Source organism: Astyanax mexicanus, chromosome 14, assembly GCF_023375975.1.
Source record: "Astyanax mexicanus isolate ESR-SI-001 chromosome 14, AstMex3_surface, whole genome shotgun sequence".
NCBI classification, from domain to species: Eukaryota; Metazoa; Chordata; class Actinopteri; order Characiformes; family Acestrorhamphidae; genus Astyanax; species Astyanax mexicanus.
Genome location: NC_064421.1, coordinates 1355948 through 1428036, shown reverse-complemented (window position 1 = coordinate 1428036; position 72089 = coordinate 1355948). Strand labels below are relative to the sequence as shown.

Genomic DNA, 72089 nt, shown 5'->3' with positions numbered 1-72089 from the left:
CTGTATTTCACTCCGTAGTTGTATAGTAATAATATTCACAGACTGTAGTTGTGCATCTGTTTCTCTGTATACTTTACTAATACTACTTAACTAAAGATTTTTCAATAAATGGGATTAAATTGGCTGAAAACACAAAAACACTTGAATAAAATGGTATTAAATAAGCCTTAACTCAAAGTCACATGACAAAAATAGCTAAAAACTAGGACTGTCCTCATTAAAGCAGTAATGTATGTGATTTATTTGGAATCAGTAACATGTTTTTATGTTTTTGACACAAATTGATTATGCCACCAAGTTTGACCCCAACTTTCGCCATGATATTTTTTTCTGGATTGGTTCTCTTGTGGTGAGAACAAGATATCAAATATGCTTCTTTTTAATTGATCTAAACTGCTGACAAGGTGCATTTTTAACCTCTTTTAATGCCAGATTTTTTCTCAATTTTCTTAAAAAAGACGTTTTTAAAAAGTTTTTACACGCCTAAATGTTGAGAATATCTTTTCAAGCGTTACATAAAAAGTTTTCATATTTGATAGGAAACATCACAGAAAATCTGAATTGTATTTTTTTTTTTTGGAAAATATTAAAATAAATATGCAAAATATAGTGAAGAAAAAATAAAGTGAAAAAAAAAGTTTTAAAATCAGTATTTTTTTTTTTCTCTTTCTTTCCTTTCAGTTTTCTCTATCTATCTCTTTTACATGTATGGAGATGCTGTTCCTGATGTTCCCAGCCTGGCTCTCCACTGCCCGCTGTGTCGTTCTCCGGCTCTGCAACCCTGCACTGATTACCATTAACACACTCAGTGTCTGTTTCTGTATTAGCCATAGCTCTATAGTTTGTGCCCATCACATTCTTATATTCATAAATTAGTACCTGTTATATTAGCCATAGTTCACATTAATTCTCTGTACTGTTTTGTTCTGTTATTTGTTTGTTGTTTGTTTGTACTGAGCGGGTCGACCCGAGTAGGATGGGTTCCTCGGACTGAGTCTTGGTTCCTTCCAAGGTTTCTTCCTCTTAAAGGGAGTTTTTCTTGCCACTGTGTCACCATAAAATCAGCATCTCTGTGGTGCTGCTCATAAGAGGCGTGGACCTGTTTTTCCTGTAAAGCGGCTTTGTGACAACCTTTGTTGTAAAAAGCACTATATAAATAAAATTGAATTGAATTGAATTGAGTATTTTCCGCCCTCCACACTCCTCCACCGGACTAAAGCAGTGTTATACCGAATCACCGGAGCACTTTTATTTTACAAAAACCAAACAGCTCACATGATATTCAATCATACTTCAGACCAAAACCGATGGAAGGAGACTTTTAAGTTACTACATGATTCCTTATGTGTTCCTTTATAGTCTGATAAATCACTTTACTATTCATTTACAATCATCAATAGAGCTAAAAAAATAATGGAAATGGAAATATGTGTAGAAATTTTATTACAAAAATTTTATTATTATAATTTTGAGTGTTTAGGTGTCCAGGACTGATATTATTTATTTATTTATTTATTTTATTTATTATTATATATATATTTTTATGTACAGTATCTGACTATACGCTCCATTATTAAAGGTGTAATGTATTTAATCAATAGCTATTATTCTCATGCCGGACCCTGAAAACCTCTGATTAAAGCAGAGCCTCCATTTATCCCTCTCTCTCCTCATCATCATTTCTCCACATTACAGAAACTACACCCGGGCGCTCGGCCTGCTGGGAATGCTTTTTAAAATACATTGTGCTGTAATTACACACACACACCTCAAGGGCTCATTTACATACAGGTCAGATTTAACTCCATCAGCATTAATATTAATGAGGAATGGCAGATTTGTGCTTAGTTAAACTGGTTTGTGGATGTGTCTGTGTGTGTGTGTGTGTGTGTGTGTGTGTGTGTGTGTGTGTGTGTGTGTGTGTGTGTGTGTGTGTGTGTGCATGTGTGTGTGTGTGTGTGTTTGTGTCTGAGAGTCCTGAGGGTATACACACAAACACACACACACACACACACACACACACTGATCACATGACCTTCATGTATATTATTTGATGCATAAAGTACCGTATTTTATATTTATATTTATATTTTATAATCTGGTGCTATACCAGATTATACCAGATTATAAAATTTTATAATCTGGTGCACCAGATTATAAAATGCATTATGTGACACTAGTAAGGAACAGTGGTGTCGCCATTTGTGGGGAGATCTGTAAAGCTATCTGTAAGATAAGCTTAGTAAACAAAACTGTAATTCTTAAACATTTTCAGACGAGTCAGAAAATACTAAAACGAGTGCTGGATGTTAATCTACACAGATTTCTCTCCTGAAAACTGTTTATTTGGGTGAGTAAAGCACTTCTGTTTATTTACAGTAATCTTAGATTTCCAGATTTACACTAAGGCTGGGTGCAGCAGCATTAGCGTCATAACCGCTAATGCCACCTAACTGCTGCCCGACAGCGCTACACTGAGGAACTCTGAGTGTTCCCGTGTTGTGCCGAATTCAGCACCCCCGCCAGGAAAAGCACCCCCTCTTGAAGTGTATTTCTAAGTAAAGTTAAAACGCTTTTCTTTTTAAGAAGACGGTGCATATGAGCACTTAGTGCTTAGCATGGTTAGCGGCTAATGCTAATACTGCTTCAGCCTTAGTGCTGGAGAAACTTCACAGAAACTCCTGTATAACTCTGTACTTCAGCAGAGTGACTTTACTGCTCCTTAATACCTGACTGATAGAATTCATACATAAGGAGCACCTGTGAGGTACCGAAAACATGAAAAATAAAAGTTGCCCTCAATGTTCTTACTAGTCAAAATAAAGATTGATTGATTGATTGATTGATTGAGTGCCAGTTTCATCATTTTACTGTGTTTGATTGTCTTTTTTTTTGCGACTGCACTTGAGGACACTTTCAAAGTTATTGAAATTCTTATTTTTGAGATTGACTGACCTTCATTTTTTTAAGTACTTTTTTTATTTACTTAGTTGAGTATCTCTTTCATTCACTGTATACCAACTCTACTCAATTCAAGTAATTAACTCTTGATGAGTTCAGCACAGCTGTTAACTGAAAGCCTGAATTCCAGGTGACTCTACCTCATAAAACTGACTGAGAAAATCCAGCAGAGATGTTCAAAACTCATCATCTAAACATAAGCAGTGCTTCTTTAAAATGTAAAATGTGAAATATATTCTAATGTTTTCACTTATACAGGTCTAAAACAAAACACTGTTTTCAGTGGAAAGCATCTTTATATGGACAAATTTAAGGAAATAAGACAAATGTGCAAAAAATGAAAAAAACGCTCAGAAAATGATTTATTATTTCACTTTACCACTTTATTTTTATGCTCAGTGTGTTTGTTTTATGTGTTTTAATGCAGCGTGATGCTTCTGCTGGTATCAAGAAAGTGGGACGTCATCTTGTCAAAATACGAAAGGTGAGTGCCAGTTTCATCATTACTAAGTTTTTGAAATGTTTTCGATTGACTGACCTTCATTTCTTAAAGAAAATGCCCTCAAACACTTTATTAAGAGACAAGAAATTCAAGTAATTAACTCTTGATGAGTTCAGCACAGCTGTTAACTGAAACCCTGAATTCCAGGTGACTCTACCTCATAAAACTGACTGAGAAAATCCAGCAGAGATGTTCAAAACTCATCATCTAAACAAGAGGAGATACTTTAAAAACATTTAAAAATGTAAAATATATTCTAATGTTTTCACTTTTACACAGGCCTAAAACAAAACACTGTTTAAGGAAATAAGATAAAATGATCAAAAACTCTCAGAAAATGAGATATAATATAATTTATCAGTGTGTTTATGTGGTGTAATTCAGTGTAATGACTCTGCTGGTATGAAGACAGTGGGATGAGATGTGGGTAAGGTACGGTAGCAGTGGACTAATGGCTGCTTGTTTGATCTTGGTGGTGGGAGGGCTCTCAGTCAGACTCGTCTTCTTCTGAAGTCTAATGGAAGTCTAATTTACTCTATTTCCAAAATTACCCAACATGCCGTTTCCTATTCGCAGTGTTAGATGAAACAGACGCCGAGCTGAATGATGATCCTGATGAGCTGCAGAACTTCAGAACTTCAGAAGACATGTCTTTAGACCAGAGGAACCGAACACCATTCCTCATCACCTCTTACAGAAGATACACACCATCATATCTAAGAGCTTTGGCCCAGATTTCACGTTTTCTATTCTCTGATTTTGCTATTTATAGGTTTATGTTTGAGTAAAATGAACATTGTTGTTTTATTCTATAAACTACAGACAACATTTCTCCCAAATTCCAAATAAAAATATTCTCATTTAGAGCATTTATTTACAGAAAATGAGAAATGGCTGAAATAACAAAAAAGATGCAGAGCTTTCAGACCTCAAATGATGCAAAGAAAACAAGTTCATATTCATAAAGTTTTAAGAGTTCAGAAATAATCAATATTTGGTGGAGTAATCCTGATAGTTTTTAATCACAGTTTTTTTTTCATGCATCTTGGCATCATGTTCTCCTCCACCAGTCTTACACACTGCTTTTGGATAACTTTATGCTGCTTTACTCCTGGATCAACTATATGGGGTTTCTATGGAGTTGGAAGACTGTGGTTACTGTGGTGTTGCTAGGTGGTTGCTGTGTTGTTTTATATTTATCTATTAGATATGTTTTACCTTTTTATATTTATGTGCTAATTGTCTTTTTATTCCTCTGGAAAAAGAATATCCTTCGGGATAAATAAAGTTATAATTTTATATCTTATCTCTATACTGTATCTCCCACAGCTATGATATCATTTCAGAACAGAAGCTCTGTGTTTCAGTGTTTGTGTGGTTTTTGTCTTCATGGCCTCTGTTTCCCACTCCCAGAGCTCTCTCAGCACTTTCCACCTTTCTTCTCTCACTCTCTCCATCTCTCCATCTCTCTCTCACTCCGTCACTCTTCTCAGAACAGGAGGAGAAACAGAGCGAGAGTTTAAACCTCAGAGGAAATGCTCTTGTTCTTTTTAAAGACACTGTTTCCCAACGTTTCTCCTGATTTATCTCTCTGAGATTCTTTCTGAGATGCATGAAGTTTGTGTTTCTCTCTTTACTTATTAGAATTAAACAGCTGTGAATCAGTTAATCGACATTTATTTAAACTCAGGAATAAACTGAGGGTAAAAATAAAAAAATATATATAACGTTTTGATGGTCTTTGCAGTAACTGCTCTTGCGGATACTTTTAAATTTCTTGAAATTCTTCTTTTTGGAAGATGGCTCTAAAAGCACTCCTATCTTCCCCACACTCAGCTCTACCTGTGATCCTCAGCCTCCGGACTACGATACCCAGAATGCACCACACACTGACCTCAGTCTCGATCTTTACAGAAATTTCCCGACATTTCCTGGGGAGGTGGTTGCTGTGGTGTTGCTAGGTGATTGATCTCCGGGAAAAATCCCCCTCCCCCAAAAATGGCCCTAAACACTACTTAAATTACATTTTACAAAAATCTTACCACGCCTCGCTCCAAAACACACAGGCAACGGAAACTCCCGTTTACACTCCCGTTCACGATCACACGACACTGCACACGGCACTACCGAGAAATTAGTCACCTGAATATTGATCTCATCTCATCAGTTTCTCTGATTTTGCTATTTATAGGTTTATGTTTGAGTAAAATGAACATTGTTGTTTTATTCTATAAACTACAGACAACATTTCTCCCAAATTACAAATAAAAATATTCTCATTTAGAGCATTTAATTACAGAAAATGAGAAATGGCTGAAATAATGAAAAAAAAAAAAGAAGAAGAAATTGGAATAACTCAGTTTTTTCATGCATCTTGGCATCATGTTCTTCTCCTCCACCAGTCTTACACACTGCTTTTGGATAACTTTTCAAGCAGTTCAGTTTGGTGGTTTGATGGCTTGTGATCATCCATCTTCCTCTTGATTATATTCCAGAGGTTTATAATTTGGTAAAAACAGAGAAACTCATCATTTTTAAGTGGTATCTTATTTTTTTGGAGTTGTATATACAGTAGCTCTGGTGCAGCCGATTGAATGAATGATCTGCCTGTAGTTTAAGGGTTAAGCTGATCTCCAGCAGTTCCTGAAACCCCCCCTATAGAGGACTGTGCTCCTTTTTGCTGTGCATGTGTTCCTGTTCCTGCAGACAGCAGTGAATCTGTCTAATTATGTAGAAAATCTCACTCTGGCAACCTCCAGTATGGAGCCGGTGTGGGTGTTCCTGCTTCACCTTCCACTCTGCTGCTGCTGCTGCTCTATTTATATCCTCCCTACAGCAGTGAAGTCTGACAGACCTTCCTACAGGAAACACAGTGTGGAGGGGGGGTTCTCCTGGTGCTCAGCGCTGTTAACCAGGAGCACCATTTACCAGTTTTAACCCGCGTGAGCTTTAGTGTACAAAGCACTGAAGAGTTTAAAGAGAAACTGTGAGACGAAAGGAACACTTGCGCAAATGTAATGTAATGTAATATAATATGATAGATGAAATATGGCTGTCATCGTTAAAGCATTAATGCATACAATTCATTTGGAATCAGTATTGCGTTAAACAGAAGGAACAAGCATCAACCAGCAGCTCAGTTTCCTCTGCTGAGAAGAGTTTGTTGGACACGTCCAGGTAGCTGCACCGTTACAATAGCAATCCACCAAAGTCAGAGCTCACCTGATTCTACTCTTAAAGGGATTAATTATTGGTTTGTTTCAGGTTGCGCCAAAAACAAACCAATGGTTGATTAAGAAAACTAGTACATGCCTTTAGTGCACTTTGAGGTGCACAAGGTGTACTTTTCCTGTTGTTACGATAGCAAAGACACACTGAAATCAAGCTGCACAGTCCTCAGTTGACGGCTCGCCTATACAGTAGATATTAGCTAAATTATTAGCTAGTTTGGTTTGTAATGTTTTTTTTTTATTCAGTGGCAACTAAAACCCCAAAACTTTAAAGTACATACGGTTATTGTAAACAATATTTACAGTGTTACTGTGTATTTATTTAGGAGCAGGCTTACTCCACAACAGAATTATTCTGTTAATTACTGTTCTTTTCATAAAATATGTTGTGATCTTTCTGTCATTTTAAAATGCTTTACTCACAACGTTTTTTGCTGTTAACTTGCTGTAAATCACTCACTGAACTAGAAAAAAACAGCATGGCAGCACAAGAGCCAATGAAAAGAGAAGTTAAAGCTCATTTTTAGCAAATTTATGTGATTTAGATGACAGTTAACCATGTTTTTAACCATATTTGACTCTTTATGAATGATTTGTGAAATAAAAAGGCTTCCAATAAAAGTAAAAGTAATTAAATTGTTTATTTTAGCATTTTAAATTATTTTAAATATTATTTTAAAACATTAGAGTCTGCATTACAGGCGGCATTAAAATATTTTCATATATTCATAATTTTTCCTCATCAGTGGAACATGATTCAGGTCTGAAAGGGTTAAGTGGTCGCTGTACAGTGATTGGTTTAAATGCAGATCTTGGCCGTATCGTGTATTTAGTAGAGTTAAGTTTATGGGTGCAGTCAGTGCAGTGCAGTAGATGATGGTTGAGAGGAGTGAGGTTATGTAGCTTCAGGGATCATCAGGCGGGTCTGTTCAGTATTCTGATCGCCTGCGGGAGGAAGTGGTTCTGAGCCTGGATGCTCCGGAGCTTTCTTCCACTTGGGAAGGGGGTAAACAGCCTGAATGATGGATGAGACATCCTCCCTGACGCCGCAGACCTTCTCTAAACACCGCTTAGTATAAATGTCCTTGACGGTGGAGAAGTTTGACCCAGTGATGGACTGGTCGACCTTCACCACCCACCAGCAGCATCAGCAGCGCTGCTCCTGTCTCAGGCAGGTTTCTCTGCTTCTATACCTGGAGACGCTGCTGGAGGTCAGAATGTCCTCAGAGATGCTTCAAGTCACCAGTCATAATAAACAAAAGAATAAAATCCAGAAGTAGAAAAGTGCAGCTAGTTAAAGTGATTGGAGTTTGCGGACTTTTGTAACACTTTACTATAATGTGCATTAAATTAACATACTGTAACTTACAACAGTAATAAACATTACTACAGAATGCCTACAGAATATTTTAAGTAATTATTAATTGAGAGTAATTAAGACTTGTGCAGTGGGTGGTAATGATTGTGACCGGCGGCATCTGGCTGTTGGTGGAAGGTGGAAGACATGGAGGACTATGGAGGATGTTCATGCTGGAACATCTGCCCACTCCAGGTAGACATTAAAAATACCTGTGCAAATTCTGGTGGGCTGGCAGAATTGTGAGCTGGTAGATTAAGTAGCCTGGCGGGCTGGTGAGTTGTTGGGTGGATTGGTTGGTAAGCTGGTAAGCTTGTGGGTGGATTGACTGGTTTGCAGGTGGGTATATTGACTTGTGAGCTGGTGAATGGGTGGACTGGTGGACTGGTTGGTTGTTGAGCTAGTGGACAGGTGGGGTGTTTGGTTGTTAAGCAAGTGGATGGGTGGGGTGTTTGGTTGGCCAGTAGGCCAGAGAGAGCTATTCATGGGTTTACCTTCACCTTCAAGTTCTCCTCAGATCATCTCCATCCACACACTTCCTCTGCTCTCCTGGGGGAGGCGGGCTCTCTCTGCTATCTCTGGTTTAGATTCTTCAGAAGATGCTCAGCGGTGGTTCGGAGCACTGGGGAGGACAGTGTCCTCGGGAGAGCAGCCGTTTGTAGTCGGCAGGGCTTTGGATGTCCTGCCACCTGTGGAGCGAGATGTTGTGAAGTGTCGGATTTGCAAAGCATATGAGGGCCGGGTTTCTGATGCCCACTGTGAAGCTGCTCCCGCCGGCCTGAGCGCCGCCCTGTCAGCTGATCAGTATTCAGACTCGGCTCCTGGTTGGGTTATATGGTGACAGTCGTGGTGCTCCTGTTGTCCACAGAGTGGTTTATACTCTCAGTGACAGAGGATGCAGATTCTAGAGTTCCAGAAGTCTGTGTGGTTTTCACATAATGCAGCTTCCATAAACACAGACCAGCTAAAAAAGGAACACAGTGAACATGGAATACAATACACACTGCTGAGTCCCAGAGAACTGTAGCATTGACTTATTAGATTATGAGAATTAGATTTATGATTTAATAAACATATTTTGGAAGATTCCTAAACATAGATAATCCTAGTCCTCGACTACACAGAATTGTAAATGGAGATTTCCCATTTTTTTAGTCTCCTGCATTTAGATTCATGTTCTTTTTTGCATTAAATATGCATTACAGAAGTGTACTGAGACCCCATACTATGATATGAAGGGAAGGGAAAATGGACAACGGCAGTGAGTGAAGGATTCAGTGGTTTAAACTACAGACACTGGAACTGCTTGATAGCTCATGTGATGCTGGAGCTGAAGACGAAACCGAAACATTACATGAAGCCCAGCTTCTCTTTTTTAGAGCATAAGCCTCAGTTAAGGAGCATGAAATTTTCAGATCAATGTCAGATAGGGGTGGATGATATGGCTCTAAAACAATTTCACAATATTTCAGGGTATTTACAGCTGTCAGGAATGGAGTAGGAAGAGGACGCGGAGAGTGGATGCAAACGCGAGTAAATGATTTTGTATTGAAAATACAAAATGACCAAACAAATAACTAAATAAACAATGAAACATGGAGTACATAGGAACTGGGAAAACAAACAAAACACATAACCTGACTGAAGCAAACACGTACTAGAACCGACACAGACAATAAGACATAAAAAACATTATTTTTACACATGGACGAAACAGGAAACATGAAACACCTGGGGAAGGTAACTAGGGGGCAAGCTACAGATGAACACATGTGGGAGAACAGAAGACAGGGAGAACACAAACAGTGGCAATGTGCCACTGTAACACAGGTTAACAGTTAAATAAAAAAACACCATAAATACAAATAGAAATATAAAAACTTTCACATATATAACTTACAACTGAGTCTGTATGAACTGATTTTAGGGAAAAAATTAGATTTGGGTGTTGTTTCTCATCATGTTAAATTTACTCGTTGGGTATATGTTGGGTATGGGTATTAGTGTCTCAGGGGGTTCTGGGTAATTTTCTCTTTTATGTTTTTTTTTTATCCTCTGTGATTTTATTCCCGTCCAGAACGATCATGTAGGTGTGTTTTTCTCAGACGTCCTCTGAGAAAATTACAGGCTGAATTATCTACTGTTTTTCTCTGAACTCCGTGCTCCTCCGGTAATTTTAGTCCCGTCCGGACGCACATCTCTGAGTTTCGTCTCCTCGCCTTTAATAAAATAGATATTTGTCCACTGCCGCGCACCGTAATTACACTTTGGGCGCGCCACGGTTTCCATGGAGATCCACGTAAAAAAAACACAACAGCGAGTGGAAATGGAGGAGCTACTGAACGCCGTGATGTCATGTGACCGAGAATAAAAGTCTTAAAACTCACTGGTCCTCCTGTTTTTCTTTTTTTTTTGTAATTGCAGTCCGAATGCAGGAGTTTTATCACTAAAGAGTAGAAGTGTGAAATATTTTTTTCACAGAGAAACTATATAAAACTAAAATACAAATTTGATATTATCCAGAAAATGAATAAATGAAATCGTAAAGTGTCCCCTGACGTCCTGCAGATGCTCTGATCTGCACAGGCTGCTGTTAAGACGTGGACATTTGACCTTAATAATGATGTTGGAGGAAGCTGGATTAAAGGGCAGGTGAGGGATGTGCTGTATGGAGCTCGTAATGCTGAGTATCATGAAGCTCCGCAGAGGGAGAGCAGCTCTAACCCACTTTCAGCACTTCAGTAATTAACCCTGCGTACTGTTATAAATCACAACCCCCCCTCAAAACATAACATCCAGAAAAAAAACAGGATTCCTCTATTCACAGCTACTGCTCTTACATCAGTAATGACCACAGTGCCTGTAGTTTAAACCTTAAATACAGTGGAATAGATCTGAACCCAACAAAAAAGATGGATTTAAGCAGAGCTGGAAATACTAAATAGTCCATTTTTTATTATTTTTAATACTTCAGTGTATATGTACAGCTCTGAAAAAAAAGAGTCCAGTTAAAAATGATGAGTTTCTTTGATACTACCAAATAAAAAAACTCTATATATACACCTATAAGTAGCTAAATTTGATTCAGAAACTAAAGTGGTCTATGTTTATTTACAGACACTAAATCATTTAAAGTAGATACAGAATGAATCACATGATCTTGAATACATTATACTAGATATTTAAAAAACATAGGTGGATGGATGAATAGATGGATGGATGGATAGATAGATAGATAGATAGATAGATAGATAGATAGATAGATAGATAGATAGATAGATAGATAGATAGATAGATAGATAAATGGATGCATGGACAGGTGGATGAATGTAGGATGGATGGGTGGATGAATGGATGGATAGATGGATCGATTGATAGATAAATGGATGGATGAGTGTATGGATGGATGGATAAATGGATGGGTGGATGCATGGATAGACAGATAAATGGATGGATGAGTGGATGGATAGATGGATAAATGGATGGATGGGTGGATGGATGGATAGATAAATGGATGCATGGATAGGTGGATGAATGTAGGATGGATGGGTGGATGAATGGATGGATAGATGGGTGGATGGATGGATAGATAAATGGATGGGTGGATGGATGGATAGATAGATAAATGGATGGATGGGTGGATGGATGGATAGATAAGTGGATGGATGGATAGATAAATGGCTGGGTGGATGGATGGATAGATAGATAAATGGATGGATGGGTGAATGGATGGATAGATAAATGGATGGGTGGATGGACGGATAGATAGATAAATGGATGGGTGTATAGATAAATGGATGGGTGGATGGATGGATAGATGGATGGATGAGTGGATGATAGATAAATGGATGGATAGATAGATAGATAAATGGATGGATGAGTGGATGGTTGATAGATAAATGGATGGGTGGATGGATGGATAGATAGATAAATGGATGGATGAGTGGATGGATGGATAGATAAATGGATGGGTGGATGGATGGATAGATAGATGAAATGGATGGATGGGTGAATGGATGGATAGATAAATGGATGGGTAGATGGATGGATAGATAGATAAAATGGATGGATGAGTGGATGGTTGGATAGATAAATGGATGGGTGGATGGATGGATAGATAGATAAATGGATGGATGAGTGGATGGATAGATAGATAAAATGGATGGATGAGTGGATGGTTGGATAGATAAATGGATGGATGGGTTGATGGATGGATGGATGGATAGATAAATGGATGGATGAGTGGATGGATGGATAGATAGATGGACGGATGGATGGGTGGATGGATGGTGGATGTATAGATGTGTGTGTAATGGAGGTAGTGCTGTTAAACACAGTAAAACAACAATGATATAATATTTATATAATAATTTAATTACAAACAGTGCAAATGTGTAGAGATGTAAACAGTGTAAATAAACTAGTGTTGCAGAAAAGAAAACAATAAAAATGATCTAATGTAATAACTAAAATAAAATAATGAATTTTGTAATAATTTGCATAATATGTATTGAAATTATGATGCGCAGTTTAATGCAGGAGCAAAAAATAACTCAGTGACTTCACACTCACACCATGTGTGTGTGTGTGTGTGTGTGTGTGTGTGTGTGTCAGGATGAAAATGGAACATGCTCAGCGCCGGGTTTCGGGTCATCATCAGCTCTTTACCCTTGCTGAAGAAACGCCGCCGCCGCTCCTCTGAGTCTCCACTGCAACTAGGACAAGGACAGGAGAAGACAAACTACTTCCTGTCCTAGCCCCGCCCCCGGGACCCCCTCCATACACACACACACACATATACACACACAGAGACAGTATATACGCCATTACCGCCGTCACACTAACCTTTACAGTGATAGATCGGCCATACGTCTCATTTATACACACACACACACACATATACACATATATACACTCCCAGTGTTTCATCATACAGTATATACAGACGGGCGTCCTGTGGGTGGGTGTCCTGTGAACAGCACCATGTACGTAGCATCCTGTAGTCAGAGTCTTGTGGAGAGCATCCTATAGGCAGCATCATGTGGGTGGGTGTCCTGTAGTCAGTATCCTGTAGGCAGCATCATGTAGGTGATGTCCTGTGAGCAGCATCCTGTGGGCAGTGTCTTGTGGAGAGCATCCTTTGAGTAGCGTCATGTGGGTGGGTGTCCTGTGGGCAGCATCCTATAGGCAGCATCATGTGGGTGGGTGTCCTGTGAGCAGCATTCTGTTTGTCCTGTAGTCAGTATCCTGTAGGCAGCATCATGTAGGTGATGTCCTGTGAGCAGCATCCTGTGGGCAGTGTCTTGTAGGCAGCATCCTGTTTAATGTTATGTTTGATATGCCTATACAACATAATGGTTAATTGGTTAATTAGTTAATTAATCATTAACGAGCACTCATGCACAAACACACACACACAGACACACACACAAACACACACACACACACACACACACTATTCCCTTTACCTGTGGACACATTTAATTCCTCCACTGCTCGACTCCATTACCTCCATCACAGCCATCATCATTATTATTATTAATACTGCACTCCATGCCTTATCTCTCACACACACACACCTCACACACACACACACACACACACACACACACTCATCCCGCTGCAGAAGAAGAGGACGGAGTGATGTCTCACTCAGAGCTGTGTCTTTATGAGCTTTTAATTAAGTGTTATCTATCAGTGGTAATTAGCTGCAGGCCGGAGTATCACCGCCACCACCACACGCTCCCGGCCACGCCGCTAATTACCCACAATACCTCACTGATCCACAGCACCGCACTGCTTCATTTTATTCATGTGGATTACACACACACACACACACACCTCACACACACACACACACTATAGGTGGAGGTGAGGTCTAATCTACATGAAGCAGCACAGTGCTTAAACACCCTCAAACACTCCAGCAACACTGCACACACTGATACACTGTCCTACTAACAGCATATAAAATACCTCATTAACTCAATTACAGACAAAAGAAAAAAAAACAATACATCCTATTGCATATATATATATATATATATATATATATATATATATATATATATATATATATATATATATATATATAAACAGTGTGTAAAGAAAGTAATTTTATTTTTTTCTCTCTTTGTTTCACTGCAGCCATTTGCTAAAATAAAAAAAATATATTTTTATTTCTCATTAATATTATAATGCAATATTAAAATTATGGCTGTAATTTTGGCCATAATCATGAATAATACAAAAAATAAAAGCTTAAAATAGATTACTCTGTGTTTAATACATCTATATAACATATGAGTTTCAATATACATTTTCAACTGAATTACTGAAATAAAGTACAGGTGTTGGACAATGAAACTGAAACCCCTGTCATCATTTTAGTGTCAGATTTTAGGTTTCATGGCTAAATTGGAGCAGCCTGGTGTTCAATCTTCATTAATTGCACATTGCACCAGTAAGAGCAGAGTGTGAAGGTTCAATTAGCAGGGTAAGAGCACAGTTCTGCTCTAAATATTACAATGCACACAACATTATGGGAGACATACCAGAGTTCAAAAGAGGACAAATTGTTGGTGCACGTCTTGCTGGAGCATCTGTGACCAAGACAGCAAGTCTTTGTGATGCATCAAGAGCCACGGTATCCAGGGTAACGTCAGCATACCACCAAGAAGGACCAACCACATCCAACAGGATTAACTGTGGACGCTGTAAGAGGAAGCTGTCTGAAAGGGATGTTCGGGTGCTAACCCGGATTGTATCCAAAAAACATAAAACCACGGCTGATCAAATCACGCAGAATTCTATGTGCACCTCAACTCTCCTGTTTCCACCAGAACTGTCCGTCACCACAATCAATTATTGTGCTCTAAAACCAGGTGCTTCACTTTCATTCTCCAACACCTGTAGATTTTTAATGATATTCTAATTCTAATTCCCAGTATTTGCCCATTGGCTCTGGTGTGTCGTAATATTTTTACATGGCTGTAGATGGTGATGTGGAAATAAAATGTTTTCCAGAGCTGCTGGAGGACACACACACACACACACACACACTATACACACACACACACACTTTATACACACACACACACACTTTTACCCAGAATAAGATGGGACAGGACCTTTACAGTAGATGTCCATGCTTATACAAAGCATGTCACCATACAACCATCTCTCTTACAAACACACACACACACACTACACACACACACACTGCTCCTGTTAACGCAGGCAGCTCATTTGCCCTGAATGGTGGTGATGGGTGGATGGTGGGGGTGGGTGGAGGCGGGTGGAGGGGGGGCAGCATGCTGTCATCCTTTCCTTAGTCTGACAGCGGAGCTACAATCAGCCTGACAAAAGCTCCACCGCTAACTGTCACCAGATACACAACGTTTTCCCCCCCGCTCAGCCTCTCACACACACACACACACACATTATCACACACACTCTCTCACACACACGCAACACACACTCTCACACACATACACACACACACACACAGTTTCAGTTCGTCAGCTAGTCCACTTCTCTCCATACAGCTTTTTCCATCCAGTCCCGACACTGCAATCTGCATGTGCTGCACTCTATAGATAGATCAATATAATGTATATATTGATGTATAGAATATTTATTTATTACAACCTAAAATGAACAATAATGAAAAAAATATTAATTAAAAAAACGCTTCTCTGGTGAGCTTTTGTTTACATTTCTCCCCCTGTCTCTCTCTGTTGCTCTCGGCATGACTTTAGTTTCCGTCCGTTCTTGGGCAGCTCCCTATCTCCTTATAATGGTGTTTTTTTCTCGGCTGTGTTCCAATTCAAGACCCGGGGCAGCGATAGTAGTGTATTGGAGCGTGACCCTGACGATACGGGTTGGATCCGACCTGAGAAGCGGTGGGTTTATATTTATTTAATATTTCTTTTTTATTCCTTTCTTCTTGGGATTTTACCTGCGTTGAGATCAACTGTTCTGCAATTGGGTTCAACAAACCTCTGGGCTGGAGAGCTACTGTTACACCTTAGCCCATGTCTGTCTTCTGTTTCTGCCTTATTTTGTCTCTTGTGCTCCTGCCCCTCTGTTTACCTGTCATGTTTCCCAGCCATGTGCTTGTGTTGTTGTTTTTTTGTACCTGTCTCCACCCTAGCTCCACCCCAGCCCTGCCCTAGCTATTTAGTGTTCTCACCTGTGTCTTGTCTGTAACCCCGCCCCCTCGTCATCCTAGCCCAGGTGTTTCTCACTCTCCTCATGTATTTAAGCCCGTCTGTTTGAATGTTCAGTGTCGAGTCTTTTGTATTTTGTATTTTGTATCCTTAGTAATCTTTGTATCCTTGCATCTTTGTATCCTTGCCGTTCGTTTGAATCCTCGTCTTCCGTGCACTCTGATTTTGTGTTCCTAGTTCTAGTTTATCCTTGCCTTGTTTTCTTTGTAGTTTTGTGCGTTACCCGAGTTTTGTTTACTGTTTTATTTTATCTTGTTTGTTTAATAAATAATATATATTGCACTTACGTCCATCCCTCCGTCTCCCGCGTAACATAAGACTCGACCCAAATATGGACGTAGCAAGGTGGCAGGCAACGAGGAGAGCGGACCTCGAGTATCTCCGGTTCCTCGCCGAGCAAATTCGGGGAGATGAACCACTCCCGGCGCCTCTCCTCGGCTTGGAGCTCGTCAGCCCAGCTCCAGCTAAGCTAGCTAGCCTGCTAACTCCACCGCGCTCTCAAGCCCGGCCGGCTTCCAGCTCTCAAGCCCGGCCGGCTTCCAGCTCTCAAGCCCGGCCGGCTTCCAGCTCTCAAGCCCGGCCGGCTTCCAGCTCTCAAGCCCGGCCGACTTCCAGCTCTCAAGCCCGGCCGGCTTCCAGCTCACAAGCACGGACGGTTTCCAGCTCTACAGTCCGGCCGGCTCCCAGCTCTCAAGCCCGCCCGGCTCCCAGCTCGCAAGCCCTGCCGGCTCCGAGCTCTACAGCCCTGCCGGATTCCAGGTTTCCGACTCCTGCTCCAGAAGCAAGCTCCGGTCCGATTTCCACAGCCTCGCCCACTGCTGAATCTGCGGCTCCAGTCCGGGTCTTGGCGGCAGCCGCACTCTCAGCTCCCGCTGAAGCGGCTTCTTCGCCAGCGGTGCCAGCCGCTTCCAAGCCCGCGGTGGCAGCCGCCTCCACGTCAGCGGTGCCTGCCGCGCTCACGCCAGCAGGACCCACCGCCTCTGTTTCAGCGCTGCCCGCGGCTCCGGCCGCCTCTGTATCAGCGCTGCCCGCGGCTCCGGCCGCCTCTGACCCTGTGCCCGCGGCTCCGGCCGCCTCTGACCCTGTGCCCGCGGCTCCGGCCGCCTCTGACTCTGTGCCCGCGGCTCCGGCCGCCTCTGACTCTGTGCCCGCGGCCCCGGCCGCCTCTGACTCTGTGCCCGCTGTTACCCCAGTTCATGTGCATGGGGGTCCAGCCTCTGCTCCTGTGCCTACTCCCAGGTCACGAGCTCCTAGACCCGCCGCGCCTGCTCAAGCTGCACCCGCCGCGCCTGCTCAAGCTGCACCCGCCGCGCCTGCTCAAGCTGCACCCGCCGCGCCTGCTCAAGCTGCACCCGCCGCGCTTGCTCAAGCAGCACCCACTGCCTCAGCCTCAGCTCCAGCACCTGCTGCCTCAGCCTCAGCTCCAGCACCTGCTGCCTCAGCCTCAGCTCCAGCACCTGCTGCCTCAGCCTCAGCTCCAGCACCTGCTGCCACAGCTCCAGCACCTGCTGCCACAGCTCCAGCTCCAGCACCTGCTGCCACAGCTCCAGCTCCAGCACCTGCTGCCACAGCTCCAGCACCTGCTGCCACAGCTCCAGCTCCAGCACCTGCTGCCACAGCTCCAGCACCTGCTGCCACAGCTCCAGCTCCAGCACCTGCTGCCACAGCTCCAGCTCCAGCACCAGCAGCTCCCGCTGCTACAGCCTCAGCTCCAGCACCAGCAGCTCCCGCTGCTACAGCCTCAGCTCCAGCACCAGCAGCTCCCGCTGCTACAGCCTCAGCTCAAGCACCAGCAGTGCCTGCCACCCATGTGGTACCCACTGCCCCTGACCCGGTACCTGCTCCCAGAACTTTGTACACCCCCAAGCCTACTCCCAGAACAATGCTTGGTCCCAAGCCCCGTGATTCCCGGCCTGCCCCGAGGCCTTCTGACTTTGCCCCCAGTGCTGTGTTTGTACCCATGTCTCTCCCTGTCCTGGTCCCCGTGTCTGTGTTTGTTCCCGTTCCTGTCCCCGGTGGTTTTCCTGTTCCCGTCCCTGTCACTGTGTTTGTGTCCGTCCCTGTCCATGTATTTGTTCCAGTTCCCCTGTCCAGTTTTGTCCAGCCCCCTGTCCAGTCTCAGCCCCGTGTCCAGTCCCAGTCTCCGTTCCCTGTCCAGTCTCCGTCTCCTGTTCGGTCCCCTGTCCAGTCTCTGTCTCCTGTCCAGTCCCCTGTTCAGCCATGTGTCCTGTCCCCGTCCCAGTCTACATTCCAGTCTCCGTCCCATGTCAAGTTCCCTGTCCGGTCTACGTCTCCTGTCCAGTTTCCATTCCCTGTCCAGTCCCCTGTCCCGTCTCCGTTCCAGGTCCTGTCCCCGTTTCGTGTCCAGTCTCATGTCCAGTCTCAGCCCCTGTTCGGTCGTTAGTCCCGTCTGTTCCCTTCCTCTGTTCCCTCTCTCTCGGCGCCCCTGGTAGTGGCGCCGTTGAGGGGGGGTAATGTTACACCTTAGCCCATGTCTGTCTTCTGTTTCTGCCTTATTTTGTCTCTTGTGCTCCTGCCCCTCTGTTTACCTGTCATGTTTCCCAGCCATGTGCTTGTGTTGTTGTTTTTTTGTACCTGTCTCCACCCTAGCTCCACCCCAGCCCTGCCCTAGCTATTTAGTGTTCTCACCTGTGTCTTGTCTGTAACCCCGCCCCCTCGTCATCCTAGCCCAGGTGTTTCTCACTCTCCTCATGTATTTAAGCCCGTCTGTTTGAATGTTCAGTGTCGAGTCTTTTGTATTTTGTATTTTGTATCCTTAGTAATCTTTGTATCCTTGCATCTTTGTATCCTTGCCGTTCGTTTGAATCCTCGTCTTCCGTGCACTCTGATTTTGTGTTCCTAGTTCTAGTTTATCCTTGCCTTGTTTTCTTTGTAGTTTTGTGCGTTACCCGAGTTTTGTTTACTGTTTTATTTTATCTTGTTTGTTTAATAAATAATATATATTGCACTTACGTCCATCCCTCCGTCTCCCGCGTAACAGCTACTAGTATGTAGCAGCACTCCATCCCATTACACTTCATTTTACAAAACAGCAGCATTTTATTTTTTGTGGCCACTATATAATGGCTTGGAATATATTGTATCAAACTTAATTGACGACCCCTGACATAGACCGATGCATTGGGATTGCTGGGTCCTTTACTGTTTCTGCTGAAATTAGTGTACTATTTCTGCAGTTTTACTGGCTTTCCAAATAATACATTTAATTTTATTATTTAAATGTTTTTATAATTTTATTCCTGAGGTTTGAGAACTCCAGACAGATTGCAGACTTGCAAAAAATGACTGGTTCTTTTACAAGTAGAACTACACCAAGCACTAGAACCAGAATAGCCAGAACAAACTAACAAAACTCTCACCAGATACAGGAATCGTACTCGAAAATACAGGATGTGTTTGAGGGGCGAGACTCAGTAATAAGGATTGCTGGTTGAGGCGATATTATTATTTTATTAACTATTAAAATTACTGAATCAATAGTTTTCTTTAGGTATTGATTAGTAGGAAGTTTCTCCCAATGTAGCGTAGCTAGCGTTAGCTACGTAGCTAGTAGAGCACTACAACAGAATGGTGGCAGAAGCCATTAAACTGCAAGTTAAAGTTCATTAATAAACTCTATTTTAATAAACTGAAGAAAATAAAGCTGTTAACTCCACAGTTAGCTATGTAGCTGCTAGCAGAGCTGTACCACAGACTGGCAGCCAATAAACCCAATAAAGCCAATAAACTGAAACCCAATAAACGGCAAATATAAAATATAAAAACTAGTATCTAAGTTGTAAATAATAAAATGTACCATTATTAAATCTGTTACACTGCAAAAATACATTGGCAAAAACTAGACAAAATATATGCAAATTAAAAAATATATGTATATTAGGCAAAAAAATCAGCCAATGGGGTAAGCAAAATTTTACTAGTAAGATTTCTTATAAAAAGCAATGGCAAAGTCTCAAAATAAGTGAAGTAACACCTAAATCAAGCAAAAAAAGTCCCTGTTTTTGGACACAAAAACGCGGTAGACCATGGACTATGATCCCCGTTAAAAGATCAAGGCACTAGACAGAGAGATCCCTTCTTTCTTCTTTATTGAAGGTTGTTGGTCACTTTACAAAGTGTTTGTGTATGTAAATGAGTGTGTGTGGTGACGTAGGTGTGACGTGTGTGTGTGGCGTGTGTGGCGTGTGTGACGTGTGTGGTCTGAAATATAAAGGAAAGGAAATACAATGTATTAGACTACTGATATGATAATATTGTTCAACAATAACATGTACACATTAATAAATAAACTGTAATGTAGCATAATACAGTGACAGAGGTGTAATGTCAGTAATTATACAATTGCCAATGTAATACTAGCAGAGGCAAACATACTTAACAGCATAATGTTATGAGGTATAAACAATGAATAATTACAAATTCAAACAGTTCAAAGTAAGCTAGTCACACTCATAACAATAAACTGTGTAACAATATTAACACTACAAACGGTACATTCATCATTATTAAGCCATCAAGCATTCAAACTTAGCTGCAATGCTAACAAGAGACAGGGCTAAACTACTTAGCTGCAGGCTTCTTAGCTAACTCAACAACAACATATATTTTAATTAAAACTAACACAAACTGCAATATTAATCAAAATATCCATAACTAAGAAGGTGGAAATTACTCACATTTCCTCAAGAACGCACACACGATATGAGAAACACGCAGCTTCAGTCAGTTCACTGGCTGCTCTACTGCTCATCAGTGTGACTGGGCATGCCCTGGACATGTCCTGACTGCATGTCTTGACTGCAGTACCGCTGTTTCACCAGTAGATGGCATTCCACAATTGGGCTTTCTCACAGGATGTTTTTTACCAAAAAGACAGTCCAACAATTAGAGCTGCACGATATATCATTTAAGCATTAAAGCAATTAAATTAAACACATCATGTTGCAATGGTTTAATTCTTGACACAAGAAGAAGTAGATACACAGCACTGTCTCTGTGTCTGTTTGAGTGACAGGCTGCTGCTGCCTGAGTGGTACAGCAGGCTAAGCACTGCCACTATGATCGGGAGATCACTGGTTCGAATTCCATGCAGCTTATGCAGTTTGCCATCAGCTGCCGGAGCCCCGAGAGAGCACAGTTGTTCTTGCTCTCTCTCTGGGTGGGTACAGTACAGTAGATGGTGCTCTCTCTTTCCCCTCATCACTCCTAGGGTGATGTGGATCAGTACAAGGCTGCATCTGTGAGCTAATGTATCAGAACCGAGGCGCTTTCCTCCGAGCGTTAGCGCTGTGGTGCTACTCGGCAATGCTACATCATCAGCAGCTGTTCAAAAAGAGGCGGAGTCTGACTTCACATGTGAGAAAGAAGTTGGAAAATGTAGAAAATAATTTAAAAAAGAAATGTACAGTAACTTAGCTAGTTAGCAATTAGCTAGTTAGTCGCTGTAGTAAATTTTACACAACACTCATAACTGGTCCTGAACATACAAAAGGAAATCATATTAAGAAACATTTTAGCTGGCAAGAGCTAAATGATTCGTAGCTAGATAGCTAGTGCTAACACACAGCGCTAGCTATATATCCGGACACACACACAAGTTTATCTAGTAATGTTACTCCTACAGCAAACTGATGACGATATCAACTACATATCTCCAGATAACTAAACAAAAAGAAACTATTAAAATTACTGAATCAATAGTTTTCTTTAGGTATTGATTAGTAGGAAGTTTCTCCCAATGTAGCGTAGCTAGCGTTAGCTACGTAGCTAGTAGAGCACTACAACAGAATAATAATAATAAGAAGAAGAAGAAGAATGGTGGCAGAAGCCATTAAACTGCAAGTTAAAGTTCATTAATAAACTCTATTTTAATAAACTGAAGAAAATAAAGCTGTTAACTCCACAGTTAGCTATGTAGCTGCTAGCAGAGCTGTACCACAGACTGGCAGCCAATAAACCCAATAAAGCCAATAAACTGAAACCCAATAAACGGCAAATATAAAATATAAAAACTAGTATCTAAGTTGTAAATAATAAAATGTACAATTATTAAATCTGTTACACTGCAAAAATACATTGGCAAAAACTAGACAAAATATATGCAAATTAAAAAATATATGTATATTAGGCAAAAAAATCAGCCAATGGGGTAAGCAAAATTTTACTAGAAAGATTTCTTATAAAAAGCAATGGCAAAGTCTTAAAATGAGTGAAGTAACACCTAAATCAAGCAAAAAAAGTCCCTGTTTTTGGACACAAGAATCAGAATATCTTGATTGCTGCTTGATTGTGCTTAATTTTAGTTCAAATTACTTAAAATAAGGTACAAATTCTAAGTAAGAGTGATTAAGATAATTATCCCTAAAATAAGCTAAATAATCTAACACTTACACACAATGCTTAGTGAGACAAAAAGTCTTATCAGAGAAGAAAATAAGATTTATTGCCTTAAATTTAGAACATTTCACTTGCTAAGATTTAGTTTTTTGCAGTGTATAAAAGAAAGCTGCTGTAAAATGAAGCTTTGCTGAATTCAGGTTTTACAGTCTGAATTAGTTGATTATTCAGAAATCTATCACACCTCTCTACACACACACCTGAGTGTCAGCATGCTTACCTGCCCTGACAGCAATTAAACTCCTGCGGTTGCTGCCGCTGCCGGAGTGCCGGGCTGCCGCTGCCGGAGTGCCGGGGCTGCCGGGAGCTGGAGTGTTTGTTCTGGTGAGATATCAGAGACGTACGCCTGAGACAGAGACAAATGCCGTCAGGTTTTAAAGCAGTGCTTTAAGAAGTGTTTATACTGTTCAGTGATTAAAGAGAGTGATTCAGATTATATTCCTGTATCCTGTAACACGCTGCGATCCAGATCTGCAGCATCCCTGCAGAAAAATCACAGGGCTTTTAATGAGCAGCTTAAACTGTGATTTTTAACACTTTTTATGCTTATTTTTCACTTGCGTGCCTGTTTTAGTGATTGAGACAACATTTATGCATGTGACTGTGTGTTGTGTTGTTTTATTCTACAGACAACATTTCTCCCAAATTCCAAATAAAAATATTCTCATTTAGAGCATTTATTTACAGAAAATGAGAAATGTCTGATATAACATAAAAAAAAAGTTTTAATACCTCAAATAATAAAGCAAAGAAAAATCAAGTTTCTTCTTCACAGATTTTTTCATGCATCTTGTCATCATGTTCTCCTCCTCCACCAGTCTTACACACTGCTTTTGGATAACTTTATGCTGCTTTACTCCTGGTGTAAAAATTTAAGCAGTTCAGTTTGGTGGTTTGATGGTTTGTGATCATCCATCTTCCTCTTCATTATATTCCAGAGGATTTCAATTTGGTAAAATCAAAGAAACTCATCATTTTAAATGCTCTCTTTTTTCCAGAGCTGTATTTCAGATTATTTAGAATATTTCTCCCTGTACCCTTATTAGTGAACTGGGAACATTAGCTACATTTTAGCTACAGTGAGATCGCTGGTTCAAATCCTGGTTATGCAGCTTGCCATCAGCTGCCGTGGCATCAACAGTAATGGGGATATACAGCTAAACTGAAGCTGAATGTGTAGGACAATCAGTCTAGCTAAATTGGGAATAAAAATGGAAGAATATTAGAAAAAACTTTTTTTTAAATGAATGGAAAACTTAGCTTGATTGGCTAGAATCCCTACTATTTGATTTGCTTAGCATAACTAACAAATTAGTGCCAGTTCGGTCAGTTTAAAACTATATCAAAGTTCAGCTTTAACCAAGATCACAGCTATTAATCCTAAATGTTCTTGTATTTCAGGAGACTGAGTGTTTTGCAGTTAAACCTGTTAAACTCTTAAACCCGTAATCTTTTCTGTATATAAATTATGTGCAAAATAGTTTCCACTAGTTTTACACAAAACATCAAACAGCCAATTTTTATTTAATTTTATAAGGTATTGGTCCTTTAATCCCTATTATAAAGGCTTGGCGTAGTCGGCAGAGATGAGGACAGTGACCTCAGAGGATGGGTACGTTATAAAAACTGTGGGCGGGTCAATTAGGGTGAGATCGCTGGTTCGAATCCCGGTCATGCAGCTTGCCATCAGCTGCCAGTGAAAATTGAAAATAAGATCTTTTTTAAAAATGCTAGTTAGGATTAAGACAACCTGTGAACAGTTCTGAATAAAAAGCATAGCTTGATCGGCTAGGATCCGTTCTATTTGATTAGCTTAGCATAGCTAGCATAACAAATTAGTGCCAGTTCCACCAGTAGAAAACTTAAATCTATATCAAATTCCAGTTTTACTCAAGATCATAGCTTTTAATCCAAAATGTCACACTGCTAAACCTGTAATCTTTTCTGTATATAAATGATGTATATTTACGCATTTGTAGTGCAGAATAGTTTACACTAAGGAACAGGATAGTCTGAAAAATCAGTTTAACAATATTTACACACAACATCAAACATCTATCTCTTATTCAATTTTGTAAAGTATCTGCCCTTTAATCCCTGTTATAAAGGCTTGGCGTAGTCGGCAGGGACGAGGACAGTGACCTCAGAGGATGGGTACGTTATAAAAACTGTGGGCGGGTCAATTAGGGTGAGATGAAACAGCACTCAAGGTCAGTCAGGCGCAGCCCTGCGGGACTCTGGGTAATACTTTTAACTGCGGGAGGAATTATGGGAAGGGAATACAGCTCATAAAAATGCAGCTCCGCCTCTCTCTCGCCTCGTTACCCAGAAATATATACGCAGAACTGAAGCTGATTTGCATACGACGTTTTTCCTTTCCTTTGAGATGTGATGCAAGAAGAAGACGGAGCAAAAATATACCTAATACACCTGATACACACACACACACACAACACGTTGGTTTTGCTTTTCTTGTGAGGACCTTCCATTAACATAATAATACTAATGTTTACTAACCAAGAGCCTAACTTCAGTCATCAAAAGTAAATTATTTCTCACTTTTGTATGTTTTTTTCGTGCGTGCACATTGTGATGGCAGTGCTAAAATGATATATTGTGCAGCCCAAGTACACCGGACAATACATAGTATGATACACAGTACAAAACATAGTATGATACACAGTATGATGCACAATACAATACATAGTTTGATGCACAGTACGCTAAACAGTATGATACGCAGTATGATACACAGTACAATACACAGTATGATACACAGTACAATACATAGTATGATACACAGTATGATACATAGTATGATACACAGTATGATGCACAGTATAATACACAGTACGATACACAGTATGATGCACAGTATAATACACAGTACGATACACAGTATGATACATTGTGCAGTGCACAGTATGATGCACAGTACGAAACACAGTATGATACATTGTGCAGTGCACAGTATAATGCACAGTACAATACACAATAGGATACATTGTGCAGTGCACAGTATGATGCAGAGTATGCAGCACAGTATGATACACAGTATAATACACAGTACGATACACAGTATGATACACAGTGCAGTAGACAGTACAGTACGTAGTGCGATACACAGTGCAGTATACATTACAGTACTCAGTGCAGTATACAGTGCAGTACACAGTACAGTACACAGTATGATACACAGTACAATACGATACACAATATGATACACAGTACAATACATCATTTGATGCACAGTATGATACACAGTATTATACACAGAATGATACAAAGTAAGATACAGAGTATGATACACAGTTTAGTACACGGTATGATATACAGTGCGATACACAGTACGATACACAGTATGTGCAGTGCACAGGTACACAGTACAGTACAATACATAGTTTGATACACAATATGATACACATTTCAGTACACAGTGCAGTACACACTGCAATACACAGTACAATACACAGTATGATACACTGTGCAGTAGGCAGTGCAATACACAGTGCAGTACACAGTGCAATACACAGTGCAGTACACAGTGCAATACACAGTGCAGTACACAGTGCAATACACAGTGCAGTACACAGTATGACAGACTACAGTACACAGTGCAGTACTCAGTGCAATACACAGTGCAGTACACAGTGCAATACACAGTGCAGTACACAGTGCAATACACAGTGCAGTACACAGTGCAATACACAGTGCAGTACACAGTATGACAGACTACAGTACACAGTGCAGTACTCAGTACAGTGCAGTACTCAGGCTGCAGGTGTGTTGGTGTTGGACAGGTTGGTAAGGTGTGCTATATTTAGCGCTGTGCTACAGTGTGTGGGCGGAGTTTGACGGCTGCTGTGCAGGAGTTCCTGAGTTTCAGGTGCTGAATCATCACTCGGCTCAGAGCTGCTGATCTGTGTAAAGAACTTCCCTGTTCTTTACGATGAGGTTTTTCTGTACCATTAATTCGGTTTTAATTCATGACTGGAACGTCCCATTCATCTGCACCCACTATCAGACCTCACTACAACTCCCATAATTCACCTGACCTTACCGTGAGCATGCTGACCATAGTTCAACATTACTTAATCACAAGATAACACCTCACAACATATACAGGTGTGGGCTCACCCACCTTCCAAATTCTTATATCTCCCTCATCTGCTGACTTGCCATGAACAGTAGGTATAGATCCTTTCTTCAGAAGAAGTCTTCTGGCTAATTCTGCCTTGTACTTTCTGAGGTTCTCAACCAGCAGACCAAAGTGAAACAGATCGTTTCTTCAACTGATCTAGTGGGCGGGGCTCTGGTGGGGGTTGACAGGTGAGGGGCAGAGCCAGGGTGGTTCTATGCAGATTTCCTGGTTTATTGTGATGTCACAATAAGGGAGGAGCTTCCAAACAGCTCAGAGAAGCAAATGATGATTCCTGACACCAAACTCTTTCATCTGATTCACAGAAAACAGATGGATTGATAGATTGTTTTGGTGTTTTTTGTTGTTTGGAGTGTTTTAATATTGTTTATAGTTTATAGAGGCAGTCGAGACCCAAGTGTGGCTCTATTTAAATTTAAAAAGTTCACAGTTATTATTATTATTAAGGCATGAGAACTTTTTTAATTTTCATTTTCGCGTTGAACTTTAACTATGATAAAATTTGCATTCAGGCCTGTTTTTAAGGCGGTATTTTCTGCTCAGCCTTATTACCTGCTCATAATAAAGAGCAGAGTGTGAAATTCTCAGCGCTTCTGCTCCAGAATAACGAGGGAAGTTCACAGACTATTATCACTGTTATAAATCTGAGGGTTCTTCACTTTTAGACCCGGTTCTGCTGCTCCTCTCACTGCAGAGAGGATGAGAACCGGACGGGTCAAACCCGGTCATTAATACAGTAAAACCTGTGAAACTCAGAGTTAATCGTATCCACTATTTATTGTGATTAGAGTTTTATTGTTCTAGTGCCTCTTTAAAATATGCGCAGCTTCATAAGAAAGTCCAGACCAGAGTCTGAAACATGGGTTTCATGTATTTGTTACATTGTATTCTGATCTGCTTTTAATCCGTTTAGTTTCGGTTTCACACTGCAGTTGTTGTTTTTTTTGTCGATTTATTTATTTTTTTAAATCAGAATAGAAACATACAAACCATATATAGAGAAAACTGCAATGGTGTACATATGGTGTTGCTTAGTGGTTTGGTGCTAGGTGGTTGCTAAGGGATTGTTAAATAGGATATCAATCCTATTCAATCAATATCAAAGCATTCAATCAATGCTTTTAGGTGGTTGCTGTGGTTTTCCTAAATATTCCTATGTAGTATATCAGAAGGCTGTTATGGTTTTTCTGTGGTATTTCTAAATGTTGCTATGTAGTATAGGAGGAGGTCGTTATCGTGTTACTGTGTAGTTGGTATAGTGTTGCTGTTAGGAGGCTGTTATGGTGTTGTTTAGTGGTTAACTGCTAGGTGGTTGCAATGATGTTTGTTAAATTGGATCTTTAGTGCTGTTAGGTGGTTGCTAAGGGATTGTTAAATAGGATATCAATAGGCTTGAATGCTGAATAGGCTTGAATGCTTTTAGATGGTTGCTGAGTTTTCCTAAATGTCGCTATGTAGTATATCAGAAGGCTGTTATGGTGCTTCTGTGGTATTTCTAAATGTTGCTATGTGGTATCTCAGGAGGTTGTTATCATGTTACTGTGTAGATGGCATAGTGTTGCTGTTAGGAGGTTGTTATGGTGTTGTTTATTGGTAGGGTGCTAGGTGGTTGCTATGATGCTTGTAAAATTGGATCTTTAGTGCTGTGGTATTTTTACATGTTGCTATGTAGCATCTCAAAAGGCTGTTATGGTGTTATTTATTGGTTAGGTGCTGGGTGGTTGAAATTAAGTTAATAAGTTTGTTAAATTGGATCTTTAGTGCTGTTAGGTGGTTGCTGTGGTATTTTTTAAATGTTGCTATGTGGTATCTCAGGAGGTCATTATCGTGCTACTGTGTAGATGATATAGTGTTGCTGTTGGGAGGCTGTTTTGATGTTGTTTAGTGGTTAGGTGCTAGGTGGTTGCTAAGGGATTGTTAAATAGGATATAAATAGGTTGCTGTGTTTTTTAAATGTTGCTATGTGGTGTCTTAGGAAGCTGTTATGGTGTTGTTTAGTGGTTAGGTGCTAGCTATGATGTTTGTTAAATAGGAGCTTTAATGCTCTTAGGTGGTTGCTGTGGTATTTTTAAATGTTGCTATGTAGCATCTCAGAAGATTGTTATGGTGTTGTTTAGTGGTTAGGTGCTAGGTGGTTGCAATGATGTTTGTTAAATTCGATCTTTATTGCTATTAGGTGGTTGCTGCGTTTTTTTTTAAATGTTGCTATGTGGTATCTTAGGAGGCTGTTATGGTGTTGTTTAGTGGTTAGGTGCTAGCTATGATGTTTGTTAAATAGGAGCTTTAATGCTCTTAGGTGGTTGCTGTGGTATTCCTAAATGTTGCTATGCAATTTTTCAGAAGGCTGTTATGGTGTTGTTTGGTGGAAAGTTGCTATGTGGTTGCTATGAAAACATGAGCTTTAATGCTGTTAGGTGGTTGCTGTGGTATTTCTGAATGTTGCTGTGTAGAATCTCAGGTGTATTTCAGAAGGCTGTTATGGTGTTACTGTGTAGATGGTATAATGTTGCTGTTAGGATGCTGTTGTGGTGTTGTTTAGTAGTTAGGTGCTAGGTGGTTGCTGTGGTGTCGCAAGGTTTGCGTGTTTTCTGGGAAGTTTTAATTGTTTTTTATTTTGTTTCAGTAGTTATTCTCTGCATGAGTGTGTGTGTGTGTGGGGGGGGGGTTTATGTCTTTTTTTTGGTGAGATGTCTGATCTCGTCTTCGTCTCCTGCAGTGCTCAGGGCCTCTGTGCGCTCGAGCAAAGATAATAATCTGATAAAAGGTCAAAACATCATTAAGGCTTCTTCACTACAGCCAAATAAATAAAGATTATACAACCAAATCACATCATGACATAACGAAGCAACACCACGGCGACCACGCATGCAATTATTACACAATAACATCAAATAAACACACTTCTCCACTTTACACAAACACACATATATATTTAATAAGAATCCTTTATTATAGAAATACGCTTAAATATATAAAAACTGAGTGCAGATATTCTTCCTCTCCTGCGACTCTCAGGAGTCTTACACATACTGTGTTCTCAATAGACCAATCAGTGATCTCTGTGGGCGGGATTTCCATCCTGATTGGTTGGTCTATGTACTCAATAGATCAATCGCTGTTTTCTGTAGGCGGGATTTACACAGTGATTGGATGCTCTATGTGTTCAGTAGAATAAGTCAAACTCAGTAAAGTTGTCCACCTTGTCATTGTCCATTCTGTCGTTGTCCACGCTGTAATTGTCGACCATGTCATTTTCCTCCATGTCATTGTCCATGCTATCATTGTCTTTCCTGGTATTGTCCACCCTGTCATTTTCCATCCAGTCACTATCCACCATGTCATTGTCTACCATGTCAATATCCACTCTGTCACTGTCCACCATGTCACTGTCCACCCTATCATTGGACATCACGATATTGTCCATCTAGTAGTTGTCACCATGTTATTGCCCAGACTGTCACTGTCCACACTTTCAGTGTCCACCATGTCATTGTCCACCACATTACTGTTCACATTGGCATTGTCCACCCTGTCATTATCCACCCCATCATTGTCCATCTTGACACTGTCCACCTTGTCTTTGTCTATCCTGTCACTGTCCACCATGTCATTGTCCATCTTGACATTGTCCACCTTGTCTTTGTCCATTCTGTCATTGTCCAACCTGTCATTATTCACCCTGTCACTGTCCATGATGTCATGGTCCACCTTGTCATTGTCCACCCTGTCATTGTCCACCCTGTCACTGTCCACCCTGTCATTATTCACCCTGTCACTGTCCACCCTGTCATTATTCACCCTGTCACTGTCCACTCTGTCACTGTCCACCCTGTCATTATTCACCCTGTCACTGTCCACCCTGTCACTGTCCACCCTGTCATTATTCACCCTGTCACTGTCCACTCTGTCATTATTCACCCTGTCAATGTCCACCCTGTCACTGTCCACCCTGTCATTATTCACCCTGTCATTGTTCACCCTGTCAATGTCCACCCTGTCACTGTCCACCCTGTCATTATTCACCCTGTCATTATTCACCCTGTCACTGTCCACCCTGTCATTATTCGCCCTGTCAATGTCCACCCTGTCACTGTCCACCCTGTCACTGTCCACCCTGTCATTATTCACCCTGTCATTATTCACCCTGTCACTGTCCACCCTGTCATTATTCACCCTGTCAATGTCCACCCTGTCACTGTCCACCCTGTCATTATTCACCCTGTCATTGTTCACCCTGTCATTGTCCACCCTGTCATTATTCACCCTGTCACTGTCCATGATGTCATGGTCCACCTTGTCATTGTCCACCTTTTCATTGTCCACCCTGTCATTGTCCACCCTGTCATTATTCACCCTGTCTATGTCCACCCTGTCATTGTCCATCCTGTCATTATTCACCCTGTCACTGTCCACCATGTCATTGTCCATCCTGTCACTGTCCATGATGTCATGGTCCACCTTGTCATTGTCCACCCTGTCATCGTCCACCCTGTCATTATTCACCCTGTCTATGTCCACTCTGTCATTGTTCACCCTGTCACTGTTCACCCTGTCACTGTCCACCCTGTCACTGTCCACCCTGTCATTATTCACCCTGTCTATGTCCACCCTGTCATTGTTCACCCTGTCACTGTCCACCCTGTCATTATTCACCCTGTCTATGTCCACCCTGTCATTGTTCACCCTGTCACTGTCCCTCCTGTCTTAGTGCACCATGTCATTGTTCACCCTGTCACTTTCCATACTGTCTTGCAGTTTGTCATAACAGGGTGGACACATGCATGACAGGAAACAAAACATGAAAATAAAAAGTGATTAAGCTGGAAAATATGATTTATTGTCTCGTCTGTAATCTTTCAAATGTGATAAATAATCAAAATAATTAAAAATGTCTCTTGTTTTAAAGTTTTAAGACAATAAATGTCTCAATATTCTAATAATAACACAAATATAACTATTGTAAGATAAAACCAGACTTTTAGACGTGGCTTTTTTTGCCTCAGACACTGTAATCTCTCACCAGTATGTTTCCCAACATAATCTCCTGTGTAATATTGTATAATTCGATGCCCTTTGTCAACATTTCTCGCTGTTCTGAGATAAATAAACAGCGGCTCTGTGTTTACATAACAGACGCTCTGCCTTTTACTGCTGCAGAACACAAGCATTAGAAAACAGAGTATAATTTCAGTAATTACAGTCATTTTCTGCATTACAGTAAAGTATATATGACCTCCGATATGCGTATATTTGCCTGTGGAATATTCTGTATGTGTGAAATTGTTTGACGGTAATGAGTATATATTATTATTTCTGTAGGAATTAAATTAAATATAGACTGTATTACATCAGCAGTGATCAGCAGTCCTCCTGTTTTTGCAGTAGCTGTGTTAATGTAATAATTGTGTATTTATGTACAGTGATCAAAATTAGTCTAGGGACGCCTCTATTATCATTTTTATTCTCTGTACACTAACAGTCAAAAGTTTCAGAACAAGTGGAGTTGAGTCCCAAAACTCCAATTCCCAGAATCCCCAGCAGTGATCAGTGGCAGCCAGCTACACCTGTGCAGCCCTCTATATAAACCCCAGTCAAACCCACACTGCTCTGTCGCACCTTTGTAGAGCGGTAACAGAGGGTGTAAGAAAAGAAAAGGAAAGAAAATATCTCAAAAAAGAAGCAAAAGACTCACAAAAAGATGCGAAGAGATCTGAAAAGAAAGCAAAAATATGTGTGTTTTGAGTTTGATTGTGTTTTAATTTGGTTTATTTGAAGCTGCCTTTTTTCGCAACTTTTCAGGGTTTTGTTTTCCACCCATTTTCCAGTCTCCTCTGTGGAGAACCAAACCAGGTTCAAACCAAACAGAGTATTGGCTTGTTTTTCCAATGCTTTTACCAAATTTAATATTGATATAAACATATTTTGTTTGGGAAGTTTCTTATTTTAGCTTTAACCTGATTAAATACTTGATTTTATGATATTTTTAGTCCCTTTATGTTGTAAATGCTCGGCTGCATTGAAAATGAGGGTTAAACTCAAAATGCATTACAGAGTGAAAATAAGGATTGATAGATTGATCAGCTCTGGAAAAAATGAAGAGAGCACTTCAGTTTCTGAATCAGTTTCTCTGATTTTGCTATTTATAGGTTTATGTTTGAGTAAAATGAACATTGTTTTTATTTTATAAACTACAGACAGCATTTCTCCCAAATTCCACATAAAATATTGTAATTTAGAGCATTTATTTACAGAAAATGAGAAATGGCTGAAATTACAAAAAGATGCAGAGCTTTTAGACCTCAAATAATGCAAAGAAAACAAAAAGTTCATATTCATAAAGTGTTAAGAGTTCAGAAATAATCAATATTTGGTGGAATAATCCTGGTTTTAATCACTTTTTTTGTGCATCTTGTCATCATGTTCTCCTCCACCAGTCTTACACACTGCTTTTGGATAACTTTATTTCTTTACTCCTGGTGCAAAAATTCAAGCAGTTCAGTTTGGTGGTTTGATGGCTTGTGATCATCCATCTTCCTCTTGATTATATTCCAGAGTTTTTCAAATGTATTAAAATCAAAGAAACTCATCATTTTTAAGTGCGTTTTTATTTTTATTCAGAGCTGTATGTACAGTGTGTGACAGTAGGATGGTATTAGCTGCTCTCTCTGCTGAAGTCTGGCTCTGGTTGTGGTGTTTTAATGCACTGCTGTGGATTCCTCCAGTCATGCATAACCAATGAGCACTGAAACACAATTACCTCCAGTTTGGAAGCCTTTCCTCCGCCGAGCCGCTTCGCTAACAGCTAACCGCTAACCGCTAAAGCATCACACAAAGGTCAAGCAGGGTCTCGGCCGGAATATAAAAGCTGCTGCTGAGCCGAGCTGATCACAGAGAGAAGCTCCTGCAGATTAACACGCTTCACATCATCTCATCTTAATATTTCATTGTTTCAGAGAACCTGAGAGAACACACACTCTCTTTCACACACACACACACACACATTTGCAAACACTCAAAGCGTCATTTAAGGTAGATATGTCAAATTAGGTCAACTTAAAACATTTTATTTTTAATTATATTTAATTTATTTCAATTTTTCTGCCCAAGTGTCACACCCATTCAACTGCTACCAGGGTTGCCAGGTCCAACAAATTAGGTCTAAAAAGTGAGTCTAAAGTCCACCCTTCAGAAGCTTAAACTAAATATAATATAACAAAATATATCTATCTGTTAACCTTTTAAGCATTTAAACACTCAGTAACAAACTGAATTAAATCAAATCATCAATACATTATACAGTGTAACATCAGCACTGGTACAACCATACATATAGTGTACAGTAGAAGAACACTGAGTTAATGTATTTTGATATAATTTATTTATGTGGATTTGATGTACAGTCATCTTTTTTCACTGTATACACACACACACACACACACACACACACTCTTTAAATATAAATGTGGAAAATATGTTCTGTATGAAGCCACAGAAAAAAAAAACTCTTTTGGTCCTTAAATCCTTCATGACATTATGACCATCTCCTTGTTTCTAATCCTATTGTTTGTATCTTTTTTAGCTCCACTTATCATATATTTCAATATCTCTATTTGGGTAATGTTCTAATCCATATTACGAGAAAAAAATTAAGTAAAAATACTTTAAGAAAATGAAATATGAAGGTCAGTCAATCTGAAAAGAAGAATTTTGAGAACTTTAAGAAGTATACTAAAGTGCAGTCACTGCAAAGACCATCAAAAACATTATAATGATGGAACTGGCACTCATCAGGATCGCCCCAGGAAAGAATAAAAGCGCTATTGTAGATCATACTTATGATATATGTTTTGTAAATTATGTTTATTGATTATTTGATTATAAGGTTTATGAGATGTTAACGATAACATGTATTAATGTATTTATATATTTCAACAAAATTTGCAAATATTATTTACTATACCACAGTTACTGTAGTTCCGATCCTGCAATGTGATTGGCTAAAAGGCATTCTATGAGTACCGCTATCAGCCAGTAATGCACTGTAACTATGACAGCTCTCCATGTATGTATTAGTCCACCCACATACAGGTAACCTAGCAACGATGCAGCGCTTACAAACCAAACAGCGCAGCTACAAACAGAGCAGCGATAGAACTATTTTAACTGGTGGAGTTTTTATAACCAAACAGATCCTATTTTCTCCTCCTCTTTAACTCTTTAAAATCTTTTTATAAACAGTGATAATGGAATGTACGAAGTTCGTGCTATAATGTGTAATATTGGCACTGCTGTGCTGATCTACTCTAAACTCAATATTACACAATATAGCACGAACCTCGAGTGTATTATTGGTTAAATATATTAGTAAAATAATATGTTACTTTGATGTGCATCTTTAATAGTAACACCTTATCAGATAAAAGTCTGTTTTCTTTGATTTTTTTGAACAGATGCTACATTTAAAACACCTCCCAGAGCTCTGTCTTATGTCACTGTACTGTCTGTGTGTGTGTGTGTGTGTATAGTGTGTGTGTGTAGTGTGTATAGTGTGTACAGTGTGTGTGTGTGTGTATAGTGTGTGTGTATAGTGTGTGTGTGTATACAGTGTGTGTGTGTGGAGTGTGTGTGTGTATCAAAGGCCTGGAGGATGAGCATCATTCAGACAGATGCAGCGCGGCTAAAGGAACAGACGTGAGCCGGGGCTTCTGGGTAATTTGCGGTGTGTCATGCTGTGATTAGCTCATCTGCACACCGGATCAGCGCAGAGACCCTGTATCTCCGACAGGACACACACTGCACACACACACACACACACACTGAACACATGCCTGTTCTGATATTATACTCTCTCCAGTATGAATCACTCAGCATCAACCATTCACAACCTATCAACCTATTGCATACTATACATAAATCTATATATACTATTAATAATAGTCGATATACAATTACTTCAATGAATTCAGGAGCCAGTATGAATTCATCTCTATCCACTGTGAATTGTTTGTTATCCGCTTTGACTTATATAATATCCAAAATTAATCTTTAATCATGTTTTAGTATGCAGGATTATTCAGTATCTACTATGAATTGTCTAGTATCCACTGTGAGTTATTCAGTATCTACTATAAATTGTCTAGTATCCACTGTGAGTTATCCAGTATCTACTATGAATTGTCTAGTATCCACTGTGAGTTATCCAGTATCTACTATGAATTGTCTAGTATCAACTGTGAGTTATTCAGTATCTACTATGAATTGTCTAGTATCCACTGTGAGTTATCCAGTATCTACTATGAATTGTCTAGTATCCACTGTGAGTTATTCAGTATCTACTATGAATTGTCTAGTATCCACTGTGAGTTATCCAGTATCTACAATGAATTGTCTAGTATCCACTGTGAGTTATCCAGTATCTACAATGAATTGTCTAGTATCCACTGTGAGTTATCCAGTATCTACTATGAATTATCTAGTATCCACTGTGAGTTATCCAGTATCTACTATGAATTGTCTAGTATCCACTGTGAGTTATCCAGTATCTACTATGAATTGTCTAGTATCCACTGTGAGTTATCCAGTATCTACAATGAATTGTCTAGTATCCACTGTGAGTTATCCAGTATCTACTATGAATTGTCTAGTATCCACTGTGAGTTATCCAGTATCTACTATGAATTATCTAGTATCCACTGTGAGTTATCCAGTATCTACTATGAATTGTCTAGTATCCACTGTGAGTTATCCAGTATCTACAATGAATTGTCTAGTATCCACTGTGAGTTATCCAGTATCTACAATGAATTGTCTAGTATCCACTGTGAGTTATCCAGTATCTACTATGAATTGTCTAGTATCCACTGTGAGTTATCCAGTATCTACTATGAATTGTCTAGTATCCACTGTGAGTTATCCAGTATCTACTATGAATTGTCTAGTATCCACTGTGAGTTATCCAGTATCTACTATGAATTATCTAGTATCCACTGTGAGTTGTTCAGTATCATCTATGAATTGCTTAGTATCCACTGTGAGTTATCCAGTATCTACTATGAATTATCTAGTATCCACTGTGAGTTGTTCAGTATCATCTATGAATTGCTTAGTATCCACTGTGAGTTATTCGGTATCTACAATAATTAATCCTATATATATATATAAATCATCCACTATGTATAATCCACTGTGAGTTTTTCAGTATCTACTATAATTTGTCCTATATCTACTGTGAAATGATCCACTTTATATTATGTAGTATCCACTGTGAGTTATTTAGTATCCGCTATGAATTGTTTAGTATTGTATTGTTAAAACCCTCTTAAACACCTGTAAATAATCTGCAGAATTTCTATTTATATCATTTATAATTTTATTTATATCTATATTTCTGGCAATGTATGTCTTTGTTTCCATTAATCTACAAGGGAAATTAAATAACTATAGATATCATATTTCATATATAATCAAAAGGGAGATGGATGATCACAAGCCATCAAACCAAACTGAACTGCTTGAATTTTTACACCAGGAGTAAAGCAGCATAAAGTTATCCAAAAGCAGTGTGTAAGACTGGTGGAGGAGAACATAATGCATGAAAGAAACTATGATTAAAAAACCACCAGGGTTATTCCACCAAATATTGATTATTTCTGAACTCTTAAAACTTTATGAATATGAACTTGTTTGTTTTCTTTGCATTATTTGAGGTCTGAAAGCTCTGCATTGTTTTTTTTTTTTTTTTGTTATTTCAGCCATTTCTCATTTTCTGCAAATAAATGCTAAAAGTTTCAAATTTCTGTATGTATTTTTCTGGTGCATGCAGTTCACTGATTACCCACCCCATTAGAACCCCCTATAATATGTATTATATATTAATCATTCTTTGTTTAAAATTTATTTTCACACTTTAGTCTTCAACTGTCTTTTGTTGTTCCCTCTTTTGGTCCCATGCTCCTGTCCTCTGTTTTCCTGTCTTGTGTTCCCAGCAATGTGATCTTGGTCTTGTTTTGTTATTTTCCTGTATCCGCCTTAGTCCCGCCTGTCTTATTTGTAACCCCGCCCTCTCGTTACTGCCCCAGGTGTTCTTTGTCTGTGCCTGTGTTAAATATCCCATGTTTTCCTTTGTTTACTGTTTGATCCTCTGTCTTTTCGTGAACTTTAGCCTCTGTATTTTCACCCTGTCCTAGTATTCTCAGTCTTTTGTTTGATTTCTCTTTAATTGATGCTCAGTTCTCAGCTTTGTGTAAGTTAAGTTTCTGATTTGTTTTCTTTAGATTATTGTTCTTGGTTTGCTTATTTTGGTTAGTCCTTTGTTTTATAATCTTTGATTCTGTAGCCTTAGTGTTTGTTCTACTGGCCTAGAGTTTATTTCTTTGTTTGTTTTAAGATTTTGAAGAATAAACTCAACTTGCATTTGCATCCTGCCTCCAACATGTTACGTTTATACTTTAATTATGACTCTGATGTTGCAGAGATGAAATATAAATATAAATATAACACAAAACACCAACATAACAGATCAAATATCAGCAGCCACATCAGTCAGAATCATGTTAATAATATAACAGAGGAATCTATAGGAGAAATTCAATATTCTGCTATGCTAACATTTACGCTAACATGCTAATGCTAATGCTAGAGCGTAAATAGTGATGAATGGAGGCTGTGTGTAAAGGGAGTGTTTTGTCTGAGTGTGTTTTATAGCCACATGTTTGGTGGTCCACCCGCTTCACCCTGGCCCTAGCTGCCACCCCTGCTGCCACCTCTGCTGCCACCCCTGCCACAGCGCAGTGATTCAGAAGTGATGTGACAGCTTGTTCAAATGAAAATTAATTATTCAGGAGACGACGGCCCACAGCGCAGCGCAAATAGAGAAGGTCAACACAGACAAAAATACGACTGTGGGAGAAACGCCAGCTCCACGGGAAATGAAAGAGGCCGGAAACGACAGGGAAAAAGAGAAATATGACATATTTATGAAGCGGTTCACTCCCAAAGCTCATTTATAAACATATATATAAATATATAGAGGAGATTTTGTGTTGGGGCTGACAGAGATATAAAGCTGAGAGCAGAACTCCAAACGTATTGATTCGTTTTTTAAGAAATACAAACATTAGTTTTCCTCTCTGTGGGAATAAATCAATACGGCCAAGATTCTGTATAATAAACACCTCAAATTATACACTCGCTCCAATCTGTAAGTCAGCTGGAGGGCAAATCGGCTGTGTCCCAAACGGAGGGGCGCTCCCTCGATGCCTTGCTCTTAAAAGTGAAGGACTTGAAATAGAAAAGTCATTTCCTGTAGCTGAATTGAGTTTAAAATGAACTACAAACGCAGCATGACCTGATGCTGCTAATGCTACCAGTTCAATGCTAGCTGTTAGCTATGCTAACATTAGCTTTTAGCACTATTCTGAGGAACAATGATCATCACTAGGGGGGCTGTAGAATGAGCATCATTATTTCATGTCTGATACTGTAACTGCTAGCATGTATGCTAATGATGTTACTAATAGCTATTGGCAAATTAACGCTAACTTAGCTTAATTTGCTAACATGTATGGTAATGATGTTACTATCTCAATATTTTGAGATACTAATTCATTATTTTGAGATACTATCTTAATATTTTGAGATACTAAGTCAATATTTTGAGATACTATCTCAATAGTTTGAGATACTAAGTCAGTATTTTGAGATACTATCTCAATATTTTGAGATACTTAGTCATTATTGTGAGATACTATCTCAATAGTTTAGGATACTAAGTCATTTTTTTAGATACTATCTCAATATTTTGAGATACTAAGTCAATATTTTGATATACTATCTAAATATTTTGAGATACTAAGTCATTATTTTGAGATACTATCTCAATAGTTTGAGATACAAAGTCATTATTTTGAGATACTATCTCAATATTTTTAAATACTACCTTAATATTTTGAGATACTATCTTAGTATTTTGAGATCCAAATCAATATTTTAATATACCATCTCAATATTTTGAGATACTAAGTCAGTATTTTGAGATACTATCTCAATATTTTGAGATACTTAGTCATTATTGTGAGATACTATCTCAATAGTTTAGGATACTAAGTCATTTTTTTAGATACTATCTCAATATTTTGAGATACTAAGTCAATATTTTGATATACTATCTAAATATTTTGAGATACTAAGTCAATATTTTGATATACTATCTAAATATTTTGAGATACTAAGTCATTATTTTGAGATACTATCTCAATAGTTTGAGATACAAAGTCATTATTTTGAGATACTATCTCAATAGTTTGAGATACAAAGTCATTATTTTGAGATACTATCTCAATATTTTTAAATACTACCTTAATATTTTGAGATACTAAGTCATTATTTTGAGATACTATCTCAATAGTTTGAGATACAAAGTCATTATTTTGAGATACTATCTCAATAGTTTGAGATACAAAGTCATTATTTTGAGATACTATCTCAATAGTTTGAGATACAAAGTCATTATTTTGAGATACTATCTCAATATTTTTAAATACTACCTTAATATTTTGAGATACTAAGTCATTATTTTGAGATACTATCTCAATAGTTTGAGATACAAAGTCATTATTTTGAGATACTATCTCAATAGTTTGAGATACAAAGTCATTATTTTGAGATACTATCTCAATATTTTTAAATACTACCTTAATATTTTGAGATACTAAGTCAATATTTTAATATACCATCTCAATATTTTGAGATACTATCTCAATAGTTTGAAATACTAAGTCAATATTTTGAGATACTATCTCAATAGTTTGAAATACTAAGTCATTATTTTGAGATACTATCTCAATATTTTGAGATACTATCTTAATATTTTGAGATACTAAGTCAAAATTTTAATATACCATCTCAATATTTTGAGATACTATCTCAATAGTTTGAGATACTAAGTCAGTATTTTGAGATACTATCTCAATATTTTGAGATACTTAGTCATTATTGTGAGATCCTATCTCAATAGTTTAGGATACTAAGTCATTTTTTAGATACTATCTCAATATTTTGAGATACTAAGTCAATATTTTGAGATACTATCTAAATATTTTGAGATACTAAGTCATTATTTTGAGATACTAAGTCATTATTTTGAGATACTAAGTCAATATTTTGAGATACTATCTAAATATTTTGAGATACTAAGTCATTATTTTGAGATACTAAGTCAATATTTTGAGATACTATCTCATAGTTTGAGATACTAAGTCAATATTTTGAGATACTATCTAAATATTTTGAGATACTAAGTCAATATTTTGAGATACTATTTCAATAGTTTGAGATACTAAGTCATTATTTTGAGATACTAAGTCAATATTTTGAGATACTAAGTCAATATTTTGAGATACTATCTCAATAGTTTGAGATACTAAGTCAATATTTTGAGATACTAAGTCATTATTTTGAGATACTAAGTCAATATTTTGAGATACTAAGTCATTATTTTGAGATACTAAGTCAATATTTTGAGATACTATCTAAATATTTTGAGATACTAAGTCATTATTTCGAGATACTAAGTCAATATTTTGAGATACTATCTCATAGTTTGAGATACTAAGTCAATATTTTGAGATACTATCTAAATATTTTGAGATACTAAGTCAATATTTTGAGATACTATTTCAATAGTTTGAGATACTAAGTCATTATTTTGAGATACTAAGTCAATATTTTGAGATACTAAGTCAATATTTTGAGATACTATCTCAATAGTTTGAGATACTAAGTCAATATTTTGAGATACTAAGTCATTATTTTGAGATACTAAGTCAATATTTTGAGATACTAAGTCAATATTTTGAGATACTATTTCAATAGTTTGAGATACTAAGTCAATATTTTGAGATACTATCTAAATATTTTGAGATACTAAGTCATTATTTTGAGATACTAAGTCAATATTTTGAGATACTAAGTCAATATTTTGAGATACTAAGTCAATATTTTGAGATACTATTTCAATAGTTTGAGATACTAAGTCAATATTTTGAGATACTATCTAAATATTTTGAGATACTAAGTCATTATTTTGAGATACTAAGTCAATATTTTGAGATACTAAGTCAATTCGCTCCGTGCACAAGATGGCGTCATTCTATTTCCGGCATTTGAGGGTGTGTGTGAGGAGTTCCGGCTTGAGCAGTTCCCGTGGTTTGAGTATTGGTATCAACACGAAGAGATAGCGAGTTAGTTGGAAATAATGAGTGCATGCAGGGTTAAAGAGAGACGACTGACCTTCCAACGGGTAAGAAAGTCAGCGTTACATTGCTGTGTGCCCTTATGTACCAGTTCGTCGCGCTATAACGCCGAGATTAGTTTTCATAAGTTTCCCGTTGACGCTGCGGTGCGTGCTAAGTGGCTAACTAAGATCCGTAGGGATAAGTTCACTCCAACAGTGAACACCCGTGTGTGTGGCCGGCATTTTCAACCGGGAGACTTCGCAGTGACTGCAGGGGGACTGAGGAGGTTACAGAGTGGAGCTGTACCCCTTCTGTTTTCCTGGAATGAGTACACTCTGCCTACACCGAGGCAGAATGTATGGGAGCGCCGCCCGAGAGCAGAGGAGCCTCTCCACGATCTGCCTGCAGACTTGGAGTCGGAGGACGATATGGACACAGCAGCACCTGATCATGATTACTGCTTAACTCCAGCGACAGCGGTGATGGCAGCTGAGATGGCCAATGAAAATGAAGCTCTGCGCCAGAAAATTGGGGAACTCCAACACCAGCTGGAAGTGCTACAGCTGAGGACGCGTTTTGGTATTCAGCGCCTGGCGGGGTCAGACGAGGACATTCGCTTTTACACCAGGTTGGTTAATTAAGCTTTTATCATTATGCTGACGTGTATTTACTGTGCTTTAGTAAGCTGGTTTACCAACTCAGCTTGATCAATGTAGAGTGTATTTTTGTACTCCTTAACTAGCTATAAGAGGTCTGATTAGACTTAAAACAACTATCAGCACAAGCTGATCTAGAGCAGAATTTTTTTCAGCAAGTTTATATAGCTAAGAATAGTTTGAAAAACATGTTTATCTGAGGAAGCTAATTGAAAAAAAAATTGAAAACAAACAAAACGAAGTCTAACATGAACATTGTTACTTTCTTAGGTTTGCTACATACAAGCACTTCCAGGCATTCTGGAAATTGGTGGAGCCTGCAGTCAACACCAAGATGGTGCGGATCACCAGTGCCCAGGCTGCATCTGCCAGCAGCTCTGAAGTCTCTCAACCAGCAACGGTATGTAGCATACAAGGGGTTTTGAGTGGATGTACATTTACAATAATTGTTGTATAAGCAGTACACAGACCATTTACTGATAAAAGTAGTGATAGTACAGTGTTGAACAGTGGTAACTAACCCTGGTCCTTAAGATCTATGTTCCTGCACAGTTTAGTCCTAACCTGCATCTAACGTTAACACACCTGACCCAACAAAACCAAGGACTTCTGAAAAAGTTAGCTAATTAGCCAGACCAGGTTTGGCAGACCACTGTTAGAACCAGATTTAACAGGAACATGGATCTTTAAGGCCAGGGTTGGTGACATTGTATGGTGGTGTTTCTCTGCTAAAATTATGCTTATTTAAAGGGGAATGGATATGGTGTGAAATGCGAGTACAAACTTTTACCTAATAGCCCACCCTGATTCACCCCCAGCATTTCGATATACAACACTTTTAGGTGATTTTCCAAAAAGGCTCATAATGCTAGCTATAGGAATATAGTGTTTCCCTTCCAAAGAAATGGCTATTTTTACACCATTAACAAACTCAAAGTAGCTTCACACTTCATTTGTAGAAATCGGAGGCCCTAACACTTAAATGAAGCACTGAGAGCTTTAAAAGTGCACAGATAGTTTGTTTAAAAACACTATTGTACCCAAGGGTATGTTTAAGAAGGTACCTGTGTACTTCAAAAGTTCTCAGTGCCTTGTTTTAAATGTCAGGACCTCAGAATTTTACCAATTAAGTTTTGAGCTACTTGGAGTTTGTTAATGATGTAAAAATAGTGATTTCTTTGCATGGGTAATGGTATGCCCTTAACGCTAGTATTGTGTAAGCCTTTACGTAAGGTTGCATTGGCTAAAAGCACTGTATCTAGGAATGCTGGAGATTAATGGAGGTGGCCTATTTGACAAAAGTTCCGACTTATGTTTTACTACTACACCCCAAGTCCATTTCACATTGGATTTTCTTTTTTAAGTAAAGGTACAAAAGCAGGTAAAATACTCATTTTACAGAATAGCACATGGATAGAATTAAGTTAGTATACCTAGTTATATTCATTCACTGTCACTTCTAAGAATATGGCTTTTGTCTTTTTACAGAAACTTCCACCAATAGATGAGCTGCTGCTGTTCCTCATGCACCTGTCAGTGGGCCTGCCTCTCAGGGATCTTGCAGAACGGTTTGGCATTCACCGCACCACAGCCAGCAGGATTATTTCCACCTGGACACACTTCCTGTACATCCTGCTAGGAAGCCAACGTCTGTGGATCCCCCCTGAAGTTGTCAGAGCTCACCTTCCACCTGAGTTTTCAGCTTTCCCAGACACGCAGGTGGTGCTCGACTGCACTGAAATCTTTTGCCAGACACCATCCTCTCTCCTGCTACAGAGTGAGGTGTTTTCAGCGTACAAATCGCACTCTACTTTTAAGGCCTTGATTGGCATGGCACCCCATGGTGCCATTACATTTGTGTCTGGCTTGTATGCAGGATCCATGAGTGATCGAGAGATCTTCAAGCTATCTGGCATCATAAACCTGCTCACACCAGACATGGCAATTATGGTTGACAAAGGGTTTCTTGTGGACAACCTGGCTCCATGCAAGGTTTATAGACCTGCCTTTCTCTCAAGAAACACCCAAATGAGCAGGGAGGATGTCAGGCAGACCCAATCCATTGCACGTCTGAGGGTTCATGTGGAGAGATGCATTAGGAGGGTGAAAGAGAATAAACTTTTTGACAAGGCAATACCACTCTCTGTTTGTGGAAGCATTGAAGAGCTATTTAATGTAGCCTGCTTCCTGGTCAACTACCAGAACGGACCACTGGTAAAGGCATGGGCAACTTAGGAATGAAGTCTGGACTCATTGAAATTTTGGCTTACTTGGTGCTTGTAAATAGTTTTATTATAGTTATTATATATTGTAGTTAAATGTTTGCTTATTTGGTGCTTGTAAATAGTTTTATTATAGTTATTATATATTGTAGTTAAATGTTTGCTGATTTGGTGCTTGTAAATATTTTTTTATATGAATAATATAACTCCTTGACCATAATTGATTAAACAGCTGTTATTCACAGTTTCTGTATTACATCTTTTTTTAATTATATAGGCATACACTAAATGGGTACATCTTTAATCCCACTTTTGATTTATTTTATCCGTTCTACACATAGGGCAGTTCTAATATTACATCTTGTTGCCTTTCTGTCTCTCTGTATACTTTTAGATTCTGCTCAGTCAGTTTTTTTCTGCTCTGTTGTAGCCAGGAGCAGAAAGAACAGACAAAGAAATCTAAAAGTATACAGAGAGACAGAAGGATTGCAAGATGTAATGATATAACTACAAAGTTGTCCTATATGCGTAGAACTGATAAAAATAGACATTGCATCTCTTTAAACCACTGCTAATGAGATTTGCAGTTACACATTTAATTAAGAACGATTTCTGCATTGTTTTACACATAATTAAAAGCATGGTAGCATAAAGGAAAGGACTCATTGTCAAAACACATTTAAGATTTATTAACAATTAATCAAAACTCATTGAAGTATAATTAGTTCGTAGGAAAATGTACTGTTTTAGTGAGATATCAAACTGCCAAAAGTGGTGAGAAGTCATTACACGGTCATGTAAAAATAAAAAAAGAAATAATCTCCCTTCTCTCTAATGGTTTTAGCCACTTCACAGTCTCTATATATGCGCTGAATAAGAATATCCTCCTCTGCAAATACAACAAAATCACACCACTCCATACCTGTAAGTAGGAGCTGACCTTGTACCTGCCAGTAGTAGCTGTGAGTCTGCTTTAATTTCATTGTGCCACTCTGCATTTTCAGGTAACTACAGTCCACGTAGCTTTTTGCATTGGGGCATTTAATTTCCACCAATCCAAAGGGTGGGCTCTCAGTCGGGTCAAACACCAGACCATCAGGAGATGACCCTAACCAGGGGGCATCTGGGTGGATGACGAAACCACAAGGCCAGTAATTTGTGTTTTTCATCCGGCAGTACTCCTGGATGGCAACCGGTTCCAGTGCCAATCCCCTCTTCATTGCAGCAGTTTGATCCACTCCCTTTCGAATCCTTTGTGACAGGATTTCTGCAGAACTCTGACCTCTGACATGGCATATTTCCCTGAATCGGGAGGAAGTTATTCTTGGCCTCCTGACTCGGTGCCACTCCACAGAGTTGCTCTGCTCCCTGGTGGCAACCTCTATTTTCCTTGCCATGTCAAATGTAGTGGCAAGTGACTGCAGATGGAGGTGTTGTTGGTGAGTGCACACAAACTGGCAGTTAGTAGGCTCCAGCCTATAACCGTCTACAGGTAAAGGTGGTGGCAGAGGGGCATCTGGATGGCGTACAACAACCCGGCTCACTGGTACTGGATGCTGGTAGGAGATGGGGCTACCCGCCTGGACTTTCCCAAAAGCTGAATCAACCAGCGGGACATCTGCACTTATGGCCATGGTGGTGATGAGTGGAGCGATGTCTGCAGTGAAGTCCTGGTACTGCTCATCAACTTTAAGGACATCTGGATCTGGCAGCTCCCCTCGCACTGCCTTGTAACGTTTACTCCTTTGAAGAATTAAATTCCACAGTAAGGAGTTTGTACACTCAAACAACAAAGGTTATACAGTAAGCAAAGCATATATAGGACAATTCATATTACCTTACACCATCAGCAACTGTAAACTGCTTTGGCTTGGAGGATAAGAACACCATGTCACTCACGCGGCCTGGTTTTACACCCTATAAATTACATAAACAAATGATCACATAACTTTAAATCATTGTTAATGTGACATAGTACATCAGCTCATGATGTAGCTTGTTGAAGAAATCATTTTGGTGTTGTTGGGAACACACTCACCATGGTTCTTGGCTTGTGCCAGCGTTGTTCTGTTTCTGTGCAGCTTAGGACTGGGGGTACAGCAGCCAGGTTCAGTGTGGAGTAGTGTGCAGTCTGGAACAGTAGTGCAACATTGTGGTTGCAGAGGGCTGTCCCAGCCACACAGGAGCACTCTGCCACTGCAATGTCCACTGGTACACGGTCTTCAAAGACAATCTACACATTAAAAAAATAAATCAGTCAAAACATCAGGCTAAATGAGGGGTGTCCAATTTTATATGCAAAGGGCTGGTGTGGCTGCAGGTTTTTATTCAAGCCAAATAGATGCTAGTCATCTGCTGTTTGAAATCTGATTACACTTGTTGAATTATTTGGTCAGTTTTTGCTGCTCATTGTTTAGCAAAAACCTGCCACCATACCAGAACTGTACATATAAACTGGACACCCCTGGGCTTAATTTTGACAGGTTATCAACTGTATCAAAATGAGAGAATAAGCAATATACAGGACCATTAAAAAAAAAATTAGAATATCTATGAAAAGTTCCTTTATTTCAGTAATTCAGTTCAAAATGTGAAACTCATTCTATGAATGTATTACACACAGAGTGGTCTACTTTAAGTGTTTATTTCTTTTATTGATTTTTTATTGATTGGTTTATTTGTGTCTCAGAAAATTAGAATATCATATAAGACCAATTGATACTTTTGGCAGTGTGATCCATCTGCTGGTGTTGATCCACTGTGTTTTATTATCAAGTCTAAAGTCAGTGCAGTTTTGTTTTCTCACAAAATCTTACAGCACTTCATGCTCCCATCTACTGACTTTTATAGAGATGCAGATTTCATTTTCCAGCAGGACTCGGCACACTGCAGAAAGTACATATTAGTCTTATATGATATTCTTATTTTCTGATACACTGATTTTGGGTTTCATTGGCTGCAAGCCATAATCATCAATAATAAAATAAATAAACTAAAAATAGATCACTCTGTGTCTAATACGTCTATATAATATGAGTTTCACATTTTTAACTAAATTACTGAAATAAAGTAACTTATTAAAAATATTCTAGGTCTGCTCCCTGTTTGGAATGCTGCAATCTAAGAACGATAAGCTTATCTAGCCTTTATCACTTCACTTCTCAATTTTCTGAAAATATTTTGAAGTTAGTGAAACACTGAACAGTGTTAGTAAAACAGTGTTAGTAAAACAAAGGAACAGGTGCAGGGTACAAAATACTTACCGCTGCCAAGTGAACCATTAAGATATTTGGACCCTGCATGTATTATACTAAATATACAGTAAAGAACAACAGCCATCACAAGCAGTTTTGGGGTTTCCATGAAAGCTAGGTATTACTTAATTTATAGGTCATTTCACACACGGTTACCAGCTGACCTGAGCTATTTTCACTTTGCAACCTGTATAACCTGTATTAGCTGGCTAAGCTTATTTGGATACTCAGTAAAATGTGGAATCATGTGAAAGTAAACAATAGGGAAACTAGCTAATTAATGAATAGAGATTTTCATTATGACAATATTTGATTATAAAATTGAATGGGCTTACATTCTATACTAACTAGCTAGTTGTAATATATAAAATAACTAAGGATTTTACATTGTTATTTCAGTCCTAAATCACTAAATAGCTAACCCAGCCACATTAAAACCCCAGAACATGAATCTGACTGAGGCTGTGAACTAAAACACTGTTTTTCCTCCCTACTCTGAGGTCGTGAGGTTTTTCACTCTTCCTCATCGACCTGTAACAGGTAGCCCTGACGCTCACTCTCCCTGACGAATCTCTGTTTGAAACTGTGGGCATTGAAACTTGACATTATTTATGTTAAACATAACAATCACACTGAATGTCATTAAAACATCTGACATTGGATAAAACTATCGTTAACGTCCAAGTTAGACAATAAGCTCAGCTAAATTACAGGGTGTGTAGCTAGCTAGGCTAACTAGGCTGGCTAGCTAGCTGAGTAATAGTGTAACATACCTTCATAGTTGTCGATGTAACTGGATATATACATCTTATATCCTTTCTCCCTTTTGCTCCTCGGGGTTGAGCTGGCCGCTTGGACTATCCGGTGTACATCCGTGATGGTAATTTTCGGAAGGTCTTGGAGGCACCTCGTGTAAAACACAGCCATCTTCACTTCTGCGCGTCTATCCTGTGTACCGGAGCGGAACTATACACACGCACCCTCAAAAAACCGGAACTAGTTACACGTCATCCCGTGCAACTAGCGAATATTTTGAGATACTAAGTCAATATTTTGAGATACTAAGTCATTATTTTGAGATACTATCTCAATAGTTTGAGATACAAAGTCATTATTTTGAGATACTATCTCAATAGTTTGAGATACAAAGTCATTATTTTGAGATACTATCTCAATATTTTTAAATACTACCTTAATATTTTGAGATACTAAGTCAATATTTTAATATACCATCTCAATATTTTGAGATACTATCTCAATAGTTTGAAATACTAAGTCAATATTTTGAGATACAAAGTCATTATTTTGAGATACTATCTCAATATTTTGAGATACTATCTTAATATTTTGAGATACTAAGTCAATATTTTAATATACCATCTCAATATTTTGAGATACTATCTCAATAGTTTGAGATACTTAGTCATTATTGTGAGATCCTATCTCAATAGTTTAGGATACTAAGTCATTTTTTAGATACTATCTCAATAGTTTGAGATACTAAGTCAATATTTTGAGATACTAAGTCATTATTTTGAGATACTAAGTCAATATTTTGAGATACTAAGTCATTATTTTGAGATACTAAGTCAATATTTTGAGATACTAAGTCATTATTTTGAGATACTAAGTCAATATTGTGAGATACTATCTCAATAGTTTGAGATACTAAGTAATTTGAGATACTCCTCCAGAGTGATCATGAGTCTCTCGGCTGCTTCTCTCTGCTGGATCTGTTAGTTTGTCATTTTACACGTTTTATAAGCCACTGTACTGTAGAGTAGGATTAGATTGAGTGGAATGTAGTGTGTATATATGTATATATAAAGGCAGTAGAGTACTTTATGAGTATTTTATAAGTACTGTAATTCAGTATAAGAGCTCTTCAGTTCTGCAGCACCTCTTTAAAAAGCAGAGCTGAATTAAATCTATTAAAGCTGAGTCAGAGAGAAGGGTTAACTGATGAATGAGCTGCGAGTGCTTTCAGCGCTCCGTTTCTCACGTTTTTATTATTATAATAATAATAAAGTTATTATTCTATTTTCCTCACGTTTCCCTCAGTACTGCAGAGGTTACGGCCGGGGGGTCGCTTCATTTCGCAACCCTTCAGTGTGGAGTGATAATAAAGGTGTGAACACTATAACAGGTATATGATGTTCGATCCACACTTTCAATCAGACCTGTTTTATTTTCTATTCCCAGAATCCTGTGCGTCCTTGAACTTTCCTCAAACCTTCAGAGCAGAAGGACTTTTATTCTCCAGGAATAAAATCAGGTCATTATAGAGACTCTTTATTCTCACAGCTTTTATAAAAACACTGAAAAAACTCATGTTTCTATTCACATTTTTCACAAGGCAGGACATTTAAAGGGCATATATATATATATACACAGCTCTGGAAAAAAAGAGGAGAGCTCTTCAGATTCTGATTCAGTTTCTCTGATTTTGCTATTTATAGGTTTATGTTTGAGTAAAATGAACATTGTTGTTTTATTCTATAAACTACAGACAACATTTCTCCCAAATTACAAATAAAAACAAAGAAAACAAGTTCATATTCATAAAGTTTTAAGAGTTCAGAAATAATCAATATTTGATGGAATAACCCTGGTTTTTAATCACAGTTTTTTTTCATGCATCTTGTCATCATGTTCTCCTCCACCAGTCTTACACACTGCTTTTGGATAACTTTATGCTGCTTTACTCCTGGTGTAAAAATTCAAGCAGTTCAGTTTGGTGGTTTGATGGTTTGTGATCATCCATCTTCCTCTTGATTAAATTCCAGAGGTTTTTAATATGGTAAAATTAAAAACTAAACACACGAGAAATCATGATGCCATACCAGAGAATCTCTATAGAGGAGAATACGCACTTAAAGTGAGTCAAACATGAACAAGTTCATATGAAGCCAAAACTGAGCAAAAATCTTTTATACTGAAACATGTGCTTATATGTCCTCAACACAAAACTATATTAAATGTTTCAGTACTGCAGAAATCATTTTTTTCATTTTAATCTCCAGTTATAAACATTTTAAACTCAGCTCTCTACCTGTATCTCCAGGATCAGCTCGCCAACCAATCAGTTATATGGTTATATGAAGTGTGCATTATTTTTAACAGTATTAACAGTAATATTAAAGAGTCTCACACTCACTGCTGTGGTTCTGCTAACTATAATCGAGTTTAGATAAATAATAAAACAGAGAGAAATGATATGATGCACCTTCATTTTCCACTCAGGTTTTATTTCTAAAACAGCAGAGTGAGATCCGGCTGATTTCCCTCGTTAAAATCTGAGTCTGAACTTCTGCAGCTCTACTAAATAAAACGAGCAGAAGAACTGAGAAGAACTGATTTCTGAATAATGTAATTATGATCTTTATTCAGGAATGCTGTTTATCAAACGCTCTGCTGCTTCTGCTGCTTAAACTCCGAGCAACAAAGCCAGAGATCCTCCACGACCAGCCGAGAAAAAGAACGTTAAATTATAAATCCATACCCTCATTAACGCCTGCGCTGCTCCACTGCTGTAAATGCAGCCGTGCATGATAAAGAGCTGCAGTGCAGAATCGCAGCTACGGACAAGAGAAAAGGCAAAAAGGACGCTTTAACGGAAACAGCGACAGCTCCAAACATATGGATTCAAATAAAAAAATTCAAGTCTAAAAGCTTATTCTGATTCTTGTGTCCAAATTTAAGGAAAAAAATCAAATTAAAATTAAAATAAAAAGCCTCAAACATAATCTGGATTTGTCAGTTTTGATGCTGTCAGTCTGTCTGCTCTGGATTTTGAACTACTCAAAGACTCCACTTCCCAGCATGCACTCACACCAGACTTCCCTGACTCTGCTGATCATGTTAAGCTATGGTGCTCCCGCTCCCCCGGTTACTGATTGTTCACACACACAGTTTCCTCTGCTGAGAAGCGTTTGTTGGACACGTCCAGGTAGCTGCACCGTTACAATAGCAATCCACAAAAGTCAGAGCTCACCTGGTCTACTCTTAAAGAGAATGATGAGCGAGAGACGCCCTGATTGGTTTATTTCACGTTACGCCCAAAATTAACCACACCCATGATTAATTAAGAGCATTAGTACATGCTTTTTGAGTGTTTCGAGAAGTGCAAGGTGTACTTTTCCTGTCTCTACGATAGCAAAGACACACTGATACACTCTAAATTAAGCTGAGTGATGCATAATTGACTGGTAATTGAATAAAGATTGCTAAATTAGGGCCCCTTGTCATTACTGGTACTATAATTCAGCACTTGTCAACAGAAAATTAGCTGTTTCTTGTAAAAATACAAGAATAACCACCAAAAGTAAGAGTAGAAACTTTCTGCTCTGTAAACTTTAAACACTGAGTTTAGTCACATAAAGGAAGTGAGCTAATTAATCTCTACAGTTAAGACTACAAATTGATTTTCTGAGTTACCTCCGGGCGTTCACACAGCTTTATTTATCCACAGCAAATATAAATAAATAAAATAACTTGATCAGAGACACACAGGCTGCATCCCAATCCTGTTCTACACACTAGTAATACAGCTCTGTAAGAAAATAAGATTTCACTTAAAAACGATGAGTTTCTTTGATTTTACCAAACTATAAACCTCTGGAATATAATCAAGAGGAAGATGGATGATCACAAACCATCAAACCACCAAACTGAACTGCTTGAATTTTTACACCAGGAGTAAAGCAGCATAAAGTTATCCAAAAGCAGTGTGTAAGACTGGTGGAGGAGAACATGATGCAGGAAACCTGTGATTAAAATGGGTGAGTGAACACTTTAGGCAATATAGTGTTTATACAAATATATACTAGTATATAAGCCTAAAACACATGAATAACTGGTATTAAACAGGCATAAAACACACAGCCACATGGTAAAATGGGCCGAAAACACAAATTAACATCAGCAAATAGGCCATAATATACTAGAATATCGCAGGTTTGGCAGGTAAGTACACTGAATATTAAGGCTTGTGATCAAATGTGATTATATGGGTCTAAAACACAAAAATACATGACTAAATGGGCCTAAACACAAATATGAAAAAATAAAAAGCCATAAAATATAAAGTTGCATCCTTAAATTGTATTAAATGAACGTACAATTAAAGCTACATCACTAAATGTGCCTAAAATACAAAACCACGTAATTAAACAGCCCTAAAAATGTGTAACTTACAAAGTTACAACATTTAATAAGCCTTAAACACAAAACTACATAAATAACTGGTATTAAACAGGCATAAAACACACAGCTACAACAGCTACATGGTAAAATGGGCCTAGACCCAAATTCAAGTGGATTAAAGGGTCGAAAACACAAAATAACATCAGCAAATAAGATATAATACACATTTTTTTCAGTTTATTACTGATAGACTTTAGATTGATCTCTCTTCATTTTTTTATTTTATTTGGCACAATAAGTTTTTTTTCTTTATTTTCTATTTATTCTATTCTCTTTATTCTTTTTTATTGCTTGTGTAATTGTCAATTATTTACGTTAGCTCTATAATTTACTTTATTTAATTGATTATGAATTGATAATAAATTAAGGTCATTAGCTTTTTACAGAACATCAGCACTCTCAAAACATATGCAAGAATAAAGGGACTACACTAGAGGGGTTTCTGATAATACGGCCAGTGAGTGTAGGTCTAAACATATGAAAGGCTGTGAAGATCCTGTAATTATAACTATTATCATTATTATAACTGCAGTATTACCATATACAGCCTGTTACAGTATGAAGGGTGAAGCATCAATTATCTAGTGAATCAGATGATAATATAATCAGATAATCAGATAATCAGATAATGGTTCTGTGAGAATAGAGACGGGTTTCCAGTCTGATTTCTGTGAGAAATTACAGCAACTTTAATCAAATTAATATTCAGTTTCCCAATATATCTTTCTCTTTAAAGAGAGAGAGAGAGAGAGAGAGAGAGAGATCATCCATCATTCTTAAAGCTGCTGAAAAGCAGAAAAATCGTCCTGAGGTTTCTGTTCATCCTGAACACTGATTTTCTCCTCCTGCTGTAACTCTAAACTCAGTCTTTATATTTTATTTGGTTTATTGGGGTTTATATATATAATATATATAAATATATATAAAATTATATCCAGCTGCTATTACAAATACATATACACAAAACAAGCTATTATTATCCAGGATGCTGCCCACAGGACAATGACTACAGATACATGACTACAGGGTGATGGCTACAGGATGTTGCCCATAGGATGCTGCCCACAGGACAATGGTTACAGGATGATGACTACAGAATGCATGCTACAGGACAACGGCTACAGAATTATGAATACAGGATGCTACCAATAGGATGCTGCCTACAGGATGCTGGCTACAGGATGCATGCTACAAGATGCTTCCCACAGGGCAATAGTTACAGGATGATGGCTTCAAGATGCTGCCTACAGGATAGTGCCTACAGGATGATGGCTATAGGATGAAGGCTACAAGAAGATGGCTACAGGTGATGGCTTAAGGGCATTGACTACATGATGCTGCCCACAGGACAATGACTACAGGATGATGGCTACAGAATGATAATTACAGGATGCTGCCCACTGGACAATGGCTACAGAATGATAATTACAGGATGCTGCCCACTGGTCAATGGCTACAGGATGATGGCTACAGAATGATAATTAAAGGATGCTGCCCACTGGTCAATGGCTACAGGATGATGGCTACAGAATGATAATTACATAATGCTGCCCACAGGACAATGACTACAGATACATGACTACATGATGATGGCTACAGGATGTTGCCCATAGGATGCTGCCCACAGGACAATGGTTACAGGATGATGACTACAGAATGCATGCTACAGGATAATGGCTACAGAATTATGACTACAGGATGCTGCTAATATGATGCTGCCTACAGGATGCATGCTACAAGATGCTGCCCACAGGACAATAGTTACAGGATGATGCTTCAGGATGCTGCCTACAGGACAATGGCTACAGGGTGATGGCTATAGGACATTGACTACAGGATGCATGCTACAGGATGATGCCCACAGGACAATAGTTACAGGATATGGCTTCAAGATGCTGCCTACAGGATAGTTCCTACAGGGTGATGGCTACAGGATGAAGGCTACAGGATGATGGCTACAGGTGATGGCTTTAGGGCATTGACTACATGACAATGACTACAGGATGATGGCTTCAAGATGCTGCCTACAGGATGAAGGCTACAGAATGATAATTACAGGATGCTGCCCACAGGACAATGGCTACAGGATGATGACTACAGGATGCTGTTCATAGTATGCTACCTACAGGATGCTGGTCATCAGCAAATAGACTTTAATGGCTTAATACAGCCTCATGAGTAATTGTAGATACACAAGCCTAAAACCAAAAGCTAGATCATTAAATGGGCCTAAACCTAAAGTCACATGGATAAAAGGGCCGAGAACACAAAGCCACATGGGTAAGTGAAGTTTAATAGACCTAAAACACAAAGCCAAAACATTAGATGTGATTAAACAGGGCTTAAAAGTCAAAGTCACATGAGTAATTGTGAATAAAAGAGCCTAAAACACAAAAAACATGTATCTTAAAGGGCCTAAAACACAAAAGAACTTATCTAAAAGGGCCTAAAACGCAAAAACACTTGTCTAAAAGGGCCTAAAACACAAAAAACACTTATCTAAAAGGGCATAAAACACAAAAAACACTTATCTAAAAGGGCCTAAAACACAAAAACACTTATCTAAAAGGGCCTAAAACACAAATCTAATACAATAAATATAATCAAATGAGCCTAGAAGTCAAAGCCACATGTGCAATTGTAAGTAAATGTGTCTAAAACACAAAAACACTTATCTAAAAAGGTCTAAAACACAAAAAACACTTATCTAAAAGGGCCTAAAACACAAAAAACACTTATCTAAAAGGGCCTAAAACACAAAATCACTTATCTAAAAGGGCCTAAAACACAAAAACACTTATCTAAAAGGGCCTAAAACTCACAAACACTTGTCTAAAAGGGCCTAAAACACAAAGGAACTTATCTAAAAGGGCCTAAAACGCAAAAACACTTGTCTAAAAGGGCCTAAAACACAAAAAACACTTATCTAAAAGGGCATAAAACACAAAAAACACTTATCTAAAAGGGCCTAAAACACAAAAACACTTATCTAAAAGGCCCTAAAACACAAATCTAATACAATAAATATAATCAAATGAGCCTAGAAGTCAAAGCCACATGTGCAATTGTAAGTAAATGTGTCTAAAACACAAAAACACTTATCTAAAAAGGTCTAAAACACAAAAAACACTTATCTAAAAGGGCCTAAAACACAAAAAACACTTATCTAAAAGGGCCTAAAACACAAAATCACTTATCTAAAAGGGCCTAAAACACAAAAACACTTATCTAAAAAGGCCTAAAACTCAAAAAAACTTATCTAAAAGGGCCTAAAACACAAAAAAACACTTATCTAAAAGGGCCTAAAACACAAATATAATACAATAAATATAATCAAATGAGCCTAGGAGTCAAAGCCACATGTGCAATTGTAAATAAATGTGTCTAAAACACAAAAACACTTATCTAAAAAGGTCTAAAACACAAAAAACAATTATCTAAAAGGGCCTAAAACACAAAAAACACTTATTTAAAAGGGCCTAAAACACAAAATCACTTATCTAAAAGGGCCTAAAACACAAAAACACTTATCTAAAAGGGCCTAAAACACAAAAAACACTTAACTAAAAGGGCCTAAAACACAAAAACACTTATCTAAAACAGCCTAAAACACAAAAAACATTTCTCTAAAAGGGCATAAAACAAAAAAACACTTATCTAAAAGGGCCTAAAACCCAGTGTAAATGATATGTCTGATTATTTAAAGGCTTGTGAGTAATAGTTACGCCTGTGCTCACGCTCCTGTACAGTGTGAGTGACGGTGCGCTGGCAGAGAACAGGCTGAAGACTGGCGACTGGAAAGCCCTCCTGTCAGCCGGCACACAGCCTGCCACCGGGCCCGGCTCTGAAGGTGGGGGGGTTAATTGAATCATTGTGGCGGGGCTGCGGAGTGGCAGGTTGTGCTTTTTTAATGATGTTCGGAGGAGCTGTGATCCTGCATGCTGATGATCCTGATCACAAAGAGCCCACAAAGAGCCCAGCTCACCTGACTCTTAAAGGCTGCACTTTAAGAGCTGACTGCACCCTCAGCTCAAATTTGAAAAAGGCTAAAGGCTAAAAAAAATGCAGGGGTAGTGTGTAAGGAGCACTCAGTGATGTATGGGTTTAGGGGCGGGGCAGGAGTAAGAGCTGATCGGGCTCTGATGTGTGCCTCTGATAGCAGGGAGACGCAGATGGTTGGTGGTCACCAGGGGGCGGGATTATTGATTAACTGATTTGCATATTGTGAATATACACGTACTAAAGTACCAGGAAACATAAACCTCGCCTATAGCACAGTTGAACCTGAGGGGGCGCTGCAGAGGCAGAAATTACCACAATAAAATAAAAGTTTTTTAAAGGTTAAGAACTGTTTATAAAAGTTTTAAGCAGGACTGGTTAGTTTCATTACTTAAAAAGAACACATTTCAGCTATTAATGTAAAAAAAATATGATGTAGGGTTTAGTGCCTCTTTAAAGAAAATGATGAGCAAGTGTCACACTGATTGGTTTATTTCACATTACACCCAAAATTAACCACACCCATGATTAATTAAGAGAATTAGTATATGCATTTTGCGCTGCATTTCGAGCTGTGCAATGTGTACTTTTACCGTCGTTATGACAGCAAAGACACACTGATCCATATTGTCTCAACACTGGGGGTTTATATCCCTCTATATATCTCTATAGCTCACGCCTGGTATTAAACATGGAGTTACTATACAGTACAGGCCTTCTATTTTTCAATGCATTTTCTTTATTTTCATGACTGATATTTACATTGTAGATTCTCACTGAAGCATCAAAACTATGAATGAACACATGTGGAGTTTTATGTACTTAACAAAAAAGGTGAAATAAAAAAAAACATGTTTTATATTCTAGTTTCTTCAAAATAAATGCCACCCTTTGCTCTGATTACTGCTTTGCACACTCTTGGCATCATTCTCTCAATGAGCTTCTTCAAGAGGTGGCCACCTGAAATGAAAAGTTTTCCAACAGTCTTGAAGGAAGGAAGGAGTTCCCAGAGGTGTTTATCAGCACTTGTTGCTCCTTTGTCTTCTTCACTCTGTGCTCCAGCTCACCCCAAACCTGGATCTGGATTGGGTTCAGGTCCGGTGACTGTGGAGGTTCAGCTCATTTTTTGTTAAGAACATAAAACTCCACACGTGTTCATTCATAGTTCTGATGCTTCAGTGAGAATCTACAATGTAAAGAGTCATGAAAATAAAGAAAATGCATTGAAGAAGAGAAGGTGTGTCCAAACTTTTGGCCTGTGTCACACCTTAGCCTGTGTCTGTCCAGTGTCTTTCCTTTTTTGGTTCCTTCCTGATCCTGTCCTCTGTTCTTTTGTTTACCTGTCATGTTTCCCAGCCATGTGCTACTGTTGTGTTTTGGTCTTGTCTCCGCCTTAGCCCTGCCTTGTCATCTGTAACCCTTCCTGTCTCATTTGTAATTCCGCCCCCCTCATTACCTCCACAGGTGTCCCTAGTGTGTGCCTGTGTATAAATACCCCATGTGCTCCTTTGTTCTGTGTCGTGCTTTTTGTTTGACCCTGTCCTGCGTGTTTGCTATTTTGGTCTACAGTTCTGGTTTGTTGTCTTTATAGTGTTTTATTCTTTGCTTCTCAAGACCTAGTTTATCTTTTGTTTTTTAGTCTTTAAGTGTTAGTGTTTATTTTCTTTGGCTTAGTTTTTGATTTGTTTTTTGATATGTCTAAAAATAAGTTGCATTCTGCCTCTTCCGTGTTACACCTGTACTGTATTAATATATCAGGGGGTCCTATTCTTTTGGAAATATTTCTCTACATGGAGTAGATAAGCTGTGTGTGCATGTGATGAATGTTGAATGTGTTCATTAGAGGAGGGAGTCTACAAACACGGCTGTAAAAAACAACAATTAAAGCAGTGTTTGATTGACCTTCATGCTGGAGGATGGAGCGAAGGCTGTGATTGCTCTCTCTTTTTCTCTCTCTCTCTTTCCCTCTCTCTCTCTCTCTTTCCCTCTCTCTTATTCTCTCTCTCTCTCTGATAATGAGATTCCTCCAGACGTACCGATCACTCCGGAGTGCAGAATTCTGATTGGATTTGCTGTTTTTCCCTCCTTGACATTCAGATTTTGGTTCCGTTCTTCCTGTAAACACCTCTGGAGGTGTATAACAGTAACAGTACAATTATCACATTTAATATCACATCTTAATTGAGTTCAGAAAGGGCGCAGCTACAAATATAACCATATAAAACTCAGTTCACTTAAATAAACTTAAGATGAGCAAGGACATGTAATCAAGTTAATCAAATATTGTCAAGTATAAAACTGAAACTAATGTCAGTTAGTCAGTAGCATTATCTGTTCTAGTGTTAAAGACAGTGAAGAGCTGGTGTATATAATATGGATACTGCTGAACATGTTCCAGTCTGGTTGTATTCTACTGTCAGTAAGTAGTGGGAGGCGCCCCCTTGAGGGGGATTCTGGTAACAGTGTTGTTGAACTTTCCTGAACTGACCATTAAAGAATTTAAACTTAGCTTATCACACAGTTTAATTGATAACAAAATAAGTAATTGACTGGGGGCCCCAGGTCAGCTTAGGGCCACAGGTCAGTTCGGGGCCCCCGGTCAGTTTAGGGCCCCAGGTCAGCTCAGGTATGATCTATTATTAAATTAGATAATAAACTGTAAGCAAATCATTTAATTATTTATATAAACATAAATAATATGTCATAAAATGTTTGTCACAGCAACACCCTAAGAACCACCTGAAATACCACATCAACCACCTAGCAACACCATGCGAAAAACCTGGAATACCAGAGAAACCACCAAGAAACAGCATAAGAATCATGTGTAATACCAAGCAACACCATACAAACCACCTTGAAACCAACTGGAATACCATAGCAAGCTTCAGGCAACACCACTAGACCCACCTGGAATACAATCCCATAGTAACCACCAAGAAACACCATTAGAACTACCTGAAATACCACAGAAACCACTGAGCAAGGCCATAAGAACTGCCTGGAATACCACTGCAACTATCTAGTAACCACCAAGCAACACTATAAGAACCTTCTGGAATACCGCTGCAACCATCTAGTAACCACCAAGCAACACCATAAGAACCTCCTGGAATATCACTGAAACCATCTGGGAACCACCTAGACACATTATAAGAATCACCTCGAATACCACAGCAACCACCTAGGAATCACCAAGCAACACCATTAGAACAACCTGAAATACCACAGCAACAACCTAGGAATCACCAAAAAACACCATAATAACCACCATAAAGCACCATAATAACCAACCATAAAAAACTGTAATACCATAGTAACCACAAAGCAACCACTTAGCAACACTATAAGACCCACCTGGAATACCACAGCAACCATCTAGGAAGCGCTTAGCAACACCATATGAAAAGCCTAAAATACCACAGCAAGCATCTAGAAACCACCAGGAAACACCATAAAAAAACTGAAAAACCACAGCAACCACTTAACAACACCATAAACAAACCTGGAATACAACAGCAACCACCTAGCAACCCCTTAGCATTATAAGAACCACCTGAGACACCATAGCAACCACATAGTAACCACCAATACACACCATTAGAACCACCTGTAATGTTTCTGAAAACCTTTTATCTCATTAACGTCTCTTTGATGTTTATTGAGGGAAGAGCTCTGAAACGGAACACATGCAGCTGATGCACAAATACATGGATAATATTTACAAAAGTATATTTCAGTCATTACAGGAGCAGCAAACATCAGAAATCAGATTATTACTGGACCTGAAATATAACCCCATTACTGTTATAACCATAATCTGCAATTATCTGAAAAAAATAAGAAGCAAGAGCAAGACTCCGGCCTTTTAGCAAAGAAAATCCTCTGGGCCCTGTTTTAGCGATCTATAGGTGATTTAGGGCGTGTCAGTGTGTCTTTGCTATCATAATGACGGGAAAAGGACACCTTGCACAGCTCAAAACTCAGCACAAAAGTCATGTACTAATTCTCTTAATTAATCATGGGTGTGGTTAATTTTGGGCGTAACATGAAATAAACCAATCAGAGTGTCTCTTGCTCATCATTCCCTTTAAGAGTAGATCAGGTGAGCTCTGTCTTTGGTGGATTGTTATTGTAACGGTGCAGCTACCTGGACGTGTTCAACAAACTCTTCTCAGCAGAGGAAACTGAGCTGCTGGTTGACGCTGTGAAGGAGCTCCAGCAGCTCATTTACGGGAACAGCAATGTTATTTTATTTACTATTCTGTTTATTGTTGATGTAAAAGTTGGGTTTGTGCTGCTGTGTGTTCATGTGTGTGTAATAAGTGGGGGTGTACGCTCGGCTCGACACGGCGCCTGTGTTACCGAGATAGCGATGAACGTCTGACTGTTGGCGTCTGTCTAGGTTGTATTCAGTCAGTGGAGCTCCTGTGTTTTCTGTTACCAAGATAAACAAGCAAAACTCCAGAAATGTACCTGAACACACCTCATTTCCAGAACACCACGCCCATCAGTGTAGATATATTCAGAAGCTCTGCTGCTGTTTAAACCAGGCAGGAGGAAGGAGTGAATATAGACTGTTGGTGGGGTGTAAGATAGCAATGATGTTAATCTTACTATAGCAATGCTCAGTATGTTTAGGTACATTTTTGGAGTTTTGCTTGTTCATCTTGGTAACAGAAAACACAGGAGCTCCACTGACTGAATACAACTTAGACAGACGCCAACAGTCAGACGTTCATCGCTATCTCTCCGATGAATGTTATAAATATATGTTATAAAATAACATTGCTGTTCCTGTAAATGAGCTGCTGGAGCTCCTTCACAGCGTCAACCAGCAGCTCAGTTTCCTCTGCTGAGAAGAGTTTGTTGAACACGTCCAGGTAGCTGCACCGTTACAATAGCAATCCGCCAAATCCATCAGAGCTCACCTGACTCTCTTAAAGGGAATGATGAGCAAACAGATGACGCTCTGATTGGTTTATTTATTTCATGGTACGCCAAAAATTAACCACACCCATGATTAATTAAGAGAATAAGTACATGCCTTTTGCTTTGCGTTTCAACCTGCGCAAGAGATACTTTTCCCATCATGCTTTTAGATCATTTAGAGCCCTATGGAGGTTTTAAAACTTCTTTCAAGCCTGTTTACACTTGTGTACAGTTTTGGCGTAGACGGCAGTAGACGGTGATTGTTCTGCTCTACAGTACTCTATAGCTCTTAATCCTGTATCTGAATTCTCCGGACGCTCGGCTCGGCTCAGCCGTGACTCATCCCGGCCGGAGGGTCAGGAGGAACAGGAAGTTCTGCCGGCGTTTGGCCGCCTTCCACCGACTAATGAGGAAACAGCACAGGTCACACCGAGCATCTGCTGGAATAATTAATACAATCATGAAGAGCTGCTGCTCACCTGAACAACACTGCACTATTATCACTATTCCTGCACTATTATCACTATTCCTGCACTATTATCACTATTCCTGCACTATTATCACTATTCCTGCACTAATATCACTATTCCTGCACTATTATCACTATTCCTGCACTATTATCACTATTCCTGCACTATTATCACTATTCCTGCACTATTATCACTATTCCTGCACTAATATCACTATTCCTGCACTATTATCACTATTCCTGCACTATTATCACTATTCCTGCACTAATATCACTATTCCTGCACTATTATCACTATTCCTGCACTATTATCCCTGCACTATTATCACTATTCCTGCACTATTATCACTATTCCTGCACTAATATCACTATTCCTGCACTATTATCACTATTCCTGCACTAATATCACTATTCCTGCACTATTATCACTATTCCTGCACTAATATCACTATTCCTGTACTATTATCACTATTCCTGTACTATTATCACTATTCCTGCACTATTATCACTATTCCTGCACTAATATCACTATTCCTGCACTATTATCACTACTCCTGCACTAATATCACTATTCCTGCACTATTATCACTATTCCTGCACTAATATCACTATTCCTGTACTATTATCACTATTCCTGCACTATTATCACTATTCCTGCACTAATATCACTATTCCTGCACTATTATCACTATTCCTGCACTATTATCACTATTCCTGTACTATTATCACTATTCCTGCACTATTATCACTATTCCTGCACTAATATCACTATTCCTGCACTATTATCACTATTCCTGTACTATTATCACTATTCCTGCACTATTATCACTATTCCTGCACTAATATCACTATTCCTGCACTAATATCACTATTCCTGCACTATTATCACTATTCCTGTACTATTATCACTATTCCTGCACTATTATCACTATTCCTGCACTAATATCACTATTCCTGCACTAATATCACTATTCCTGCACTATTATCACTATTCCTGCACTATTATCACTATTCCTGCACTATTATCACTATTCCTGCACTAATATCACTATTCCTGCACTATTATCACTATTCCTGCACTATTATCACTATTCCTGTACTATTATCACTATTCCTGCACTAATATCACTATTCCTGCACTATTATCACTATTCCTGCACTAATATCACTATTCCTGCACTATTATCACTATTCCTGCACTATTATCACTATTCCTGCACTAAAATCACTATTCCTGCACTATTATCACTATTGCTGCACTAATATCACTATTCCTGCACTAATATCACTATTCCTGCACTATTATCACTATTCCTGCACTATTATCACCATTCCTGCACTAATATCACTATTCCTGCACTATTATCACTATTCCTGTACTATTATCACTATTCCTGCACTATTATCACTATTCCTGCACTATTATCACTATTCCTGCACTATTATCACTATTCCTGCACTAATATCACTATTCCTGCACTATTATCACTATTCCTGTACTATTATCACTTTTCCTGCACTATTATCACTATTCCTGCACTATTATCACAATTCCTGCACTATTATCACTATTCCTGCACTAATATCACTATTCCTGTACTATTATCACTATTCCTGCACTATTATCACTATTCCTGCACTATTATCACTATTCCTGCACTAATATCACTATTCCTGCACTATTATCACTATTCCTGCACTAATATCACTATTCCTGTACTATTATCACTATTCCTGCACTATTATCACTATTCCTGCACTATTATCACTATTCCTGCACCTATTCCTGCACTATTATCACTATTCCTGCACTATTATCACTATTCCTGCACTATTATCACTATTCCTGCACTAATATCACTATTCCTGCACTATTATCACTATTCCTGCACTAATATCACTATTCCTGCACTATTATCACTATTCCTGCACTAATATCACTATTCCTGCACTATTATCACTATTCCTGCACTATTATCACTATTCCTGCACTAATATCACTATTCCTGCACTATTATCACTATTCCTGCACTATTATCACTATTCCTGCACTAATATCACTATTCCTGTACTATTATCACTATTCCTGCACTATTATCACTATTCCTGTACTATTATCCCTATTCCTGCACTATTATCACTATTCCTGCACTATTATCACTATTCCTGTACTATTATCCCTATTCCTGCACTATTATCACTATTCCTGCACTATTATCACTATTCCTGCACTAATATCACTATTCCTGTACTATTATCACTATTCCTGCACTATTATCACTATTCCTGTACTATTATCCCTATTCCTGCACTATTATCACTATTCCTGCACTAATATCACTATTCCTGCACTATTATCACTATTCCTGCACTATTATCACTATTCCTGCACTAATATCACTATTCCTGCACTATTATCACTATTCCTGCACTATTATCACTATTCCTGCACTAATATCACTATTCCTGCACTAATATCACTATTCCTGCACTATTATCACTATTCCTGCACTAATATCACTATTCCTGCACTATTATCACTATTCCTGCACTAATATCACTATTCCTGCACTATTATCACTATTCCTGCACTAATATCACTATTCCTGCACTATTATCACTATTCCTTTATTTATATTTGTACTCTAATGTAAAAATAGATCACATATTTTACATCAATTTTTACTTCATATACTCTAATATACCTGGTGTATAATAAATAGTGATACAGTTGTAATACTTTAATAATTAAATGTATTATAATTTTACTTAAAGCATATTTAAAATATGGGGTTACATACATGACATATTTTAAATGTTTTTATGTTACTTATTTAAAGTATATTTCAAATAGTTTCATTTTAGTACAGTTAAGTACACTTAGCACAATTTAAGTATTTTTATTCAATTACATTTTAATAAGTGGTTATTTTATCACTTTTTAAATATACTGATTAATAATAATGAGGCTATAAGAACACTTTAGTGCACTATAGTATAATAATGATTAGTATACTTTAATCTACTTTTTTCCACTTGGAGAGAACAGCTCGTATTTCTAAGAATTACTGGTTAATTTTGAATTGATGAATTATCTACAGTACCAGTCAAAGTTTGAACACATCTTCATTGAAACACATTCATTGTGTTTTCATTATTTATTTTAAAAGTTCTGCAAAAACATATAGAATTATTTTTTACTAAATAAAAAAGTATTTAACAAAACAGAATATGTTTTATATTTTACATTCTGCATAGTAATACCTCTTGCTTATGCTAACCATACACTACACGACTTTGAAAAGACTCTTAATTGACTAAAATTGACACCCTCTCACATCTAAAGACTCGTCACAGACTCAAATTTAGCAAAGACTGGGGATCTTACAGGGTCCCTATTTGCAATACCTTGCGGCTTCCCATAGCTTTTCTCCTATTGGTTGTTGACATTGTTCACATCACTATTTTCTTGATCCAAGTCTCAAGACTTACAATAATATTAAACGCAGTTCATTTTATCAGACGACAGGATGAGAAAAAGACTGAATTAAACCATTGAGATGATGCAACCACAACTCAACTCTAGCAAGACTACCCCCACACTGAAAATGTTTCTGCGACAGAGTAATAGCTTTAAAATGGTTTAAGGTTTAAAGTCATAAGATCAGTTTTGAACATCTCTGCTGGATTTTCTCAGTCAGTTTTATGAGGTAGAGTCTCCTGGAATTCAGGCTTTCAGTTAACAGCTGTGCTGAACTCATCAAGAGTTAATTACTTGAATTTCTTGTCTCTTAATAAAGTGTTTGAGAGCATCAGTTAAAGTAAAGTAGTGAAGAGGTAGAGTTACAGGTATACAGTGAATAGTGAATATTTGAGTAATGTTCGAATCCAGATTATGAGAAGCAACAACTACTCAACTAAATAAAGATTAAAAAATGTCAATCAGAAAAGAAGAATTTCAAGAGCTTTGAAAGTATCCTCAAGTGCAAGGTCGCAAAAAGGACCATCAAAAACGTTATGATGATGGAATTGGCACTCATCAGGAACGCTCCGGGAGAGGAAAAGCAAAGAGTTCCCTCTGTTGTATAGGATAAATTCATCAGAGTTACCAGCCACAAAAACTGCATGCGTTAATAGAGTGTCTAATAGCATCCCACATATTTTTAGGAAATGTAACATTTATAACATTAGAATAAATACAAATAAACACGACACTGTATATTATAAATGTAGAATGCATTTTTAGGATTAAATTATTTTATTTTTATCATAATTATTTGGCATTTTATGTTATTTATTTATTTTTTCGCTTTTTTCAATCTGTTTTTAGGATCTATAGGCCCAGCTGTAGGAACATCTGTGGGTAATATATATATATATATATATATATATATATATATATATATATATATATATATATATATATATATATATATATATATATATATATGTGGGGATTTCTTTGATTTTACCAAATTAAAAACCTCTGGAATATAATCAAGAGGAAGATGGATGATCAAAATCCATCAAACCACCAAACTGAACTGCTTGAATTTTTACACCAGGAGTAAAGCAGCATAAAGTTATCCAAAAGCAGTGTGTAAGACTGGTGGAGGAGGAGAACATGATGCCAAGATGCATGAAAAAAAACTGTGATTAAAAACCAACCAGGGTTATTCCACCAAATATTGATTATTTCTGAACTCTTAAAACTTTATGAATATGAACTTGTTTTCTTTGCATTATTTGAGGTCTGAAAGCTCTGCATCTTTTTTGTTATTTCAGTCATTTCTCATTTTCTGTAAATAAATGCTCTAAATGAGAATATTTTATTTGTAATTTGGGAGAAATGTTGTCTGTAGTTTATAGAATAAAACAACAATGTTCATTTTACTCAAACATAAACCTATAAATAGCAAAATCAGAGAAACTGATTCAGATTTTTCCATTTATATTATCAGTGTTTGTATTCCAGCATGGTTACCTGGTAGGACCTGTGCGGGTGCTGTGATTGGCTGATCTCAGGATTGCACCCTGAGGTGATTCCCGCGGTGGTGGAGCTCTGTAATTACAGTGACTAAGTGATAATTACTTTTCCATTCTTGGTGAACGCTGACTGTGTTATGTATTCACAGCTCTGCAGGTACAATAAAACACAGGTGAGTTCAGGTAACATCGTCTCACCTGTGGTGTTCTGATTTCAAGGCCAAGACATGTCTTCATTTAATGATGATTAAATATATATATACACACTGTGTGCAGAATTATTAGGCAAATGAGTATTTTGATCACATCATCCTTTTAATACATGTTGTCCTACTCCAAGCTGTATAGGCTTGAAAGCCAACTACCAATCAAGTAAATCAGGTGATGTGCATCTCTGTAATTAGAAGGGGTGTGGTCTAATGACATCAACACCCTATATAAGGTGTGCTTAATTATTAGGCAACATCCTTTCCTTTGGCAAAATGGGTCAGAAGAGAGATTTGACGGACTCTGCAAAGTCAAAAATTGTGAGATGTCTTGCAGAGGAATGCAGCAGTCTTGAAATGGCCAAACTTTTGAAGTTTTGATCATCGAACAATCAAGCGTTTCATGGCAAATAGCCAACAGGGTCGCAAGAAGCGTGTTGGGGAAAAAAGGCGCAAAATAACTGCCCATGAATTGAGGAAAATCAAGCATGAAGCTGCCAAGATGCCATTTGCCACCAGTTTTGCCATATTTCAGAGATGCAGCATTACTGGAGTATCAAAAAGCACAAGGTGTGTGATACTCAGGGGCATGGCCAAGGTAAGGAAGTCTAAAAAACGACCACCTTTGAACAAGAAACATAAGATAAAAGATCAAGACTGGGCCAAGAAATATCTTAAGACTGATTTTTCCAAGGTTTTATGGACTGATGAAATGAGCGTGGCCACATGTATGGGTCCGAGGCTGGATCAGTAACAGGCACAGAGCTCCACTCCGACTCAGGCGGAAGCAAGGTGAAGGTGGGGTACTGGTATGGGCTGGTATCATCAAAGATGAACTTGTGGGACCTTTTCAGATTGAGTATGGAGTGAAGCTCAATCGTAAACAGATCAAGAAACTGACAGAATATGGATGGAAGGCTTTTGAGTGTCATCGTAAAGAAAGGTGGTTATATTGGTCACTGATTAGTTTTTGGTTTTGTTTTTTAATGTCAAACATGTTCGTTGCTAAATTGTGAGTTGTTATATTGGTTTACCTGGTAAAAATAAACAAGTGAGATGGGTATATATTTGTTTTTTATTAAGTTGCCTAATAATTCACAGTAATAGTTATCTGCAAAAACAGTTTCCAATAAAGTGGCCACACAGTTAGTGGATTGGAAGCACAAGGTATGTAAAGGTAGGGTGTTTCCAATAAAGTGGCCACAGTAAATGGAAGCACAAGGTATGTAAAGGTAAGGCGTTTCCAATAAAGTGGCCACAGTGAGAGGATTGGAAGCACAAGGTATGTACAGGCAGGGTGTTTCCAATAAAGTGGCCAGTGTTTCTCAGAGTTTGATTTGTGAAGAGATGCTGAGGAGCAGACTATTGCAGGATGTGAAGAACGCTGTGTGTGAGTGTGTGTGTGTGTGTGTGTGTGTGTGGGCAGTGCCCTGTACCCGCCGATGTTCCCACGCAGGCGACCAATCAGCACGTCCGACAGCAGCTCGGCTCACACCGGCTGATTTGTGAGACAAACACCTCAGTGTTCCTCCAAACCCTCTCCCAAACACATCAATTACACTGAGTGTGTGTGTGTGTGTGTGTGTGTGTGTGTGTGTGTGTGTGTGTGTGTGTGTGTGGGCGAGGCTGGTCTTTTAGATGCTCTACAAACCAGTCTTTGTCTTACCATCTATCAGAGATGAATGGCCACACACACACACTTACACACACACACACACACACACACACACACCAGTATGAAACATGATGTCAGTGTCTGAAAGAAATATATTTTTCTTAATAATGTTACTTTTATTAAAGAGTTATGTCTCCTGAGTCAGAATATATTGATAAAATCTTAGCGCAAAGCTGTATTACCCAGCAACACTAGTTTTAGTACAATTTCTTACTTTTTATTTTTTTATTTTAATGTGTTTATAAGTTCTAATAAAGCTTTTAACAAACTAGTTCTACTAATATTTCACTTAAAGCCTCAAAACAGAATTGTATTACATTTTAGGGGACTATTTTGACAGGAAATCGTTTTGGACTCAAAGTTGCCAATGATTAAAATATTAAGCGTTTCTGATGAAGTGGCCATTTAGAAAAAAGTTCAAAAATGGCAAACGAGTAAAATAACAAGGCAGGTGTTTCTAATAAAGTGGCCGCAGTGAGTGGAAGCCAAGGTATATAAAGGTAGGGTGTTGCCAATAAAGGGGCCACAGTGAGTAGCATCCCCCACATTAACTGCATGATACGATCAAAAGTAGTTATCGCAATACCACATCGTCCACCCTCCCAGCTAACCCGCGTGGACGGTGGATGGTGTGGTATCGCACAAGGTAAAAGTTAAGTGTTTCTAATAAAGTGGGCGCAGTGAGTGGAAGCCAGGGTATATAAAGGTAGGGTGTTTCCAATAAAGTGGCCATAATGAGTGGAAACATGAGGTAAGTGTAGGGTGTTTCCAATACAGTGGCCACAGTACATTGAACCATAGGGTATAGGTAGGGTGTTTCCAATAAAGGGGCCACAGTGAGTTGTATCCCCCACATTAACCGCATGATACGATCATAAGTTATAATGGCAATACCACATAATCCACCCTTCCAGCTAACCCGTGTGGACGGTGGTTGGTGTGGTATCGCAGTTGTTGCGCAATTCTCCATCAGGGGGCTGTAGTCCCATTTATTTCCAGTGTAATTCTGACTCCAGCCTTTAAGAGGCAGTACTGAGTTCTGAGCTCAGTTTACAAACCAAAAAAGGCTCCATATTGAAGCATGGAGGTCTGATAGAGGTTCTACAGGAGGTCCGATGGAGGTCTGATGGATGTTTATCTTAATCTTCAGAGTTTCTTCAGCTCAGCGTGAGTTTACGATATTTTCTTTATGATTTATGTTTGTTCTCGGCTTCTAATTGTTATATTTTACCTGCTCCTCTAAACATGATAAAAACACCAACATTCGATGGTGTTGATTTCGTGATAATGGCCTACACTAGTTTTGTATTTATAGCTGCAACTCGTACTAGTGCATCTCAAAAAAATCTTTATATAGAATATCATAGAAAAGTTACTTTATTTCAGTATTTCAGTTAAAATTGTGAAACTCATATATTATCTAGTTGTATAAAACACATAGTAATTTCTATTTTAAGTGTTTATTCCTTTTATTGTTAATGATTATGAAGCTTACAGCCAATGAAAACCCAAAAATTAGTGTCTCAGAAAATTAGAATATTATATAAGACCAATTAATACTTTTGGTGTTGTAAGCAGTGTGACAATTCCTGCTGGAAAATGAAATCTGCATCTCTATAAAAGATTCTTTCAGTCAATTCTGTGGATAATAATCACTTCCATTAACAAACAGATTACTTTATTTTATTTTAACAAAAGGTAAACACAAGAAAAAATTGGAAATTAGTAAATACATAAAAAAACACATCAATAAGTCTTGCATTTAAATAAATGTTTACAGCCCATAAAAAAGGTATAGGCTGAAGTAGCTTATTTATACCCTATTTACTCTATGTTTTTATATTACACAGTGTAGTGATATATAAATAAACAAACAAAATCTAACAACCTAAAATAAATGTCATATATGTAAAATTCCTTGTAGTTCAAATGATGTAATATTTCTACATTTAATATTATTAGTATTATAATGGTTGTGCATTGTGTAAGATCTGTGTGCGGTCTGATGGTGCGATGCTTGTATACAGCTTTTTGATCGGGCATAGGATTTTCGTAAAAAACTTCGTTAATGTCTGTTTTTTTTGCCCTTTAAGAATGAATGGGGATAAAATTTGCATGCCCATGTACGTCACAATTGTTTGAGCTCAAAATGTTCACACTGTCCCTTTAAGAGACTCTTTACGGTAAGTTTGCGGGTCTGTGTGTAGCTACGCTGTGAGTGTAGAGAACCAGAGTGTGTGTGTTGTTCTATATCTCGGAGACCACCTAACCGAGCTCCTTTCTTTTATTTCTTTTATTTATGTAATTATCTTCTATAAATGTGCTTTAGTGCTGCATTGGCTGATGTATGAACTAATGAATAAGTAAGTGGAATACTGCCAGAGTGAATCTGAGT

The 72089-nt window shown here is 38.4% G+C and overlaps 2 protein-coding genes across 2 annotated transcripts; one reads left to right on the top strand and one right to left on the bottom strand.

Moving 5' to 3' along the window:
- Positions 1-41979: 41979 nt before the first annotated feature.
- LOC125781019 (uncharacterized) lies at positions 41980-45212 on the top strand. Its single transcript, XM_049463749.1, has 3 exons — positions 41980-42718; positions 43017-43146; positions 44235-45212. Exons 1-3 carry the CDS (start codon positions 42111-42113, stop codon positions 44979-44981), a joined length of 1485 nt encoding a protein of 494 aa, XP_049319706.1. The 5' UTR covers positions 41980-42110; the 3' UTR covers positions 44982-45212.
- Positions 45213-45633: 421 nt separating this feature from the next.
- LOC111193878 (uncharacterized) lies at positions 45634-49239 on the bottom strand. Its single transcript, XM_049463751.1, has 4 exons — positions 48996-49239; positions 47007-47201; positions 46806-46885; positions 45634-46711 (listed from the first exon to the last, which is right to left on the bottom strand). The coding sequence occupies exons 1-4, from the start codon at positions 48999-49001 to the stop codon at positions 45754-45756; spliced, it is 1239 nt and encodes a 412-aa protein (XP_049319708.1). The 5' UTR covers positions 49002-49239; the 3' UTR covers positions 45634-45753.
- Positions 49240-72089: the final 22850 nt, after the last annotated feature.

What these genes read in the sequence shown, in the direction of transcription:
- LOC125781019 (XM_049463749.1), top strand. Translation starts at nt 42,111, where the DNA reads ATGAGTGCATGCAGGGTTAAAGAGAGACGACTGACCTTCCAACGGGTA. An exon ending in GACATTCGCTTTTACACCAG is followed by an intron (nt 42,719 to 43,016) that starts GTTGGTTAATTA and finishes TTACTTTCTTAG; the next exon opens with GTTTGCTACATACAAGCACT. An exon ending in AAGTCTCTCAACCAGCAACG is followed by an intron (nt 43,147 to 44,234) that starts GTATGTAGCATA and finishes GTCTTTTTACAG; the next exon opens with AAACTTCCACCAATAGATGA.
- LOC111193878 (XM_049463751.1), bottom strand. An exon ending in GGCACAAGCCAAGAACCATG is followed by an intron (nt 46,886 to 47,006) that starts GTGAGTGTGTTC and finishes TGTAATTTATAG; the next exon opens with GGTGTAAAACCAGGCCGCGT. An exon ending in ACAGTTGCTGATGGTGTAAG is followed by an intron (nt 46,712 to 46,805) that starts GTAATATGAATT and finishes AATTCTTCAAAG; the next exon opens with GAGTAAACGTTACAAGGCAG.